This window comes from Pholis gunnellus (genome assembly GCF_910591455.1).
Source record: "Pholis gunnellus genome assembly, chromosome: 7".
NCBI classification, from domain to species: domain Eukaryota; kingdom Metazoa; phylum Chordata; class Actinopteri; order Perciformes; family Pholidae; genus Pholis; species Pholis gunnellus.
In genome coordinates, this window is record NC_136533.1 from 17,614,825 (window position 1) to 17,686,913 (window position 72,089).

At 43.9% G+C, this 72,089-nt stretch overlaps 1 protein-coding gene across 1 annotated transcript; it reads left to right on the forward strand.

Annotated features, from left to right (window-relative positions):
• The first annotated feature begins 5,153 nt into the window (after window positions 1–5,153).
• On the forward strand, window positions 5,154–35,942 carry mrpl23 (mitochondrial ribosomal protein L23). The gene is made up of 5 exons (XM_079162524.1): window positions 5,154–5,284; window positions 6,010–6,132; window positions 14,939–15,021; window positions 19,051–19,124; window positions 35,606–35,942. Exons 1-5 carry the CDS (start codon window positions 5,265–5,267, stop codon window positions 35,768–35,770), a joined length of 465 nt encoding a protein of 154 aa, XP_079018650.1. The 5' UTR covers window positions 5,154–5,264; the 3' UTR covers window positions 35,771–35,942.
• The last annotated feature ends 36,147 nt before the right edge of the window (window positions 35,943–72,089 follow it).

Consider the following 72,089-nt stretch of genomic DNA (forward strand, 5'->3'; position numbering starts at 1 on the left):
CTAGTGTTGATGGCAAAGGGGCAAGGGTTTAATTAGGTGTGGGGTAGAGCGGCTAATGGTTTATGTTTTGGTGTATCAAGTGGACTGCTTCATTAAGCCAAGAGAAAGTTCAAAATGACCATGATTGAAAACTTGGAATGAATTAGTTTGGCGTGTTACCATGCTGCTAATATTTGGTGATTAGTACAACACATTAAGTAGCAGAGGATAAAGTCTCTCTCCTTTAATGTGGGTTGCTATCAGAGCTTCTCTGTGCTTTGTTTACATAGCTAGGCTGGCCGTGCACGCATTTCAGTGCATGTGAGTCTCTCTGGCTAGCTATTGGCCGACGTTCTGCACTGAGCGTCGCTGCGGAAGCGTAGTGCCCACCGTTGTGGCAATTTATCAAGTGGTTCTTTTTGGATGTAACTTGTATCGCTGAACTCTGAACATTGTGGCCTGAACCTGGCCATGGTGCCTCGGTGCTAATCTAAAAAAGGGGGGAGGAAGACTAGATAATGTGCAACTGATACAAGCTGTTCAGTGTGTGTGAAGCATGCTCTGTTAAACCTTCTTCTCATGGTTAGACCTCAGAACCATCCGTGGGGAAGGAAGGTGCTCTATCCATTCAGCTGAATAGTGTATGTACATTCTTAAAGTCATCTAAGAGCTTTCTCATCATGTTTATGTCTCACAGATTAATTTCCACCACACCCACACTCCGCCCATGTAAACACTGATAAACACAGCTTGAACAGCACTGTTGTCATTGTTTGCACTGTTAGCACTGTTAGCACCGCCATGATAAGAGCAGTTGAGAGGCAACAGAACTGCTCTGAATTCGATTATGAGTACCGTCAGGGGGATCACCATTGTCATTAGCATTCATTGTCTGGGAACCATGTCTGTACAACAATATTGTGACAATTAATCTGGTTGATGTTGAGATATTTCATTGGATAAATTAAAACGTCAAAAGTCAGAATATCACCAGATTCACTAGATTCATTCTAGCACCAGGAATGCTCCAAAATTCATGCCAATCCATCCAATAGTTGTTGAGATATTCCGGTCTGGAACAAAGCGGTTCGGCCGATAGAGCCATGCCATAAAGATAGCTAAACATGTGATTATAGATCGACTGACTTGTTCAGTGAACTTTGATAGATAACAAGCCTGAGGCCGTGTGAGTCTTGTATCATGTGAAACATCTGCTACAGATTGTCATCGGGGGATGAGAATGGCTTCATAAACAACTCCTGCCAAAAATGATGATTGGCTCCCCCGGCACAGTTCTGTTCCTCATCCCTGACTGTGGTACATAACAAACATAACATACTGCAAGCAATACTGCCCAAGCGTACTGTCTGAGACTCGCCTGTGACCATCGCAGACGTTAACAGGCTACTGCTGAATCGGATCCGGATTCTCACTAATTGCCCACTTTGCCTTTGATCATGTTCCTGTATACCTGCTCTTCTCATCCACTTCTCTGTATACCTCCGTGCAATAAGTTAAGATGCTACTGTTGCTGCTGACACGCTTTGGAATAGGTGTCTTGCAGATGAAAACTCAAGTTATCAATATCACATATCTTAGCTGAGCAACTATTTAGGGAAAAGGATTCAAGGCGTCAATATGGTCCATTCCTCATAAGGATGAAGTGGATTCACAGGGAAACACTTTAACGGCCCCTTTACATGCAAAACTATTCACTTCAGCTGACAAACTTTTCCATCTTCACGTCTGGATCTTCAATTTACTGTTTCCATTTTTTTTTCTTTTCTCGGATATTCAATACCGACAACTTCTCCTCCGGCTGCCTGAAAGTCGGAGGGAGAAAGTTTCCATGTGGCCCCAGCACCCGCTCTTGGCGGGACAATCCCGCTGTAGACCGAACTGTTTCCGTTTATCCACCTCTGCTGTTAGAGCACTCCCTTCTCCTCTCTGACTTTCTCCCTTTTTGTACTGTGACACAAACAGCCACTTTCCACTGCCCCAGACCTGAACCTTCATTCCAGTTCTCTCTCTCTCTCTCTCTCTCTCTCTCTCTCTCTCTCTCTCTCTCTCTCTCACACACACACACACACACACACACTCACACACACGTGGTGTGAGTTAAGTCTCACTTAGTTGGAAGGATGAGTGTCTGAAATAAAATGAATGATTGATTGCTGATGGAACTCAACATTAACCTTACATGTCCAACCGAGTATAGATGTGTGTATGACTGTGCGTCACACAATAAGTATTGTAACTATAAAGGCCTGGCAGTTGAATGGCCAAGCCATTAACCAGAATATGAGTTCTGCAAAACAGAATCATATGCAAAAATTCACAGAGAGCAAAATAACGAGAGCAGCAGAGCTCTAACAGGCTTTTGCCCCGGTCATTTGAAAAGCAATAAAACCTCTCTAATCGGGTTTGTATTCTTATGGAAACCAGTTAAATTAGATAATGTAGTTAACTGTTATTTCCATCAAAGAGCCCAACTCTGTGCATTAACAAACAGGCTTGAATCACATCTATAAATGGCAGAGTTGGATAACAGTGTGAGACCGGACTTCTGGCTGAAGGTTGCACTGGTTCATGTTGCTTGCCCCCTCCACTCCCCTTAGACCTGGCCTGGACTGCACTGGCTGGAGCCTTGCTAAACATTGGCACCCTGACGGAGGTAATGAGTGCAGCTACTGCTACTGCACCCACAGCAGTTGCCAGGCTTATGGCCAAGGTAGCATAAGAAGGGTCATAAGAACATGGAACTCAACCATACCCTTAATTGTCTACTTAATAACACGTTTCTTATTCTGAACGATCGTTCTCCCAAACAAAGGAGTTAAATCATGTTTGGCTGTTTGCTAATGCATTTATCAATGTATAGATGCTTTCAAATGGCCCCTTTTCATAAATCATGTCTTTCCAACACAAAGATACATTTACATGCATTTTTATTTCCCCTAAGATTCTGGGGCATCGGGGCAGTTGCCTTATTTCCTCAGTTGATAATACAGCCTTGTATTCATTATGTATCAAGTGTATTTCTTCACAGTCAAGTCAATTAATCAGTACTGTACATAGACTGTATCCACTGTGATGTCACCCACTGGTTTGTAGACTGACGTTTTAAAGCCTTGAGTTCTGCATTTCGGCTGTCGCCATCTTGGTTTTTGCCCGTCGCCAATCTTGACTTTTTGCAACCAGATGTGACACTAGAGGGCGGAGCTAAGCACAACCAAACGCTGAATAAGGCATTGTTAGGTGACCAAAATGTTACAATTAACTTTCATGAACTGAAAAAGCACTCCGAAAGGGTCAACGTTTTAAGAGGATAACATGGACAACACCCAGCCCTGACAACGCGTGGTAGCGACCTGTCAATCACAAGGTAGCCACGCCCTAAACACACCCTGTTTTATGGTCTAATTCACTCTAAATGGGAAAATTATTTACAAAATAAACATCATGCTGTATTGAATAAGACTTGAAGCAAGCAATTGAGACCATAAACTCATGTTTACAATGTTTACTGAAGTAATGAATCAAGTGAGAAGTAGGGTCATACAATCTGACTTCTTTCTGCATCCAGAGAGAGTCGCCCCCTGCTGGCCATTAGAAATAATGCAAGTTTAAGGTACTTTAGCCTTCAGCCTCACTTTTCAGACCCGGAGGTTGAAACCTGGTATTGTATTTGTGTAGGCTGACTGAGGAAGCTGTTTTTTTATGTTACTGTTTCGCACAAAGAAAGGGAAACAATATTTCTGGCTGATCCAGCAAACAACAAGTCATAAATGACTAATTGAATGTCATGCATAAATGATGGCACTCTAACAAACACTTTATATGTATATCGAATCATTGATTTCAGAGTTAATCAAATTCAATATAACTTAATCATTTATTTTATTGAACAATATAATGTTTTAATGCCTAATATGCAATGGCCAGTACACATTACATTAGTTTTGAAAGAAACCTCCCCACCTACGCCTCACCACCTTTATGAATCTCCAGTACCGTATGCTCTCATATCAGCTGTCAGATCAACCAGTTCCACAGCAACAAACAAGTAAACAATCAAGGAACTGATGTCAGTGAACATTTCTTTTTCTTGAGGCAAAAAACTAAAAAAAACTAAACTGGATAACTGAAGGGATGACATGACACTCTGATACGGTGTGATAAATACCTGTTCCTACTGGTAAACATTGCAACAACTGCATAATGATCAAATGACTGCCCTCCAGCACCGTCCACGCACACATACACACACGCGATGGCATCTTAACTGATGGAAACTTCCCTTCCTGGCATAGTATGGGCTGTCAGTGTGGTCCATTTCCTGCCAGGTCTGAACCGGCTGAGCCAGGGACTCATGTTCCACTCAGGGGGCCTTCAATCACTCTTACCCCCGGCCCCGCTGCAGGCACGCCGTAGTGGCTGTGAGGTCAGACGGCGGGGCAAAGGGACTGAAATGAGAGATGGGACGAGGTCTCCCTCTGCTGCTGTCTCATCATATGTGCCCTGAGAAAGTGCACACAGCAGTGACATTCCCAAAATGGAAACCCATTCTTAAAAAGAGTATGAACTCTGCTGTTATCCAAGGAGGAGATGAAAGGAGTTGGTCCAAATGGGAAACATGTATTTGCAGGACAATTATAGCAGATTTCTGATTTGTGTGAATTGAATATTTTGCATACTAAGGCACTAATTTAGTTTCATTACCACTATCTAAATGACCATTTATGGATACCTCTCCATCTATCAAACTGTACACAGGACATGCACTTGCATGTGATAAAATGAAACATGCCTTGATATAATCTGTATTTGCATTTGTATAAAACACTTTTTGCATGTGTGTTTATCTCAAATGGAAAGATTATATTGAAATTGCAGAATTAATATTTAAAGTGGGACAAAATGTGGAGGAATTAATAGATTCAGGAAACATTCAGCAAATTGATTTAATTGGTATTACATTGACTCAACAGGTTAGTCTTTAATAACAAAACATCTCCTCACTGGGTTATCATCACTGTAACTGTTTATTGTTCGTGCTATAAATACCCACAGTGTAGTTTGAATTCGTATTCCAAAGCTGCAGGTCATTAATACATCCATGGTGCAGACTTGTGAAGTTTACTTCAAGGGCATGGCGCACATCCACTGCGCCTGCGCTGTGCGAGTACCCCCGGAAGTACTTCTATGCACGCGTACTTTTGACAACCTTAAAAAGACTACAAAACAACTACCTGGCAGCTGCGTAGGAACAAACCTCTCCAGTAATGCCAGTAACAAGACTACTGTAAGTGTCCAGTTGTTTCTCCTAATTTCTAGGCGTGAATACGCAAAAGCACGTCCCAGACAGAGATTACATCGTTGCTAGTCCGCTTCTCTGTCAGTATGTTAAACTAGCAAACCCAGCTAACCTTAGCATGTCTTGGGCTTCCAGCTATATGTCTGAAAGCAGCTTTTTGCACACGTTTTTTTTTTCTCCATTTGTTGTACACCACGTTGGAGTGCCCAAATCAGTTACCTGCGTGCTCTCTGTCTCTGTTAAAATGACGTTACGCAACAAGAACGTATCCAGCGTTAGCCAGCTATGCTAAAAACATACTACTGTACACTACAACACGTGACCGTGACATCCAGTTCGCTTAATGATCTTTTCGAAAAGAAAAGGAAACATTTTTGACCAGCTGCTGAACACAGTGGAGCGTTTATCAGCCGCGTGTTTCCATACGTCATTCCATACATCACATCAAGGCGCTGCGTGTGGTTTGGACAAACAGTAATCACATGCTGTGGGCTTTCATTACAGAGCTCAATTTTGAAACCGATCTTTTTCTTTAAATTTTATTCCTGCTTTTTATTATTTTTTTGACAACAAAGGGCTACAGATAAATGTTACCACACACATCTAGATGGTTACTTGTTCTCTAATGTCCTCCCAGTTGTTAGTGGGATCGTATCAGATACAGGATGTCTGGGAATGACACTGGGAGATGATGCAAGTGTGCCTCTCCTCAGATACCCTCTCTACCAGCTGGGAAACCCTCAGCTGAGGATCTTCAGACCCAGCTGGTTCCTGACCCTGGTGAGGCCCGGGAAAGAGCAGCCTCCGGACACCGTCCAGTTTCGCATCCCGATGGAGTAAGTCTTTTGTTACAGCATTGGAGAAATACAATGATATCTGTTTGATAACAAAGCTGAAAATGACCACCACATTTCCCCATCACTAAAATGATTAATGAACAAAAATGGTTGCCAATTTAATATTCTGTTGATTGTATGGCTGTTAACCACATGGTGTAATGGTTGAACTATATTACGTTTGAGTCATCTATTTGGTAAATAATCTCTTTAGGAAGTCAAGCTTTATGTGTTGTAAGCTATATGATTGTTACACGTTCCTCAGGAGCGTGGATGGTACTACTGTACATATAATGCCACTGAAAAGCCGTGTGTGTGTAACTTCTTACACAAAGTTTAATAGATGTTTAATTTTTTAAGCCTAAATGAAAAACAGATGGTTTGCTCATATTAGTCAGTCTGCAATCCTTCGTGCTTCCTACTATTAACATGTTTGTGACACTAGTGAGGTAAAATGATTATATGCTTGTGTAAGTTTACTGTGATTTAAAATAGTTTGCTTCAACTTGCATTTTGGTATTCTGATGCCACTCTTTATGTCCCTCGAGTAGATGCACAATCAGTGTATTGCTTGTCTGTTATATAATAATACTACATTACTTCTACTGTGATGAAATGGAGATAAGTAAAGGTGTATGTGTTGATGTACATGTATATAAGAAATGTGAAATAATCCCATCATTTGGTTGTCCTGTTATTGTCTAATCCTACTTTATTTAATGAGTTCCTACTTTGCCACTATCGCCTTCAAATAACCTCCGTCTTTCATTTTCAGTCCAAATTTAGCTCACATTACCTACTATTTATTGATAATGTCCATTGTTATTCATTATTACTTACTGCAAATATCAAATCTGATAGCAAGCATCTGATCTAATGCAATTTTATATCATGGACAATATCATTTATGGGATCTTTCTCCATAGAGCCATACAATACATACTGCAATATATATATATATATATTTAAAGGCTTACTTCATCATATTTGGCCTTTTTAGCAGCTGGTTTGGTTTCAGCCCCGCATGTTAGGTTAGATGATAATCATCACAGCAACTTGAACCTGAAAATAAAGCAATTATACTAACTCTTATAGCATAATCTATGTTGCTTCTTAAGATTAACAATATAACGAGCCCTGTGTGGGCTGTACATTAATATTACGAGACTGCAAAATCAGTTATTTTATTTGGCATTAAATTTATTTCAGGCTATTACCTTTGAGTATTGTGTGCATATGGTTCATGTTTTTAATGGCACTGTAGCAGTCAATGGACCAGTACTGTGTAGCTGGATTTGGGCATTATGGCCACCAGGTGGCGTGACCGCCTCAAGAACAGGAACCAGTGGCTCAGTCCTTAAACAGTAAAGTCAGCTCTTACCGCCTTATGTCTTCAATGAGCTCAGTTGCAATGGTGAGGTGAGGTCAAAAGAGCTTTTATTTGGTGCTGCAGTGGAGGTTTGAGCCATGTTGTAAACAGAAAGACGTCAAACAAAACAAGCAAAATGTTCTTGTTCGTTTTCCAAAACTTGTTTCAAATAGGGTTTACTCAATACCACTTTACTGCCTCCTTTGCTATACATATACTGTGTGTGACCACTTTATTAGGTACACCTGTTCTACTGCAAATATCTAATCAGGTGGCAACAACTCGATGTACTTAGGCGTGTAGACATGGTCAGGACGATCTGCTGGAGTTCAAGTCAAGCATCAGAACGGAGAAGAAAGACGTTTTAAGTGACTTTGAACTTGGCATGGTTTGTCGGTGCCAGACGTGCTGGTTTGAGTATTCGAAAAGCTGCCCATCAACTGGGATCTTCACGCACATCCACCTCGAAAGTTTACAAAGAATAGTCCGAAAAAAAAGAAAATATGCAGTAAACGGTAGTTGTCTGTGCAAAGACGTCTTGTTTATGGCAAATGTCAGAGGAGAATAGCCAGACTGGTTGGAGCAGATAGAAAGGCAAGTAACTCAAATAACCACTCGTTGACATCAGGAAAATGAGGCTACAATTGGCACTGGCTTTCCAAAATTGGGCAATAGAAGATTGGAAAAACGTTGCCTGGTCTGGATTTCTGCTGCGATATTCAGATAGTCGGGTCAGAACACGGCGTAAACAACATGAAAGCATGGATCCATCCTGCATTGTGACAACAGTTCAGGCTGCTGGTGGTGTCATGGTGTGGGGGGATATGTTCTTGGGCCCCTTACTACCAATTGAGCATCATTTAAACACCATAGCCGACCGGAGTATTCAAGCCCATCTCTTTTACGACCAACGCCTACACATCTTTGGCTACTTCCAGCAGGATAACGCATTATGAGTAAAAGCTTTGTCCTTTTTAGTTGACGAACACATTTAATCATAGTTTTCGTTAAAGAAATGAAGAAATTCTGTCATGAAACTCAACAGGAGGGAGTTACCAGTCGTCACTTGGCAGCGATGAGCTGATTTTGACTATCCCCGCAAGCCTAGGTCACCGAGGTTAGCGCTGCTCCTCAGGTGATGAGAGCGCCAGAGCCCACACTGGGAGGAAAAATTGAAGTTTGAGGCAGATCATCTGTGTGTCTCTGGTGGGGTTTAGACCATAATCTGTTCATCCAGGTGCCTGGCCTCCCACTCTGATTCTTGCCTCCTCTCTGCCAAACTCCTAGGGTGCTTATGTAATTGTGAGTGTGTGTGTGCGCACGCACTTGTCAGTGTGGGTTAGTCAGTTTGTGAAAATGGTGTGTGTCTCTGCGTGTGTGTGTGTATATATGCACAAAAGTGGGGTAAGTGCAGGGTGCGTGTGTGTTTATAAGGGTGTGTAAGGGTTTTTTCCTCGCAGTCTTTGATGCCTGGGAGAGGTGCATGGCTGATTGATATGCTGCTGGGGCCTCGGTGTGCACTTGAAACACTGTTGTTTATTTATTTATTTTTTTGCTTTTTCGTACACACAATGAAGTAACTGGACACCGATGGAGAAAGTGACACAAAGCAAATATCACTCCCACTCCCGGCGTATTGATGAGTCTGAGCCGTTATGGCAGTGAAAGCTGTTATAGTTATGACTCTCGAGGGTAGGCGGCGTTGGCGCGGAAAAGTTGTATTACAGAGCAGCTGTTAATAATGATTATAATAACACGTAGTGGCCTTTATCTCGTTGACACCTGGGAGCTAGATATAAATGGTTGTCGGTCTCTCTCTCTCTCTTGCTTTAGTTTTCATGCTTGTTTGCAGTATCGCTCACTTGCTATCATCTGTGCAGGTCTCTCTCTGTCCCACCCGGGGCTCTGCTGTTTATTGTGCTTTTTCTTAAACACTTTGCAACGCATCCAAAACCAATCCCTCTTTGGCACACCTTTTGAGACACCTGGACTGTGTTCTCTGCTACTATTCTTTCTACCTGCTGGAGGGACATACTTGTTTGTCTTTTTGATTGTTCTCGACCCTTTTGTGCTATGTTAGTATTTCCTCTCCGCTCTTGAAGGAACATCATCAAGTTTCTGGGTTTACACCCACACACACACACACACACACACACACACACACACACACACCTCTTGTGCTGACACACACACACACACACACACACACACACAAAGAAAAGAACACGCTGAACGTTGTGTTCGGCCGACTGCTCGGTCACATTTCATGCTACTATGCTGTCTAATAACTACGAAACCCAGACCGTGCTGCGGTTTTCTCACCGTAGTGAACTAAATGACCCCGCTACACAACAGTGTCCCGTCGTCTCTCCACTTGTTGTATCCAACGGTGTTATGATCCCCATGGCAATCACACATTCGTTAACACCGGGCTCAAGTTGGAAACTTATTTTTCCCGCTAATTAAACTTTGTTTATGTCATAGGAAGTCATTCAGCGAGCCAGTAGAGGAGTGTAACTGACTGTCGACGCTTTAATGACCTGTCTCTCTCTCTGTGAGTAGTGAAGTGACGTCTGGTGACCCGTTCTTTGATCTATTTCTTTTCCATTGTCGGACCAAAACCCGAACAATAAATCTAATCCATCACACGCTGCTCTCATACTCTCAACTTCTCAACTGTCTCCTCTCTCCCTAAGTCTCGGGTTCCTTAATGGCTTTCCCTCTAAACAAAGTATGCTATTATGATCTTGATACTTAGTGTTGAGCAACTTCTGTGCATGCATTGTCTCTGCAGATGGGAGGGTTAAAGTAGTGAGTGTGCGTATCTCGACCCAAACCCGACAATGGGGCAGGCTGACAATAAGGAGCGGCTTTCTTTTGCCTTTCATCTGCGCAGAAAACAACTCTCCTGTTTCATTCTCACCACTAAGCCGCTCTGACACAATGTACTTTGATGTTGTGTGTGTGTGTGTGTGTGTGTGTGTGTGTGTAGACTGGTTGGTGTACCTTAGATGTTTGTTGTGTGGTGTGTTAATAAAGGTTCCACATTAGATGAAGTCTAAGAGGCTTATTAGAACACACGGCGTTAACATATCAGAGGGACAATTCATCCGTTTGTTACTGAGGAATGCTCCTGCTCTTTTAAAGTCGTTGCCATTGTTCGCTGTTCCGATCTGCTGATGCATTTTTCCTGTTTGGCGTGTATGTCATCATATTTTTCTCTTAAACCATTACGTCATTCTGCTGTATTAGCTGATACAATGGCAATTCAAGCTGAAAATTCTGTCAGCAAATTATAAAAATAACCTCTATGTCGAGCTTGATGGCGGTTTGGCAGTCGCCATTTAATAGAGAAAAAAGAGGCCACATTGTTGATGACGTGTTGGGGCTCCTCTAAACTGCAGTAAGCGCCTGCAGCTCTGCAGCTCCGCAGCTCCGCATCACCTCTATGTGTGGCTGCATCCTCTCCTTTTCCATTCCCTTGCAATACTTCAAGTTGATCCGCCGACCGTAAAAGGCCCCATAAAAAGCCCAAATGTAGATGCAGCCCAGTTTCTATCAAACAAGGAACCACATTAAAAGCTTTTCAGTGGTTTGCCAAGTCAAGTAGCAAAAACAAGCAACCTTTCCAAGGAGGATTCATGGTAGCCACAAGAAGCACCATGGTCACTGAATCATCCCTATACAAAGTAACGTTCAACTTAGAACAAGGAGGACATGTCAACAGCATTCTTTGGATCAAATGTTGTTATAGTGTTTGCTAATTTACAAGGACTGTGGCACGGCATTCAGTTTACACAGCAGAGTACACACTCCATTTTTGGAGCGTGACTCACCATGATGACCGAGATGAAACTACCAGATTACCAAAGTTTTTCACATATGTTTTTTTTTTCAGTTACCCACTTTCCCACCGCTAAACCAACTGTTTGTTGTTAACCTGAGAAAAGGGTCTACATCGGTATGTCCTCCTATACTACATTTCTTATTTTTGTGGATAATGTGAAAAATCGCCATCGTTTAGTATTTAGCAAATACGAAAATGTCACAATTGACTGACCCTTTCTCCTTTTTGTGGATTTTATCAACCTGTTTAGGTCACAATCATTTACTTTCCAGTTTTGTATCTTTTTAAAGTTTAGTCTCATGAACTTGTGAGTTGTAACATTGATGAAATAGTGTTGAGTCTGTTCTAAACTCTAAAGTTATTGAAACATTTAGAAATATTTCGACATTTGCAATTCATTCCATCATCATCGAGTCAAACAGTACATGCACATTAGAGTGATATCCTCTATAAATATTAATCCATCTATACTATATATATATACTATGTATATTCTATACTTATTTGAATCTATCTACATTCAAGTAAACAAGAGTTTGTTGTTTTTTTAAAATTGTGTTGACCTTCAAATACCCCAAAGGGCAAATATTATTCAGCCAAAACAATCCAGAGCTGCTTAACTTTAGTGCTTTCAGTCCATATTGTGTATTATTTGTGAGTGAGTGGACGTATAGGGCGTCCTTTATGTACAAGAGAGACGCCGCCCATTCACTGGGCAGATGTTCTTTTAGCACCAGTGCATTAAAAGACAAGTGGCATGCGGTAGTCTCTGAGCTCTCAGAATACATTCACTATCCTTATTGTCAAACATGGTCAAAGCCGCCTCTGTCCTGTCGTGCACGTTTTCAACGGTGCCCTTTCACCTACTTCTCTCATGTGCACAGGTGTAAATGGACTTTAAACTACTGGAACTGATACTCACAATCTCCTCGGCTCAGTGCGAGTTAGCCACACATTTGAGAATGTGGAAATATTCAGGAGCATGTAGAGTCACTGCAGAGGGAGGATCACATTTGTGAGCAGCTGATCGAGGTGTGCGGCTTAATCTGCAGATTGACAAATCTGAACCGCTATGTCACAGCGGGGCGAAACGAAGGCATCGGGTTTGCCCTGTTTCTTCATCTGCGCCTGCATCCCTTCAGAGACCTTCTGCTTTGAGCACTACTTGACCTCAGATTTAGGTCTTACGTCTCTCCTTGACACCTCCCCCCTGAACAATGCAGAACAACATAACTTTTTGAATTGTTTCCTAACAATGATGTTTTTGTTTTAGACCTGCTCGGCAACAACGTACCGTAATTGAACATAATCCGTCGTCTGCGTCGTCGGATGCCCTTCTAGGTTTTGCTTTCGGAGTTCTTTCATCATCTTGGGGCGAGGAATCTTTGTAGCGCGTGCGTTTGCATGTAAATATACACACCAGTTGCTGAGGAACGATATTTTTTTAGCCCTGGCAGTTGGCAGAGGCAGGTTTTCATACTTACTGGAAGGCAGAGGTGTGAAAGGTTAGCTTGTGGAGAAAGATGGGTGTTTATACTGGGATGATGATCAGATGCTGCCTGCATCACTACTGGAGACTTTGTCTAAGTTTAGCCTTGCTTATGTACCCTCTTAACTTGACATTTTCTCCTCAACTTTCACCCCAAGGCTTTGTCTCGGACTGGATTACAGTTTCAGCTGAAATGGGAGTCATGTATTGACTCAGGTCAGAGAAAAATCTAATGTAACCCCTTTCAATCTAGTGTTCTGTGTGTGCATGTGTGTGTGTGGATGTATTCATAGTGTTCTATATAAATTAGGAGCCGGTATGTATGTTTGTTGCATTTTCTATTTCATTACTACTGATGTAGATAAATGATCATTTATCTTTGTGTCGTGTATTTGCAGCTAACGCCAGTTCATTAAGCATATATGTACATGCAGAGTAACACCACCATGCTAGTGCATAGTTCATATATCTCTGTGTTTGTGGTGACTGGATCATTTGAGTGTTGAAAGCAGCAGGATTTAGATTCTCCCCATTAATCAGGATCAGTGTTGCCTCTGCTAATGATCCAGACGAGACTTCGCAGTCCCCGAGCCACTTTCCTTTCCTCCAGTTCCTCGCCCCTGCTTTCTAGGAAAACCTGTCTCTCAGCGCTATCGCTCTCTCTTTCTTCCTCCCTTGATCTCAAGTACCCCCGGTCGGGCGGCTCTGCTTCACTGCCCTCCAGCGCACACACACACACACACACACACACACACACACACACACACACACACACACACACACACACACACACACACACACACACACAGACACACACACTGTGAGATGGGGGTTATGGGGGGAGGCGGGTGCAAATGGAGCAGAACGGAGCATCTGCATGCCGCATGCCGCATCAGAAACACATTTCTCTCTTCTCGACTGGGTAAAGGGAGAAAAATAGTTCTAACGGGATGTTAACAAGTTCGTTTACAGCTTTCTTCTCACAGCGATGCAGAAACTCCCTCACCCCAACACCGCCAGTAGTCCTAGACCAGAACTGGGTCTGAGAGGGAGAGCTTAGTTGTCTTGCCTCTCAAAGGCAGCTGCCTGAAGGTGGTGTTTAGTAGAAAAACCGGATCACACTCAAGAGTCACCGCATCAAACCACCCTGCTTCTGTAATGGTGAAATCAAATGTGGAAAGAGTCAATCAAGTATGGTAAATGTATGCCGAGCTTGCTTGATGAACACAACGCAGCAGGTCAAATGGAAGTGTTCCAGGTCTACATCAGTGGAAGCTTTGCCAACATTTATCGTATTATAGAGCACAAGGAAGTTGTTTGTACGGCATGGAAACATATATTACATCATTCTCAGGTACAAAGAGTCTTTGTGTTCACAGATGGGATTTTCTCACACAAATGTTTGCTTCACCTAATATTGTTACAGCAGCTCAAGGTATTGTGCTATTCCCTCCCGAACAAAAATAGAGAATATTGCATTATTCTGTTCTATCAAAGAAACGAATGAGGTGATAGAAGACGCCATATCCGAGGCACTCATGTCAGACCACAGCGTCGCTATTAAGCACTTTGTCAGACGCATTTGGGAAGTGCTCTCCACCAGGCTAATCCAATTGGCTCGATTGATTAGCAGTTAAAAGCCTTTCTTCCTCTGTTCAAAGCAATCCATTCCAAATGTTGCCCAGTGGGCGAGCTCTAGCCGGGCTGGCCCACCGGATCAGTTGGTGCCAGGTCCACTTCCTGTGTAGGGTTTCACCGGGCGCGATCGATACACGCAGACGGCTAATTGGATGAACACTGACACTCACATTTCTCTTCTCTCCACTTTATGGTCCAGAGAATAAAAGCTGAATATGGGTTTATACCGTAGGGGAGCGTCCTGTCAGTTATAGTAGGTAATATAACGGCAGAGCTTATGGGAATGCAGTGTGGAAATAGGCTGTATCATTCCGATGTAGGTGTCAACTAAGTGAATGTGGTGATAGTGATCCAGCATTGTAACCTTACACTCACTCAAATCAGTCCGCGTGCAAACACTGATGCTGGATGCCTTGTTTAACTCCTGTTGTGTTCTTTCTCTTCTCTGTACATGTCTGGACAGAATGACCAAGTGTGACGTAAAGAACTACCTGGAGAAGATCTATAACGTCCCCGTAGGAGCAGTCCGCACCAGGATACAGTTTGGTGAGTGTCTTTTCACTGCTTTGCACATGCAGAAAGCCGTTACATTTACAGAACTCAGAGTGGTTGACACTACCTCCATGAAATGATTTCTCATAGACTAAAAGTACTATTGGACATAGCTCATGCTGTGGATCCTCACAGGTCCATTCCGGTCTTCATTAACTGAGACCCGACCTGTGACCCGAGCGAGGGCCAGGTCCAAATTGTATTTTATCTAATTTAATCCCGTTACTTTTTGTTTGGCAGCAGAGTGAGTTAGTTGTTGGAGTATCATGCTGCCCCATCGGTTATGGGGCCGACGACAGGCTAAGCCTCTGGGGGCAAGGTGCTATATTAACTGGGGTTCTGGAGTAGCCGGCGGATATCCGGACTGAGACTTCCTTTCCACTGATTGTTCGTGGGTCGATTTCAAATCAAGTCCATAACTTCTAGCTCACGTAACATTTTTGATAGATAAGATTTGTGGACAGTTCTTTTATTTATCGTGTACGTATCCCTGTAAGGCCAATCGTATGCAGCAAATGTTTTGGTTCTTCAGGCCTGAGGTGATAACTCCGCCCCGTGGGTGAATTAACTGGAGAGGTCTGCGCTATCGCACGGGTTTGGCGTTATCTTTGTTTTCCGGTATTGAATGTATTTTATTTGTTGCATCACATTAAGGCGACTGGAGAATAAGAAAAACAATTCACGCAGGCATTATTTTATGAGCCGCTGACCTCATGACTAGGAATGCTAGGGGTGGAAGAACATTACACGCATCATAACTGTACATCTATGTAGGGACATGGAGCCCGTCCAAACTGGTGAGAGAGGGTGTTAAGGCGCTGCTGAAATCACTTGATTCATGGTATGCAATACCAAGCCGCAAATATTTCATCCAAATTAAAATCCTAAAGTTGTACTGCAGCTGTTGTGAGTAAATCGAGCAAGGGGTGTACGCACACACACACACACACACACACACACACACACACACACACACACACACACACACACACACACACACACACACACACACACACACACACACACACACACACACACACACACACACACACACACACACACACACACACACACAAACACACAGTCTCCGTGTGCTGAGCTCTTAACTTCCACCGCGTATTAAACTCTGCCTCCTCAAATACTGAAAAAAGGTAACTTTCAAGCAATGTCCTGCAATAACAAATTATTATCCGACATCAAGATTAAATTCTGTTGGAATTTGATATAAAAGTATTTTATACAGAGTTATACTAGACTACTCACCACAGCCCAATATTTAAAATATACTGTAAAATAAGTGTTTTAGCCCTGTCTTTATTTCAAATGTGTCTTTTGAAGTATCAAACTATTTGTAGCCATGAACGTTGGCTGTCAGAAGTTATAAGTAGCTGTGGTCAACTTTCATTCATTTTACGGCGGATTCCAGCAATGAAAACGCTTCACAGTAGAAAAGAAAAGCATCAAGTCAAACATCTCAAACTACTCCAGCAGCATAATCCCCCTATCACTGTCCATCCGAATGCTCAGTGACACTTATTATCCCACAAAAGTATTGCTCAATACAATTGTAATTGCCTCGGTCTTCCCATTGACGTGCAGCAGCGGGAGTGTTTTCCAGCGGCTAGCTGCGGTAGTTGTTAGCGTGCCTGACTCTCCTTTCCCCCGAACACACACAGCTGCTTATCTGACAATCTGCTGCAGCAGCATTCCAGCCTCCAGCTGTCCCAGGACACTCCACGCTCCCTCCACACAAACACGTACTATTCACTTACAAACTTGCAGCTCCAGGGCTCTAAGTGCCCCCATCCCCTCCACACACATCCCCCTCTCCTGCCCCCCCTTGTCAAGGATGATCATAGAGCCAACAGTGTTATATCATTGACCTGATATTCTTCTCTACTTTTTATTGGGCGAGGAAACTGCTTACGTTAGCATGGACTGATTTTAGGGTCCCTTCTAGTCGTAAGATTTTGCAAGTTCATGGGAGAACAGAAGTAGAGGACATATAGGTGGCTTGATGTTGGAGAGGCGTTGACGGACGTGCTGAGGAGAAGTAGGCACAACAGCTCCTTCTGTGCTGCGCCTGAAGGGCCACGAGGAGCCCCCTCTACCTCTGGAGGAGGAGAGAGGCGCTTAGCCTAGCCTACGGTTTGGAGGACCCATCGACGCTGCTTATTACAGTTGTGTCATTAAAAGCGAGGGGAAAAGGAAAGCCCCTCGGGTGGGTGGGTGGAAGGAAAGCAGTGAACTGTGGGGGGACGGAGAAGAAAGGGCGGCTCGGGGCCCCCGGTGTTCCAGAGGTGCGTCAGAGAAGGTATCCCTGTCTGCGTCAGGAGTTCCACTCCACTGGCAGCACAAAGACGGCAGCAGGCGGAGGAGAGCGGAGGAACGCGAAACGACCCTTTCTTCCCTCCATGGGCGGCAGGGGTATTTTGGAAGAGTTGCCATGGTTACCCCTCCGGCCTGGGATTTGTAATGTGATAGCTGGCTGCCAAACCGCAATCTCAAAGTGGGAGAAATTGTGCTTGCGTTTGCGAGTGTTGCATGAAAGCTCTGTCTGTGTGTCTGTGTGCGTTAGGAAAGGCCCATCATGTGAATGAAGAGAAACTCTTCTACTTCTGTGTGTGTGTGTGTGTGTGTGTGTGTGTGTGTGTGTGTGTGTGTGTGTGTGTGTGTGGAGGGACAGGTCAGTGTCTTACCTTGCGCGTTCAAAGGTTGTAGCAGTTCCCTGTGGATTTCCTCAGAAATCGGGAACACACAGACACACACACTCTTCGTTACTTTTGTCTCCCACCCACACATGGGCCTCCTGTTAGCTGGGGGGGGGGGGGGGGGTTACAACCCTGCTCAGGGCTTTCCCTGAGCATTGGGCTGCCTGGCTAGTGATTACTAGCTACATATACGACACACACAAATGACTCATTACAGCTGTATGTTTCCCTTGTTTTTCATGTCATAAACTGTTCCCATGGCGATGCAGTCACACAGAGAGTTGACTTGACCACCAGCGGCTCTTTGAGTTCTGAGGCAGAGATGAAACGTTTGATGCTGTGGTCGGTAGCCATCGTTGATAGTAGCATAACGTAAAGATTGAGGCACCTGTGTAAAGTGCTTTTAAGTTTATTTGAAGCCAGAGTCCTAGCCTGTCCACGCACACGCACACGCACACGCACACGCACACGCACACGCACACGCACACACACACAGAGCAGCAGCTCCCAGAGTCCCCTGTCTTCCAGACTTGCAGGGGTCTGACAGGAGAGAGAATGATGTCATCATCATCTCCAGCTGGGGAAGAGGTTAACCTGCAGTCAACAAGATCAAGCTCTGCTTTACCACACGTACTACACACAACGTATTCTCTGTTCTACAGGGAGATTAACACAAATTAAACATAATGTTATTATTGAACAGATAAATAGATGTCAGGATAGTGCTTCAGTCCTCTTTCCTAGCGGTGGACTTGAATTATTTTCTCCTTTTTTAATTGATTATTAATATGGGCTTAATAACATCAGAAAACAATGACAAGTCAGTGTTACCTAGAGTCCTAGATGACATCATCAAATGTCTTGTTTTATTCAACCCAAAGTTTAAAGCTCTACTACCCAAAATATCCCGTTACCGTTAATGATGGGACAAACGATCAAATGTGCATTTTTGCTTGAAAAATTAGTAATTGATTATAAAGTAGTTGCCATTTCATCGTCTAATCGACTGATTGGCAACCCTGATAGTGATAATCATGAAAAATGTTCATAGATTAAAAAAAAGCGCTAAAGCAGTACTGCACACTCATCCACCAAGACCCAAAACAACGAGAGAAGCTACCTCAGTGTCGAAGCAGTATAGCAGTAAAACTCCAGTTGACACATTTTCATCGTCTTCACAGTATATATTGTCATATTGGCCAACCCAACTCTCACCATATTCATAAATGTCACCATCGTCACTTTGTCTGCTGTCTCACAACCAGAATTGAGTCATTCCTGTTTACCAACAAATGCAATCTGTGTTTCTCAGGCTCCAACAAGAAGAGGAATCATCTCAACCAGAAGGTGAAGCAGCCTGACTATAAAGTAGCCTACGTTCAGCTGGTGAGAAGACACACACACACACACACACACGTACACTCATCCTCCCACTCCCAGTCTTTTCTGGTTGGTGTGTTGTTTGAGTAGCGTCAGCTCAGTGACTCCTGTTCTGTACACAGTGGGAGGTGGAGACCCCCCTTCCACGATCACTTTCTCTCTCCAACACACTCAACCCTCTGTGTTTTTTTTCTTATTGTGGGGGCGGCATTATTAAACACAACACCCAGGGGGAAAGGGCATTTTAGGGGCCTTGAGCCTTCAGCTTTTGTGTCATGAGCTATTTTTGAAAGGGGGACTTGCCGGGTGAGATGGGTTAGTTGATGTCCCCCCCCCCCCCATGGAGCCCTGAGGGGCCGGCAGCCTTTTGAAGGTGAGCTCTTGAACTCACTCTCGGACAAATGCAGGTACGAACAATAAAAGTGAACATCAGTGTGCACACACATGCTCCAAACATTTTATTTTTTTAACAACCACTGTTCCTTCACCTTCCATTTCAAATGTTCTCATGAGGGAATCCTCTCATGCACGCACACACGTAGATGCACACAAATCACCCTACCTCGCGTCTCTCTCCTGTGTGGTTCACACACTCTGGCTGGCCCCCTTGAGAAAGCATCAGTCTGGGTTCTTTCAGGGCCCGAGGGTGAAAGGTCGTCTTTGGTTACATGCCAGACTTATTACAGGAAATATTGAGATATGTTTATCATCTGGTGTAGCTCTCCTTTCTGTGCTTGTGTGCCATAGAAGGAATGTGAGCAATCATGTGCACTTAGTGTGAGCGTGCTTGCCTGTGTGTGCTTGCCTGTGTGTGTGTGTGTGTGTGTGTGTGTGTGTGTGTGTGTGTGTGTGTGTGTGTGTGTGTGTGTGTGTGTTTGTGTTTCGAAGGGACACTCAGGCTCCCTCACAGCATCACAGCTGTTGCCTTCACACCTGTGTTTGAGTTGAGCATTGGGTCAGGAAGGCCCATTCCCTCTACGTCTTGCCAATGTTTGAAGTCTGTTAGTCTTTGAAATCAAACAAACCTCCCTCCAAAATGTAAAAAAAAGTCACTGTTTTAATGCGCCTTTGATGCAGACGTGAAAAGCAAGGGGCCTTTGTTTTGTGCCTGCCGTTTTGATCTCGCCCAGACAAATCAACAGCGGTGTAGACGCTTGTTTACGCCGCGCCGCCCACCCAGCCATCAATCTTGAAACGGATGAATAATGAAAATTGTCTAAACACGACATTTGAAAGAGGATACATAATTGAAGCGGCCATGAATCTTTGAACGGGGGACACTTCCTCTTCTCTGACACCAAGGAAGTGGCCTGTGATTTTGTGTGCGTCTGGAATTCCTCACGGAGTCGGTAGTGATGCTTCTGTCTCACCAGATGCACACGACGATGATAGGTGTGGGGATGCAGAACGACACACACACACACACACACGTTCACACGCACATCTGTGACATGTGTGCATCATTCATGCATGCACATCCCCAGAGGACTTGTGTTTTTCCTTGAGTGTCATTCGCTCTGTAGTCGCAATCACGTTGCGGTTTTCCGAAGTCATGCTCATTTGATGGTGAACAGTGGGTAGAAATGCTCAGATGCAGGCTCTCTTTGTGCTTAAAATGGCTTGATATAAAACCGAATATCCGGCCTATTTCTCTGGCAGGTTTTTGGAAAAAACATTCTCTCGCTCAACTCTCTTTCCTACCTCGCTCTCTTTCTTGTGTAAGCACTCACACAAACTCGCACACACACAGAGCCCCCAGAAAAACCCTCCTTTCTTTTGCAGCGGTGGGTAGAAAACAAGATTGTTCCTAATTGACTCCACATGTGGGAGAGTGTTCTGTGGGTCGATGCTCACACCGCGGTCCCCCCATTCTACCCTCATCCTCCCCTCTCCCGCCTCTCTCCCCTGCTCCCTCCATCAGCTAATATTGCAGCAGTAATACTCTCCCTCTCTCATTCCTTGCTCTTTGTTTGTGGTTGAAGGGAGGCCTCCCGTTAGAGGGGTTCCGTGACTGCCATTTTCCTCAGGCTTACTGGGGGGACCCCAGTAACGGGGGAAGAGATAGCGTCTGCATGTGTGAAATGTGCACGGTGTGTGGGAAAGTGTGTGTGTGAGGGGATCACACGGGGCCAGTGGGTGGGGGTGGGGGGGTTGACTAAGGGTATGATGGAGTCATGCCAGAGCAGGGAGGTCCAGAGACGGGGCAAAGCGATCAGTGGGAAGGGGAAGAGGATGTGTGTGTGTTAGTGTGTGTGACGGAGGGGGGCTCAGGGTGATGGTGCAGGTACTGGGGTGACAAAAACAGCAGTACAAAATGAAAGTCTATCAGACTGCTTTCAGGTCTGGCTGCACATCAATGGGGCTGCTTTCATGCACCGCTAGGACGAGTCTAAAAGGGCTAACTCTAACCGCTACGCTCAGGGTAACACTTGTTTCAGATTTTCGCAGTCAACTCCTACTGTTCCATCTGTTTGATGCAGTAAAAAGGGCTGATGCTGGAAAATCTGCATTGCACTTACTGACCTCTGTTGTAGACACTACTTCACGTACAGTAGGTGTGGTTGTGTTTCTTGACTGGTTCGCGATGCCTTTCTGTCATATTTTCCTTAGGTTTTTAGGAATATTCTTGTATGTACAAAGCAAATCACTTTCATTTTCAGTAAAACCTGCAGATTTTTTTTCTGGGAATCTTCTTCGACTTGCATGTGCCTGCTAGAGAAGAAGGTTTTTTTTTTTTTTTTTTTTTTTTTTTTTTTGCAGCTAACCATGTTCATAATGCATGTCAGACCCTGTGGTTTACCCTCATTAAATTATCTTGGCCCATCTCACAGCTGAAGTGCAGCGTGCCACCATTTCCAGTTAAACCTTGCTTCCATCTGAAGCCTTCGAAACCCAATCTGGTGCTTTTCATAAAAGAGAAAGCGGTGCACTTCTGAAATTATAGTCATTTCTAAATGTTTTCAGTCATTGTTCTGCAACATTATTATCAGCCAAACATTTACGATACAGTACTTTCCGCCTGGCATGCGACTGAAAATGCTGTGGTGAGTTTTGGTCAGAGGAGGAGTTATTTTCTGTCTGTTGGAGTGGCAGCTAGTTTGCGAGCGAGCTTTGCTTTCTGGTGCCAGCTGCAGCACTTCAGTGGGCTGAGTGCTCAGAGTGCATGTTGAAAGCTCCCAGAGGGCGACGCTGTGAATATATGAATGGGATGCCTACCGGTCTCAGCTTTTCTGAATGATCCAGATTAGTGCCACATTGTGCTGTAAAAGTAAAAAGCATGCTGTAAAAGTAACGACGTCCAATCAGCAGATTGTCTACAGCTGGTCAAATCTGACGACATGCTGTGTTTCAACATTGCTTGCAGGATTTTGTCGCTTTTATTTATCTTTGATTCATTTAAATGTCATTAGCATGTCTTTGGTTGAACCGCCCTTGCATTACAGGGAGCAATTTTGAAAGTGATTTACTTTATAATTGAACAGAAGAGGTTTATTAGCTGGTAGGTGAAGCTTCTCCATCATTTCCTGAAAGACTGTGACGGTGTCCGTGTAAAGAAAGGAATCTCAGACATTTTCCCGGAGTTGCTTTCTGAAGAGGTCAGTGGGGAGGAGCAGCAGATTGTGTTTCTTTGTGTGTTGAGCACTGCATGGCACATCCAGGCACCTGTGGAATGCTCTCAACCATTTAGCATAAATATCCACGCTAGTTAACCGTTGTTTGACAGTCCGTATACACCTCGCGTGGGAGTCTGTAAGCATCGTCGTAACCTTTTTTTGGGGTGTGGTTGCAGTGCGGTTGAGTTTATCTGTGGACGAAAGCTCTCCGCATACAGTCTGCATGAGGGCGGAAGTAGTGAAAGTAGATGATGGAGGGAAAACGTTGCAGCAGAAGGGAGAGCAAGTCACACAGATGGTCCAAGGTTTTGTCACGATGCCGACCTTTAGTTGTCATGAAGTGAGCAGCTAGTTTTGTTTACACATAAATTAATGATGTCATCTTTTTGGTAGTAGTCACGATCTACCACCCAGATCCAGTTACACATATCTGAAATGCTTTAAATATGCACTTACGCTTTACTTAAGCGATAAACAAACTTAAACCCTGCCATTTTTTTGCATTTTCTGTTCTTGTGAAGACGGCTCGTTTAGCCACTAGTGGCTCTTTATTATTAGTCGCGTGTCTGGTGGCCATGTTTTCATAAAAACAGTAAATAAGGTGTCAAGATTTCTATCTAGAGCCCTGACCACTGACAGCGATGCAGCACACCAGTTGCACCAGTCAGATTGCTCTGTGCCCCCAAAAAGCAACGTCCCGACCTGACCACCACAGAACAAAACAAGATATGGGGTTGGACCAACAGTTGTAGAATAAGTGGCAGCTTCATTCAAATTGCTCATTTCCCGTGTTTCTTTCTGCTTCTTTCTCCACCCCCGCTCGATCCACAGGGAAGGCATCGCTCTGAGGGAACGAGATTGGGGAGAGAGAGAGAGAGACAAACAAACAGAGGGAGAGACTGAGTGGCAAACATGGAGGAGTTGTGACACAGCTGAAAAGGGGGGAGAGTGCGAGAGAGAAAGAAACAGCTGTATTGAGAGTGATTATGAGAGGGAAGCTGTGGCCAAGTCTGGCTCTCCTCTCTGTTTGACTGACACTAGATGGCAACGTTTGGCTGCTCTCTCTCTCTCTCTCTCTCTCTCGCTCTCGCTCTCGCTCTCGCTCTTGCTCTCGCTCTCTCGCTCTCTCTCTCTCTCTCTCTCTCCCCCCCCCACATCTCCTCTCTCTCTCTCTCTCTCTCTCTTCCCCCCCCACATCTCCTCTCTCTCTCTTCCCCCCCCCACATCTCCTCTCTCTCTCTCCCCCCTCATCTCCTATCTGTTATTGACTCCTTGTTGCTTAACAATAGACCCTCCGGGGTTGTGTGTATATGTGTGACTGTTTGTCTATGTGGCTAGGCTGAGGGGGGTGGTGGTGGAGAGGTGTACAGGAAAAGGGGGGGTGAAAACCCCCCAGGATCCCCCTCATCCTCCCGATCATGTTCTCCACATGTTCCAACCCCGGCTCTCTGGAGCTGGAGGTGCTGAATCAGGCGGTCGGGCCGAGGGGGAAATCTTGCTTATCTGTCTGGAATTTTATTATTTTTCAACCGTATGGATCATGAAGGCTCCCACTCTCCTTCCCTCCCTCCTTCACACAGGCTTTCCTCACAGCATTTTCTGTCTTGTTTGCCACTCTGCTTCCTTCCCTTCCCTGTGCTGCCTCACCCTTGCTTATCACGGCAATTAACATTTTTAACTTCTGCCACAATTCCCCCAGTGCTTTTTATTCTCCTCTGTGTCTGTCTCACTTTTCTCTTTAACATAGAGCTGGACAGTTAATCGCGTGAAATTTGCTATTTCATTTCATACCACCAGTAATTCTTACATGACAATGTTTCTCCTGTATGCACGGCTGCTTGTCAGTAGTACATTTCACAGCAAAGGGCATCCTCTTATGCTATTCATTGTAGTTAAAATAAGTTGTAAACAATTATAATGTAACTATTATTATCTATTGATAACGTGAGCTATCATCTTCAAATAACTTGTGTCATGTTCATTTAAACAAACCGGACTGTTGGTGACGTGACCCTGTGATGCTGTTACAGGAGTGAGCCGAAACAAAAACATCTACTATAAAAGAGAGACATTGCAGCAGTGTCATGGTGAAAACAAACAAACATTGAATTACATAAAATTATCAATAAAACCATTCAAAGAAAATGTATCGAACACTCTCATTGTGCTCATACTTGATAAAGGGTCATGTTTAGAGAGGCGAAGAGTCAGAAGCACACACTGCACATTAACGGCAATGTCCTGCTTCCCAGTGAATCACCTGAAATATCATCACAAAAACACAATGTGACGAAGCTATCAAGGCCAAGTACACTTTGTCAGAAGAGCGAACAGAACATCTCTGCTCTCTAACTGCACAAACTACAGCCTTGCTTGTTGCAACACTGTGTCCAGTGAGTGCGTGTAACATCGAGTGACAGTTGCAACATTTCCATTACATGTAGAATTATGAGAGAAAAATGAAGCGCGAGTTCGAAGTGAGAAAATCCTGACTCAGCCCTACTTTCACTTACATATATCTGTCAGCATTCTAGGCGTATAAATCTTCGGAAGGAAGGAATGGGCTGATACACTAATTGGTGTGTGTTCATATTTACGTGTGTGCACACACATGCATGTATGCCGGTGGTGAGCCTAATAAAAGGAGAAGCTTTTCCTGGCAATCAAGCTTCGCTGAAAGCCCCTCCCCCTCCCTCCCCATCTCCCTGTGTGTCTCCTGATTTGGAAAATTCACTCCTAAGTAAAATCCTGTGTGAGAGTGTATGTGTAGGTTTCATAAGAGCTCAGTGGAGAGAGAACATGAATTATAGAGAGCAGAGCAGGGTCTTAACCATCCGGTTTGGAATCTCACACGCAAACCCTTTCTTTTTTAAATGGCTTCAGTCGAGGCTCTGTGTGTTGTTTCTTTCTCACACGTTTTGACTCTTTACGCTTGATTCCGCTTTAATGACGTGACGTGACTGTTGCCACGGCAAATGTCGATCAGAGATGCATATCGAGAAAAACAAAGTGCGTCTGTCTCTACGTCTCTTTCACCGTCTTTCCTTTTGTCGCTTTCGATTGATTCTTACTTTATCTATCTGCAGCATCTTCTCTCATCACACTCATTTCCTCCCACATTTCGTTCAGGTTCCCCCCCCCCCTCTATTTACATAGCCATGGCAACACACACACATTCCAACATGCACACACACACACACACACACACACACACACACACACAGCCACACAGCACGAGTGCATGCTCGTAACCTTTCTTGATTACCCCTGACCTCCTGTAATGACACAGCTGCCACTTTGATCAGCCAATCACCGTGCGGTGCCACCCAGGTTCTAAGCGGAGCTGCCACTGGCCTGATAAAGCCCTCTGATAGGCCCCTGCTGATGCATTTCCTGTTTTGGTATGCTTCTTCATTTTTTTTATTTTCTCCACCAGCTGGTCCCCGCATTCCTCAGTCGGGAAGGGGGCAGGGGCAATGCCTGCATGTTTATGTTGCATGTGCATGTAGGGTCAAGCGTATGTGTTTTTGTGCAAGGGTCTAAGTGTGTGTGTGTGTGTGTGTGTGTTTGTGTTTGTCTTTGGTAGCCTAGATAGTTGGGTGTGGGGACGAGAGGGGGCGGGGTAGGTGGAGGAGATGCTTGAAATTGGGGGGGGGGGGGGGGGTACGTGAGGGTTGTTTACATGCGTTGGCGAGAGAAATGGGGTACATGGGGGGGGGGTGTGTGACATAGATGGAGGGGATAATGATGGTGAACAGCTGTTTATGTGTGTGTAATGGGGGTGGGTGGTTAAGAAGGGCGAGATTTAGGTGTGATTTAAGGTACAGAGGTTGTGTTGTCGTCAAAGACAGAAGGCGTAATGATTCACCGTTTGGTATTACTGTTAATATGGGTAGATTTGGTGGTGTTATTCTTGGCTGTTATTGTTTTTGTTGTTGTGATCCTCAGGGTCCAGTTCAAGACCAGATAGATGTAAACGTCTTTGTGGGTGGCTGGGTGTGTATTTAGATGGCGATGATCTTTTCCTGCTCCGTTACAAGGGTCCAACGTCTCCAGTAGCAGACTGGGAGCAGACATGCCCAGACATGAAAACTACCAAGCACACACACACACACACACACACACACACACACAAGCGCACACACACACACACACGCACGCACGCGCGCACACACACACGCTTTCTTACTCACACCCTCTGTTTGTCTCTGGGCAGAAGTATGTACGTATGTATCACTGGATGCCCTGCACTAGTATGTCAGAGGGTCCCTGCAAAAGATCCTAAAGTATTTTCAGTTGACACCAGAGCCGGTGTTCGCCCACCTGCCTGACTCCTGCTCCTTGTCACAAAACGCATGTACACATTAGGCTGGGAATTCTTTGGGTACCACACAATTACTTACGAGTTTCTGTGCATCTTAATGCATCTGAAGTTAAGTATTTTTTCTCAATGTATGACCACATTAACAAAAGCATAATTGTCTATCTTTCATCAAATCTGATAAAAATGTGCTACTCGGATAAGGTATTGGCTAATACTAAATACCAATACAATGCAGTAATTCATTTTAAAACAAAGTGCACTAATGCTTCACTGCATGGAACTGTTTCTATGTGTAAGGCTGTAACTACACATCCCTTCTTTGATAAAAGTGGACACACACACACACAGACACACACACACACACACACACACACACACACACACACACACAGTTCATGCAGTTTGATATTGTAATTATATTAGAAAAGTGCGCTGCTTCATTTTTAGAACGGTGACTGAGAAACGGCATTTAAAGGTGTAATCCTCAAAATATAATGAAGTCAAACTCCAGTTCTGATACTATTTATGGTCTGCATTTTTTTATGCAGTATCCATTCAATGTATTTACATCCAGTAATTACCTTTCTAGATAGTAGTTCTTATTGGTAGTGGCAGAGTCCGCCATTCCAGTGATTGATTCAGATTGCCTCTCTAAGCACGAGGAATTCACAGGAAAACAATGCATTCATGTTATCCAGTGTAATTGACCCATCGCCAATGATTAAATATCAAAAGCATGTGTGTACTTAAGTATACCTTCAGTAGCTAGCGTAGCATAAAGTGCTAATGCTAATTAATGAGTGCTAACGTACTCTGCTAACGTACTCTCCGTAATATTTTAGAAATGTATACCTCCTAACAACTTCTCCAGGTCCAGAGTTCATTCACAATCCACAAAACCAGCCTGAAAATGAAGAGAACCTGAATTGATTGAATGAGAATCTAAGGAGCAGAGCCGGATATTTGCTGGTCCCTGGTCAGAGCTGACCAAAGCTACGCTACGATCGGCCAGTCTGCGTATGAGGGCAAGACTTAGCAAAGGGTTGCTAATGTGTCGTTGCTAACAGACTAGTTTACTGTTTGCATCTTAACGTCGAAGCAAAGCTGTATTGAGTTGATGCCAATGCAAACGGAACATCTTACCACTGCTACTTAAAGCATTGAACTTGCAAAATACTGCTTTTTTATTGTGAAGCAGCCACAGAAAATGCAATTTGGTTATCAAAAATGCATCTACAAACAATATTTTTTTTAATTCTTTTTATGCATCAATGCTGACTCAAGAATCACACGGCAGGCAGTTTATTTCCCCATGTGCACATGAAGATTGTCCAAAATATTGTCTGTCTCCCTAATGTGGTCCAAAGGCCATTCATGGGAATGACATGGAGACACACTGAAACGAACACTGCTGCAAACCAAAGCTGACCAAGTTATTTGGCTGTTGCCGAGCTGTGGAGGAGATGTCATTGTAATTGGAGGGAGGACCGGGGTCATGACCCTGAACGAAGCCACGGCAGGATGCTATTGGTTAGTGGTCTACTCTCTCTGCCACTTATCTGTCTTTTACAGAGGGAGATGATTTGTCCTTTCTCTCAGCTGTTATTTTGCTAAATGCCTTTCAGGCTCTCGAGTGATCTCAACAGTTTGACTTCTTCACCAGACTTTTTAACAGATTTTTTTCATTGTATCCTCTTACGTCTTCCCATTTAATCATTGTCACCTCCCTGTCTTTCCTGAGGGAACAACTGAAATGGTTTGTACCAGGAGGTCTGGATGGAGGGACAATAGGGTAGAGTATCGTGTGTGTGTGTGTGTGTGTGTGTGTGTGTGTGTGTGTGTGTGTGTGTGTGTGTGTGTGTGTGTGTGTGTGTGTGTGTGTGTGTGTGTGTGTGTGTGTGTGTGTGTGTGTGTGTGTGTGTGTGTGTGTGTGTGTGTGTGTGTGTGTGTGTCAATGAGATAAAGTGAGAGTGAATGTGTGGCCCACCCAGGGGCCTGGCAGAGGGAGCTGTTTACAGTCATCAGACTAGTCATCATCTCTTCTCTTCTGCCCTCTTCCATCGTCTTTCCTGCCTCTCCCAGTTTGCTCAGACTATTTATTTCTCAGTGATTGCAGATAGAAAAGCAACCAGAGATTATGCAATATTAGGCGAAGAAACTGTAAAAGGTAGAGATCAACAATATGAGCACAGGATTCTCTGTAGGTGTGGGTATCTAACCTAAGATCAATAGTTGGACTGTGTTGGAGTGGACTGATATGTTTCTGTCTTTTAGCCTTTCAGGGAGTTAATACTGTGTGTTTGTTAGTATACACACGACACAAGAGTTTGAGCTTTCACACATCCCCAAACATACCACATTTCTGGGAAAAGCTCTGTTGGTTTGTTCATCTCATCAGTATAATTCAAAGCAAACCTGGTAGGTCCACTTCCAAGTCAACTGAGGTACAGTTTGTTAGAACAGAGAAGATGATGTGAACCAACAGCCCCAAAAACATTCTCATGAACATATTGTCCATTGTTTCCTATGATTTTATGGGTACAAGGAGACGGATGTTGATATCGGATAGCCAGCAGTTACTCATGCTTGGAAAGGCTAGCATAACAAAGTGAACCAAGGGCAAACCACAGCCTGTACTGATCACTGTAGTCAGCTATTTCCTTCTTATCTGGTATGAAGACCAGAGATGCTAAATTATGTAAAAAAGTGCAGATAAGTTCCAAATGCGTAGTTAAACCTAAAGGAACTGGAATCAAAGTAGGTCCCCCCCCCCCCCCCCCCCCCTTACTCCTTGGCTGCCAAAATCCGTAATCTTGCAGGATGACAGGTTGCCAAAACTCTGTCCAATAAACAAGCTACTTGTGAGTCCATCTGACTTTCATTTACAAGCTCCGGTTCACTTGTAATTGGGCAGTGTGAACTCAAATGAACCGATAAGAAAAATGCTCAACCTTTTCATCTGTGGTTAAGATCAAAGAAAACACTCTCAAAGGTGTGATCACACCTTTTTAAAATCCGCCGTCTGGACTGCTCAGGCCCGTTAGGAAAGAGTGTAGTAAATGCTCCACCCTCTGGTGGATTTGAGGCGCATAACCACCTCCAACTGGTCAAGTGGAGCTGGTTACTGGCCAACAGTAGGAAAATGGTGGCTCTTTTAATGAGCAACTCACAGCTTCTGGTGGATGAGTTGCTGAAAAAGAGCATGATGCGTGCTGCAGTCAACATTTCCCTAGTTAAATAGGGTTTGTTCACACTCACACACACTCAGCAGGGGGTTGCCCTCAGCGCTAATCCTGGTAACCTCATCGTGTGGTCTGTCCCTCTGTAGTCTGCAAGGTTTGCCTACCGTGTTGCGGTCATAATAGATTCTACCACAATGTGAACACCTCTCGGTCTCTTTTTCACCACCACACACACACACACACACACTCTCTCACTCAAGATGTCTCTGAGCTTCGCCACGGTTTACCCCACCGCACTGCCACCGCAGCTGCCATGAGCCACAGCCTCATGAGATTTCTCACCGCGTCGTCGACACCTCTCCGTTTCAGTGTGCGTTCCAGATTTGGCCGTGCCCTCGCGGCCCCACCAACATCTGGTTGATTTTTATTGACCTCTTTGTGAATGGCACTGTCCTCCGATGCCTTCCGGATTGTCCATCATCAATAAAAGGGGGATATGTAGTTTGTCTGACAGTCTCTTAGGGGCCCGTGTGAGTGTCTCAGTTTCGTATTTTCAGGACACTTGAAGCCTTTTCAGTCTCTGCGACCACATTAAGAGCTCCTGGATCAAGTGTGGTCATCCAAGAAGTCGGAGCACTTGGCCCCCACCCCTCAGTCCCATCTTATTACGCTCCACAATAACTCTAGGTGCTCAAGGTTTCGAGAGAGCACAAAATAAAAGGCTTGTGAAAGAGTGGTTAGAATGTATTTTTTTCTGATGGATACATTTTTAGGTTGAATAGATTGTCTGGAAAGAAGTCACCATTTGACCTCAAGAGTAGGTTTACGTCTGTATAACAGTCTCTTAAGTAACAAAATGTTGCTTCAAACTTTTTCCATTCCAGAGGACATCAAATCTGATACCATGGAAGCTGTCCTGTGGATTGAGGTTATTGAAATATTAGGTCCAAACCTACTACAATGGGGTTGAGTAATCATCTTTGAAAGCCTCCCTTTTTGTTTTGTTTTTTTATGTTCAGATTTGTAGCATAGTTCTTACTCTGTGCTTACTGTGCAGCCCATTCAGAGGCATTTAAATGCTAATGTTTATCTCATCTGTCACATGGCGATGTCTGGTCCCGGTCCAGTCCCGTCCAGTCATGTCCCGTATATATTAACTCTCGGAGCAGCAGGTTGAATCAGCCTTTTGTGTCCTCAGCTGCCGAATGCAATAACGATCTATTCAGCTCCAGGTCGGAAAAGCACGTGAACCGGCACCTTCCCGTTGTCATCAAAGACCTTTTAACACATCAAGCCAGAACAACTATGGTCTTTCATATTTCATACTTAAATCCAAGCTGATGAATAACAAAAGAGTCACCCCCTTCACATTTCCCTTGTATTGATTTCACATGCATTCCAAGGTTACCGGACACATTCGTCCATTCTTTCAACATTCTTCTGTTTTTTTTTCTTCTTCTTTTATGAAAAGAAGTCCCCCACGGCTGTTTTTGACTCACAACTGTATGCTTAGTTTGTTACAGATCAGAAGCACAGGTCATTCAGATAGAATACAGTTGTTCTTTGTGAGTCTCTTTCCACCTCTCGCCCGGTCTTCTCTCTTTTCACTCTGCTCTTTACCCCCTTCCCTCTGGGGCTGCAAACAGGATAACTTAGTGCTTGTGTATGACTCCACATGAACATACACAAAAGCAGGGTTAATTTAGGGACATTGCGCTGAATTTCGTTTGCGCCGTAGAGGCTTCCCTCAACTATAAGTGAACAAATGCATACCAATTAAGACGCAAACCACTTTCTGAATGTAGCTGCTGTAAAAACAACACGGGGACACCAATTGTTGCCCCCGATTTGACAGATGTCCCCAATCAACTGGTTCAAAGTCCGACAGCGGTCCCCAAATGACACAGCCCAGACCGACACCCTAAATACACACTTCCTGGAGCAGAGCAAGACATTGAATTAGAGCTTAATAAGGAAACATAGACATATACACACAGATGGGGAAAGTGAGACGGGTTGGTCGTGAGTCAACGACAACATTTGCCTTCCCCTCTTAACCCCCCCAGTGTTTCTCCTCCTTTTCCTATTGAGAGGGAAACTGTGGGTGTAATGGGTTGTTCATGTGCGTAAGAGAAGTATGTTTACATCACGAGCAGTGTGGGGCCTCGTCTCAATATTCCTGGATAGCAGCTTGATTCAATTGGGAGCATGGTGAAGACGATGGCCTTACTGTTTTTCTCCACTTTTGTCCTTTTTGGCCAAAGCCCTCGGTCTTCTCCATAAATCACTCAATATGCACTCATACACACACCCCCCTCTGTACACACACACACACACACACACACACACACACACACACACACACACACACACACACACACACACACACACACACACACACACACACACACACACACACACACACAGAGGCAGACACACACACACACACACAGAGGCAGACACACACACAGGAAAGAGCGTTTTGGCTCGGAGACCGAGGGGTCATTGGCTTTGCCTCTGCTTTGGTGCGATGTATATATTTCAAACAAAAATAAGAATGCACTCTGCCAGCACTTTCTCTCACTGCGGAAATGTGTCCAGCAGACGCTTGACACACACACACACACACACACCACACACAGGGTGCGGCCTGCTGCCAACAATAAGACTTGTTTAACGAGTCTCGGCGCTTTGTTGATTTCAATCTTCAATCTCTTTGTTGTTTTTGTGAATCGCCGCTCACTGAGGCCGATATCAATCTTCGCCATGTGTATACACGAGGTGTCCAGCGCTACGCCGTATAACTGGCAACTGTCATGCGACAACGTTTGGTTGAAATTGGGTGAAGTCATGTTGGCTCACTGGTTCGTTGTTCCCCCCCCCGTTGCCAGGTCCGCTGTTTATAGTGCTTCGGTAGATCCTTTCCTCCATCACCCCCACTTTCCTCCTCCTCTCCAGTCACGTCCCTCGCATCGCCAACCCCGATCTTTTTCCCCTGCTGCCACCTTCTCCCCGCTCCTCGTACTCCTGCGGCAAACGTCCCTTGGCCTGGTGCAGTGTTTGTGTTCTGGATTATGTGTTCCTCGATGACAGTGTGTGCGAGTGCAGAGAGACACAAAGGGCCTTGGCAGGGGCGGTCGGTTTCCAGGTACATCGCTGGTGTTTGGCAGCCCTCTGGCCTGTGCCTCCTCACTGGGTCTGCACTCTTGTTTCTCTTCTTGCATTACTGCGCTCACTGGAAAAACCTCCTGTAGTTTGCAATACAGGCGTTACCGCAAGACAGGAACACAAGAACAGTGTTTTTTCTTTTGATTGAAGGGTGTGCGTGTTTGGCTTCAGCTGCTCCTCTAAGCTGGTATCAGAGAGTTTAGACTGAAATGGCCAGGTTTTAGAGAGTAACATGAATTCAGGTCTGTGTAAAGTATCGTACCAAAATAGTAATTTTTCGTAAAATGTCTGCAGTCTTTGCAGGCTAAGACCCAGCCAGTCTCTCCCTCCAGGGTGTATTGTTTTTCACTGAAAACCTCTAATTAGGATTAGTAAGTAACTAGGAAATACAGTGGAAGATGGACTGCAGCCTCTCAACAAATGCAAAGAAAATAGACTGTTAATTCGGGCTCATTGTTTTTGCCTTTTATAAAACAAAAAAGCTAATAAACCTTTTTATTTAAATTTTTTTTTATTGTCTTAAATGGACAGGGACTATTCAAAATCTAGAGGGACGTTGGTCTTAAAAATACCCTTAGGTAGTTTAACTGTTTATTTATTATTATGCTCATTTGCATTCCTCTTCACTTCCTGTTATCTGAAGCATATTATGTTATTCGTTTCACATGAAGCGTCTGCTATTATTATACAGTGTTCTGTGGCTGCAGCAAACTACACTAGTTGGATGCATGGAGACATAAAAGAGTTTAAAAGTGAGCGAGTTTAAAACCAGTCTGCTGCTTCTAAAAATCTGAGAAGAAACTCTGGGAAACTATGACCTTAACCTAAACCAAATTTGGTGCAGGCTCCATTCGGTGCTTATCAGTCTTGTTTGAAGTATGGAGCATCTCATAACTTGTATGTGTGCGTTATAAAGCTCTAACCAGCGTATATCCAGTCACCAAGCATCCATTCCCTTATTTATCTTGTCTGTTATTTAGCTTTATAAGGATGTTATAATGTTCTTACCTGGTCGTAACATAACAAAACACATGCAAATATGCACTTGAACACACACACATTTATACATACACAAGTACAAAAAGGATCCCTAAGACTCCTGCTGTAGGTTGTGTCAGTCGAGCATGTTTTGGAGTAGACGAGGCTCCATTCTGTATCTTTGGCTGAGGGAGCTTCATGTTGTCCCCTCCTTTGGGAATTAAACCCTGCTATGTGGTAATTATATGCATGTTTTTCTTGGTATTTTGGGGGTTGGAGACAGACAAAGTAACATTCACATCAGAGCCAGACCATTCCTTAACGCCTACACGCTGACCCTAAACAAAATATTTCACATATTTAAACAGAATAGTTGATTGACAATTGTGTTCATGGAAGCAATTCATTTTATGAGGGTAGGCCCTTTTCAATGAATTCAGAAGTTTATGAGTCACATTATGACATTTGACTATTTGTCACTATGAAGTGGAAGCTGCTGTTTAGTGTAAACTACCACATTAGTAATCATTAATAACTTGTATTAGCAGTTTGCTGAAAATCCAAACAGTGATAAAATTGACACGTCAGTGCAGTTTCATCATCAAAAGTTGAGTCATTTAAGGACAGCAATGATTTGCCTCCAGTTGAGACTGATAACAGTGAATTCTTGTTACCAGGTGTCCATGGGAGAGGCTGAGAGGGATAGGCTATGGGTATGTGTGCATGCCTGCACCCACTGACCTGTTCGTGGGTGTGCAGGCATGCGTGTGTGTGTGTGTGTGTGTGTGTGTGTACTGTACTGTACTCTACGGCGGCCTGACACAGACTCCGGTTAGGCCAGTGATGCATTAGCCATGGCCAGAGATGGGTTGGTATGGAATAAATAATGGATACCATCCTTTCCCCTTGAATAAATCAAGACCAGAGAAATGGAGAGAGATGAGAGATTAAATGTGGGGGAGAGTTGGAGAAATTGAATGCCAGAGAGAAAGTCAGCGTATAACTGGAAATAGGGATATCAAGGGAGGAACAGTGTCCTGAATTCCAAATCTGTATCTGTTTCTCTTCTGCAACGAAAAGGAAACTGTTTAAGGAAAATTCAGTTTGACACGTTTTGAAATGATTTAAAATAGAAAATAAACAACAAATTCCTCTCATTATTAGATAGGAAAATGGTGGTTCCTTTGCTCATTTTTCTCTTTTTCTGCCTTTGCCTCCCAGTCCCAGGAACAGACGTTCACCTTCCCGGACATCTTCCCAGAAAAGGAGCAGGCGGCCTCAGAGGGCTCCATGGAGGAGCTGCAGGAGAAGTTCATGGAGAACGAGAAGCAGAGGCAGAAACTCGACCCCAGGAGAGGAGGGGTCACGGAGTGGTTCGGCCTGTGAGACAGCCCCCTGACCGTGAACTCTGTGCTCATATGGTGTGGCGTGGGTGTTTCATTGGGAGCGACGTGTATTCATTTTCGCCACTATTGTGATGTCACTTCTATTTCTGTAAGAAAGAGTCACAAGTGTCTAGTAAAGAAGAATGAGCATGTGTGTGGGAGACTTGTGTGTTTGGGAGGAGGAGGAGGAGGAGGAGGAGGAGGAGGAGGAGGAGGAGGAGGAGGAGGAGGAGGAGGAGGAGGAGGAGGAGGAGGAGGAGGAGGAGGAGGAGGAGGAGGAGGAGGAGGAGGAGGAGGAGGAGGAGGAGGAGGAGGAGGAGGAGGAGGAGGAGGAGGAGGAGGAGGAGGAGGAGGAGGAGGAGGAGGAGGAGGGGGGCGGCGGCGGCCCCATCGTTCACGAAACCAGCCCATCGGACAGAATCACCATCACCTCAGATGACCTCCTCTTCTTCCTCCTCTCACCCTTCCTGTTCCACCTCCTTCTCCTTTTACCCCTCGTCTTTGACAACAGTACCTCTGCACCTTTTCTTTCTTTGTCTCGTCTTCCCTTGGGATTGTCCTTTCCTCCTCGTGTGTCTCCTCTGCTTGTGGCATCCCTAGTAGCCCTGACTCAGCCAGTTGGATCAGACTACCTGGACAACCCACATCCTTTCCTCTTTTATGAGTTTGCCTTGGATTAATTGACCACTTTAGGTAAACAACAATTGAGTTGTTGTTTCAGCAAAGCAACGACATGGAATTTGCCGGAGTGTTTTATTATTTTGTGGTAGCACCTCTTGCCATAAATCTTGAGAGATTGTACCCAGTGTTTGTGTGTGTTTGCCTAGCATGCAGGACTTGCCAGTGAATCTGTCTAATTGTAAGTGCTGTTGGAATAAGAGCTAATAAATGGTCACTTGTCCAAAAGGGCTCCGCTTACTTTTTTCTTGTGTTCGCCTCGCCTCATCTCCCACGGCTGCTGCGCTCAACAACTGGCACTTCGAGACGCTTTTTGCCACACAAGCTGGCCTTCGCGTGTGCCAACGTGGTCTGGTAGCTGTTTTGACAAAGTAATGATCTGTGTTTGAATCGGGCCACTGGAGGACTGAGCTCTCTTACAGTAATCTGGCCCATAAAGGGGAGGGACCTCTCCTGGGCACGCTCAGACCCTCCATTATGCTGAAAGGCCAAGGTTACAGTAAGTGTCCCCCAGCCGTGACCACTAATGCTGGCTGGCTAATACAAAGGTCCAGTCCCTGACCTCACCCAGCCAACTCAGCTATCACTAAGGAGAATGTCAATATTGATCCTGTTGGCCCATTGTCTGCTGCCTGGAACCACTCACCCCCTGCGTCGCTATAAAGCAATCTGATTCAGAACTGAACAAGCCTCCTGTTACACAGCCACTCCATTTCTTTTCTGTCTCACTCACTTTCTCGCTTTTCTTCTTTCTCTCTCTCTTTCTGTTGCTCAGTCCGGACCTCCAGAGAAACAGCTGCTTAACCAACAGAGAGTAAGACCAAATTCCTGTTCTCACTCTCCCCCGGCCTGAACAGGCCCCACATTAAAAGTTGAGAAATCAAGTTCTGGTGTTTGCCAAACAATAATCTGTCCCTGTTCTCCTCCTGCTCCTTGTCACAGGGATACTCTGTGTCTTCTAAAGTTGGATGCACACTCTTGTGCATATACTGGTAGACTGGCATTGATTAGGTTATTGTTTGATGTTTTGGACATTTTGGATTGTCCTGGAGCGTAGACAGACACTGAGACACGCTTTGTTATTGAGCTCATCTGTTGCTCATGCAGATAAATGTCTTCGTCATTTTTGCTCTTTATGAAGAACAAACGGGGACAACTGATAAAACATTTCTTGAAGGAACAACAAATGAAGTCAGACATCCAATGTAACACGATGCTCTCTTGACTGACACATTTCTGGGTGATTCAAGTTTATTATGGAAGTGAATCATTTATATTCCACAGAAAATAATTTAATGAGTTAGATTTCTACTCATAATGATCATTTTGCTGACAAGATAATCCAGCATATTATTCTAATCATTGACAATGTTACATTGGTTACATGAGGATAGACTTTCCTTTTTAAGTGATAACATCTGTGGAGGACCTGCCAACATTGCGTAGTGTTTGGATGTGAATAAAACAGATGATTTCTTTCCAGGATAGAACACTGCTTTACCTCAAAATGCACCATTTACATTAAAAACGTCTGAGGTGGAGTGAATGCCAAATCGCAGTCCTTAAGATTTGGACACGAGCAATTTAAATGTTAAGGATATGGTTTCTAGTTATTCCTGAAGAGGGACCAGAAGTTGGCTGGACCTTGCTACAGGGAGAGCCAGCTGACCCCCATCTCACTGCACACATCAGCAGGATGCTCCTTAATTACAAGGTGAGGTAGTCTGATGGGATAAGTGTCTCCCCCTTTAAGTGAACTCTGGAGAATAAAGTCACTTTGGAGGCAGATCATGGATCATCCTGGCTGCAGAAAATGAAGAAAGACTTCTACTTGAGGACAGTCAGGTGACTCCTCATGTAGCAGCCCTTTGATTTTGAGATATTTTACAAAAAGGATGTGAGAATTGTTTAGCAGACACTGCAGGACTCCACAGAGGTAAAAAACAACACAGAGATATTTAAACTATTTAATCACATTTGAATTGATTAGCTACTCTGACTTTGAAATCCTACGCGATCCAGAAATAGCCAAACCAGACCCAGGTTGTTCCTTTTTTTGGAGATGAGAGGGATTGTAACTCTTCTTAAGAGGAAATTACATTTTTGTTATATTTTTCTGGCATTTTTGACAGAGCGGTGACGGGATATGTGAAAAGATAGAGGCTTTTAAGCACTCCTGAATAGAAATGCATACTAAATGTACAGTGATGTGTGTTGCATAACCATATTAAACTATCAAGAAATAGATCAATGTCAGCGACATGTTGCATTTGCTACAGTTTATGTAAGCAGGTGTTCGGAGCTCCTGTAAGAGCAGATCAGACCGGTCCTTGCTGGCAGAGACCGCTCATCGCTGTCTCCCGCAGAGGGCTCAGTCAGGGTTTCTACATTTTTCCTCATGTAAGTCTATTCTAGTTTTCTTCAGTAGAGCCAAACCTATCTGCTCTGAAAATATCTTGCACCAAATCCACCGCCGTAAAAAATAATGACTACTTCAAAGGAAGGTTGTGTGTGTTTGTGTGTGTGTGTGTGTGTGTGCCTGAGCTATTCACTCCTCCTCTCTATGTTCTTCCCATACCTCTCCCTTATCGTCAAACCCAATAAAAAGCTGCAAGCACAATATGTCCGCCGCCCCCCCCCTTGTCCGGCCTTGTCCGGCCTTGTCCATGCGGCTAGCAGCCTTCTCCCTGTTTGTTAACAGAGTGTTCTCCCTGCTTGTCAGATGATGCTGCATGGCTGGAGAGTGAAGGAACGGGAGGATAGAGAGGTATGCAGCGAAAGCAGCGAGCCCCACATATCCTATTCCAGCTGAACTCAGGATGACTGTAGGTAGCTCCAGATTTATAGGGATCCGTGTGTGCTGAACATGATGCATCGTATATTGTAATGCAGTACACGTCGAGTAAGTGCAGAGAAGGGGGGGGGGGGGTCGAACATGTGCGTGCGAGATGAAGGAAGCCCAGGAAGGATGGAGAGGGAGAGCAGATGGAGGTGAGGAAGAAAGTGAAGAGGGTGAAGTGAGAGTGAAAAAGAGATGACATCACTGAGAAAATGCTGAGCTGGATTCAAGGGATGAAAGAGGTCTACTCCCACAGTGCGCCATCTCTCTCTCTCTCCCTCTTTTCTTCTCTCTCTCATGAGATGTACAGTGCAGGCCGTGTTCCCATCCTTACACGGTTAGTTAATGGAAGGGGGGTTGAATATTTTAAACAGCCCTTCACTCTCCTCTTTTTTCCCTCCATATTCCTCTCTCCCTCAAGTGCACACATGACCCTGTTTCTGCTACTGCAGTCCACACTTGGAATCTGCATGACATCATGCTGTATTTTTGGGATTAGTGGGATGAGTGGCACTATAGTGAATGTCCATCCTCCCTCTCTATAGCCTCCCTATGGGGGCACATCTCCTCCTTGCTGGCGGTAGTAACTGCTCACTTGCAAGGCAGCTATTCACCTACAGATGCTTCTCTGCATCCTGTAGCTGTTAAGCAATTTAAATCAAGTATCTTATGGGAACACTGCCCACCTTATGGCTGTGCTTGACTGTATGCTGGAAAGAAAGAAAGGGAGAGCTTCACATAGATTGTAGTCGGCTTCAACTAATAACAAAAGGTTTAAATTAAAGGCTTTCTCACATGGATTCACACAATTCATCGTCAACTGTAAAATCACACACACACACACTCATAAGGTTACTCAATTACTACCCCGACCCGCCTTTTTGTGCAGTCGCACACACTCCCACACACTCCCACTTGTGTTCACTAAGACAACCGGGGTTGCCTGCTGAGGATTCTGACGGCCTCTCTTGGACTAGTGCCATACACATTCCTCCTTCCCCAGGTTGCCATTGGTTCATCTGAGCTCAGCCAGTGCACTCTGTCACCCCATAAGTGTGTGTATATATGTGCATGTGTGTGTCTGTTTCAGTGTGAGTCCATGTACTGCATGCACCTTTACATAAAAAAAAGGTTAGCATCCTCAGTTTTTCCAGGAATATACTACAAACGCACACAGAGACACACATGTACACGTGATGTTCGTGTTCATGCCTCATTGTGAACACTCGCACACACGGTAAGTGTACCCTGATGTGGCCCCTCAGTGTGTGCGTACACGCGGTCATACTGTACTCACATCTATACGCCTGTTGGCTCAGCGCCAGGAGCAACAACTGAAGGGGGACGCTGTAGGAAACATGTGGACCGGCTGTTTATTGTTGCTTAAATTACAGAGAATCCGAACGCTTCACTATCAAACAAGACTCTTCTAATATTAAGAAGGAATGACAGATGATCTTCTATTGTTTGTATATATAAAGCACACACTGATTTCTTTCCAATTTGCAGCTTTTTGTGAACAAACAAAATTAAATCTAGTGTTTCTACACTGCAATTACACATGCGGACTGTCAATGAACTGCATTATTCAAAAGGTTGAAAACAATGGAATTTAGATGAAATTGAAGTTCATAAACAAAGGTATTTGGCAACTTTTATATCATCTCATTTATGACTCATTTAGGACAGTGCTTATTATAATTTTGAGGTACCTGTACTTTACTTGAGTACAGTGGTGCGGGAAGTACTCAGAAGTAAATATATATTATAATATATATTCAATTTTCTTTATTATTAGTAGTATTCATGGGTTAACATTTGTACATTGTATAACATTTGATGCATTTGTTTAAATTAAAGCATCCATCGGGATATAAAGTAGTTAAACCAGCTCTATCTCAACCAGCTGCACCATTAAAATCATGGAAGAATACATGGAAGGCATTAATAATAAATCATTGTATGATGAAATGACACCGCTGAATGGGGAGAATCAGTCATAAACTATAATTCAATTTTAGTATTTCTACTTCAGTTAAAGATCTGAATAGTTCTTCCTCCACTGTTTATAGGATCTGTTAACATCTTGTCCTGGTCTGGTTCGTGTGAAGCGTCTTATTGCTTCCATGCGCGTCTACACAAAGGATCAATCAGTTAAGCCAGTCTTGTCTTATTCTGGTTTCTTCAGCGGTGCTGGTGCTTAATAAAAGCTGAACGCTGTTTTCCAACTTTGCGCTCCTCCAGAGACCCTACCCCTCTTTGCCTGTCACAACATCAATTAGGATCAATTAGAGGGCCTGACAATAGAAGATGGCACATGCCAGCCTTCATCACTAAACGGGCGGTGGCGGGATCTTTGATCTATGTTTGTGCTGAAAGATTAGTTTGCGGTGACCAAGAGAGAGAGGAGAAATTATTTTGTGGCACAGTGTTTGTGAGGCTTATGCACAGACGTCTGTCTGAAAGAGGGGAAGAATTTCTCCTGACATTCCAGCTTATCTGCTATTAACACAATGCTCCTCTGCTGTCACTGCCAGCTGTTCAACAACACACACATTAGCATTTTAAACAACTTAATAATAGTGAGGCGTACATAAGAAGAGCAAAGCAGGACAGGGGAGTTGGTTTAGTGCATTCAGGGTTACTATCCAGAGAAAAAGAGGGATTCAGTGGTTCAAATGAGTTCAATTGTCATAACAGAGTAACAGAAATCAACTGGGGCCGGGCCACCCATCTGGACTACACAGCACTGAGCCCTGGTCTACACACATACACATATGTGCACTAGTGCAGTCAGCCAACCCCTCGCTGGTGGAATCGTACTGGCTGGAGGCTTTGCCAAGTCAATAACACACACTGATCCCTGATGCTGAACTTCCTGGTAGTCCCGGCTGGTCTCAGCGCTTCATGTACCTGCTCAGCGCTCCTGCTGCCGCCTGGCTGCACGGTGGGCTGGACAGGGATCAGTGGGTCTAGCACTGCTCTACGCCTGCCCGCAGGTCACTCCGACTTGAAACACGCTTCAGAGGAGAGGAGAGACCATGGGAACAATGAGCCTCGGAGATTGGGGGAATTCATTTCCTCCAAGCAATGAGATATTGTGTACTTTAACACAAGTCTCCTCTCATCACGCACAATCAAACCAGGGTCACTAATCTCTTTATGTCACCCAGGGAGCAGAACCTCAAGGTTAATTGTCTGACATCCCGATGGAGACAGAGTGTAACATGATGGGTGTTGTGGCGATGGTGTGTGTGTGTGTGTGTGTGTGTGTGTGAGTGTGTAGGGCTTACCCAGTACATGCTAATAAGATATCTCAAAAGGGAGATTCTTTAAGGTCTGAGAATGTTGTGGTTTACCGTACAACACAAATCTCTGCCTTAGCTCTCATTGCCAAACAGACACTAGTGGAGCATCTGCAAAAATGCTGCCCGGGTTTTAGTACCCCTATTGTTTACACACAAACACAGTTACACAAAGACATTCTCAGACGTTGATCTTGGTCGCTCACATTGAGCACGTTCGTGACTGATGTTCAAGAGAGGTGTGAGAGAAGGGTGAAAGTGTGGTAAAGCGGAAAGCGGTTAGGAAGAGTAGCTAGGAAAATATTTGGGAAGGTGAACTGGTGAGAGACAGATGGACAGGGAGAAAAATAGAGTGAGATTTAGAGGCTATATGTTTGGTTTTGGGGATCAGGAAGGATGGATGGCGTAAGACAACTCGCCGAACTCATCTAGGGTCTAAATGGCTGTCAGCCACTGGATGGCTCTTAAAGCGTCTTCTCTTCTGTCTTACATCTCGTTTCACTGCCAGCCCTCAGCTACGCAGTGCTTACGTCAGAAAATCCCACTGTTAGGCAACACTTAGCCAACATAATGACAGAACAGCTCACCCAGCCAGAGACGGATCAGCCTTTTCTGGCTTGATTTCAACCGGCGCTGCTGGACTTTTTGTGGCCTGGGTTCACTAGATGGGGCTCGACTCCCCCGGCCTAGGTTTGACCATCAGGGTTTGATTAGAGTGGTCTGGGTTGAGTAGACACTGAGCTTGAAGAGTATGTTCTCATTGGCTCTATTTCAACAAAGGGTACTCAACTAGTGCGACCTGGATTTGACTGTCTGGCTGCCACTAATGTGGCCTGGGTTCAGTAGACAGAGTTTGACTTGTATGGCCTGAGTTCATCAGATGGAGTCCAACTTTTCTGGCCTGAGCTTGTTAGATGGGGCTCAACTAGTGTGGCCTTGGCGGTTACATGCCCTGAGTGATTAAGGATGTGTTTGTTTCCCAGGCAGCAAGCAGGCAAGGTGGCGGCATTGCTCCTGCACAGCCAAGGACTTGGTGTGGGGGTGAGAGATCCAAAACAAACTACTGTGATTGCCTCCCATATGCCCTCCTGACCTCTACGTTTCAATTGCCAGGCAAAGAGGAGTTGAGGTTTTGAGATGGGGGGAGGGGGCTCATGTGTCTGCGTGTCCATGTGCATGGTAAAAACATTAACCATCCATCTATCTATCTATCTATCTATCTATCTATCTATCTATCTATCTACCTAGACATTTTATATTCCATTATTATTATTGTTGTTGATGATGAAATTATAATTGTTGATAGCAGGCTTGGAGAGAGAGAGAGAGAGAGAGAGAGAGACGCAAAGAGGAGCAAAAAGGAAAAAGGGAAAGGAAGGAATAAAGGGGGAAATGGACAGGGAGTGAGAGAAAGGGAGTCTTGTCGTCTGAGAGGTGGTGTGGTTCGGGTTAGGTTGTGGTTGAAGCCTTGAGAGAGACGGGAGGGGAGAAAGAGGGAGGCGCAGGGGGGCGAGCAAGGCAGCGCATACCCGCAGCATTCAAATGGAGCTCCCTTTGGGAGGTTTTACGCTTCAAAATGGTTTCCTGTGACGTGGATTGTGTGTTTGATTTGAGCTTTGAGGGGTTTGTGTTATTCTCGGGAGGGGAGAATCTAGCACGCTCTCATTTCCGCACTACCAACAGCCAGCAGAAAGTTGGCAGGGTGAAACAGGGGGATTGTAAAGACAGATTTTTCTCTCCCTCCTCGCAAAAACCACATTTTTTTCTGCTTTCACTTTTTTTGCCATGTTTTTCTGCTGAGCCTGCTCCAGGACTTGCACTGCATATTGATGGATTGTTCTTAATAATTGGACCTACTCAGACCCGTGTCCGTCCATGGTTGACCCAGGCTGCCTTGTATTCTGCTGATTATAAAATGCACAAAAAATAATAATGTGTTTCTGCTCAGATGTGTGCACACATTTGCACCCTGACACAGATGTGCATGCCTGCAAAAACGTACAAGCAAGTTTGCACGCATACAAATAGGCATGCTGTCAAACACATGCCCTGGAACTAATTGCAAACAATGGATGCCAGCTGGGCAGTAGGTGTAGCAGGCAACACAACTGGGCCCAGGTTGATTGTTTTTTCAACTGTGTCGGAGGGGAGGGAAAGAGAAGAAATGGCAGACGTGTGAATGAGGAAAAGTGCGGAAGAGAGAGTAGAAGAGAGGTTAGGGTCACCACAGAGGGAGGGAAGGGGCATACGCTGAGGCAGCGGGAAGCCACCTCTAAGACCATGACAGCCAGTCATACAAACCATCAGAGAGCTTACTGTTCTGCCAACTACTGTACTTCACAGAGCCAAGAAAATGACAAAAATCAACACTGGATGTGTTTTTGTTGGGGGAATATCTGTGGAACCCCACTCTCTTTCCTGATCAGCAGTTTTCCCTCTCTCTCTCTCTCTCTCTCTCTCTCTCTCTCTCTCTCTCTCACTTTCCCTCTCGCTCCCTTTTTCCTCTCTCCCTTCCATCCCTCCCGCCTTTATTTTCTCACTGTAAATACTGTACTGTATATGCCCTCTGCTCGTGCAAGAGGACAATTATCGTAACAGCGTCTCTACTGTATGGCGCACATGGAAAAGCTGACTGCTACGGGCCAATTTTCTCCATGGAGTTATGTAAATAGTTTTCATGGAATGAGTGGGCTTTCCCCAGTATGTGGGGGCATAGCCGGGTCTGAGGGGTTCCACTTCCGTCTTAATCCCCATCCTCGACATCAGTAACCCCTTTGTCAACCGTGCTAGCAGAAAGCTTGTGTTTATTGTAGTAATCCCAACAGTTACGTATCCACACAATAATGTGTTGCAGTGCAAGGCCACCAATTAGATGCTTATGGGACTGTAACTGTTTTAAAGAGCCTATTGATACCTGTGATTCTGTTTGAAGTTTAGGTGCATGTATGTCTACCAAAGCGTTCGGTACAGGGCTTAAAATGTACTATGTCTTATGAAACAAACAATTTCAGCCTATGTCAAGGGTGGTAGTGTCACTACTATTATTCTGTTTTTGCCCGTAGAACATGTTTGTACACTTGCTGCCGATCTTGATCAGGACTAAGATATAATGGTGCCTTTCCGGTTAAATATAGGATAAATACATTAGGATGCATGTGCATTGATGCCGGATGCGCTATACAGCCAGAAGAAGTAGTCAAAGTATCATGTCCCAGCCTGGGGAACATGCTTATTTTTGGGTAGTTGAAGTGTGTCAGTGCTGGTGTGATGTCCTTAAAAGCCAACAAACATCTTGCACACACACGCAAGTGCACACAAACACTCACATTATGTGTGTGTAATCTTATCTTCTTCCTAGGCATTTAGGAGCAGTAGGCTGCTGTAAAGCGCCCCGGGGAGAAACTTAACTTGCTCAAGGACATCTCGTCATGTAGACAGGAGCCGGAGATCGGCCTTGTGGTCTAAGGACAGCCAGCTCTACCCGCTGAGCTACAGCCGTAGCAAATGCAAACAATAATCCATAATAATCCACATTTTCCTTGATAAACTTCTGCTTACATTTTTCATAATCGAAATTGAGTGTGTCGTATGCCGTACAGATTGTAAAGTCCTTTGAGGTAAATTTTGGGCTATTTAAATAAAATGTACTTGACCCTCCTTCCTTTACATACACATAATTTTGGAGCTTCAATTAGACCTATACTTATGTTATATTGCATTTCTTGTTTTACATTGGATTGTTGCTCTAGTGACCCTAAAAGTCATCAAAAGTTTTTTGTGGATCATTATACTTCTTGTTTCTGTTGATGTACACTGAATATGCCTATGGGCTGTATGAACTCCCAATCCCACATTATGTGTGTTTGGTGCATTTTATGTCTGTTTAGTCAGTCTATATTTTCCCTACACATTTATTTTTAATGTTTTCGACTGAGATAGGCCACAATGTTCTTGCGTATATTTTGGATAGCCTCTAACATCTCCATGTGGCCTCTTGTGGTGGCCAATGACACACAAGAGGAAGTGAGCATACATCAGTGGCGGGCCGTGCAGTTTATACCTGGGCCTTCACTGCTGTCCTGCAGCTGAACCTAATAACCTCATTATGACGCCACAGCTACGGTTATTATTTGTTTCTGTTCCTTACGGATTCAAACAGGGCTAAAGCACAATCCCCATTTTTCCAGACCATCATTCTTGCTTTGTAAAAGAAAACAGCCCAAACAGATTCAATTGTCCGGACAATAACTCCGCACATGACGGTATGCTTCGTAATTAATGGACAATGCATATAGAATGCATCCAAATCAATATAATTAACACAATGACAACAACAAAACTCACAAGAACAGGTCACAAATATTCATATGACAACCAAGCATGACAAATCAATCCAGCAGACATGCAGCGGAACACGCATTCTGCTACACACTCGAGGGCCATTCAGATATTAGATGTAAAAAAAGTCACGTGCTCGCTCACTAACCAATCACAGCGCACGCTGCACCTCACTGCAGAGCTGCACCTGAAAACTGAGCTGCACGTTAATGCTGACGTACTTGTAGGCCAGCTAGAAGGCTCTGGCACGTCAAAGAATACGCCCAACATGTCAAACTAAATATCTGATTGGTTGAAGACTATGACAATCAACAATATCGGCCCCATTCACTTAAACTGCAAAGGGATTCACTTGTGAGTCTGCAGGCCTCGGGCCTCTCTTCTTACCTAGAGACACAGAGGTAAAATCTGATTGGATAAAAGCTCTACTTAAAACAAGCTGCAGTGGAAGCAGAGCAACTGAGGAACACAGTAGCTGTGCAATGACAAAATAAGATAATGGGAAAAATATCTTTATAAATTATAATACATATAGTGTATTTAAGAACAATTATTAAATTATAAAATAGCTATAACTTTGTGATTCTGTTTAGGCCAGCAGAGAAGGCTTTGCAGGCCCTGACGGCCCACCACTGGCATACATTGATGTCAAACAGTGACAGAGACCCGGGACTCGGACACGGACAAAGAAAAATAACAGTCTCTGGCTGATCTCCCATTTCGCCCCTTAGCAAATTGGTTGTTGATTGTCCACAGACATCTTTGCTGGTGCTCCCCTGTACCAATAAAGCCCTGCGTAGAGCAGAGTAGGGGCCCTCCGGGTCTTGTTATTGCAACAGGAGTCCGTTTTGGCTGGAACTTCTGTTCTCAGCACGAAAAACAACAATAACAACATCAGCCCACAGCTATGGGAGCTGGACCCGAGTCAGAGGCAGTCCGAGGGTAGGGGGGGATGAATGCCTGTTAATGTTGCACGCCGTGGTTCCAGTCTGACACTTCATCTGTGGCTCTGAAGTGACTGGTGTTGGCGCCTTACACAACGCTTAAGTGTACAGTTAGTGTAACACTCTGGCCAGTCTCGCCACTCAAAAGGGCAGCCGAACAGAGCTGGGTAAATCTGCCTTTTCCTTTCACTCCCCACAAGCTTGGAACGATCAGCGAGGCAAACTTAACTTGAGATCTTTATCCTCTCTGTGTTAAAAGATTTAAAGTATATTTTTACAGAACAATATTGTTGCCTATTTTAGCCTCTGATTCCATTATGTTTTGTGTCTGTTGTTGTGTTTTGGTATGTTTTTCATTGTGATGTTATCTGTCCCCGTTTGTACTTGTATTTTCTTGGTGATGTTATCTGTTCGTGTTTGTGCATGAAACATTTTACTCGCTGCCCATCTTGGCCAGGACTGTCTGGCAGTGGAGATATTGGGGCCTTTCTGGTTAAATAACGGATAACTAAAAACAGTTTAGGATGCAAGCACTGACTACACAAGTCTTAAAACAAAATATTGAGGGAGACCACTCAACAACATCACAGTGGTCAAATCTATTTGTCATTAAAAAGTTTGTCCTCATCCAGACAACAGCAAATCCTTGTTATGATCGTGGCCTGCTCCCCCCCCCCCCCCCCCCCCCCCCTTTACCCTTCGGTTCTCAATTGTTGTTCCTGTAACATAATATCTGTTTGTGTGTGTGTGAAAGATCCCTCTGTTGTGTTGATGACATCTTGAGAAGGCCGCCCATTGCCCACTAAATGACTCATAAAAGAGGGACTCGTTTGTATTTCTTACCTCTTTCTATTGTCAGTCTCCAAATTTTGAAATCACACACCAAATAACATCACTATCTCGGCAGAATTACAAAAGACCCTGGTTGTATTCCAACGTACAGTATGCACAGTATACATCTCTGGCCTATTTAACGGTGGTACAGTGCATGAAAGCAGATTCTCCTGTGGGTTTCATTATGGATCCATTACAGTTTGAACATTTGCAATAAAAAAAATAAAAGAATCCCCCCCCCTTTTTTTTTTGGCTTAGCTTTTCTGTACTCTGCGGTTACCTCCAAAGGCAGAGTAAAAAGAGATGGAGAGAAAGAAAGAAAGAAAGAAGACGAAAAGAGAGATGGAGAGATAGATGGAGAGAGCCGGAGGGCAGAGGCGGGCTCAGGTGACTCAGCTTTCCCCCTGGAAGCAGATTGAGGGGAGCTGTGGGTTTGAGCCCCCCAACGTTTTACTAGAACACGGGCTTTTTAACAGGAGGGAAAAACAATGTTATAGCTTCTTCCTGCACCACCGAGTGTTCCCCACCAGTAAATATAACAGGGATTGGGTCATAATGTTATGGTCTGGCATCAGGTGAATACAGCAGCCCCCCCCCCCCCTCCCCACCTCTTCTTCTGCTCTTTTCCATGTGGAGGAATCGGCTCCAGTGTTAAAGAAGTATCAGTCATCAACGTTGTTATTGCGCACTCACTTGCTCCATCTGCAACACTGGTGCTCAAACGCACTCTTTGTGTGAGTGAACGTGGTGGCTGCTCTCCCTCTCCCTCTCTCTCCATTTCATTTTGTTAAATGCTGCTTATTATTTCCCAGTGAGGCGGACTGGAGGAAACTCTGATGTAAAGAAACCAGCTTACCTTCTTACTGTCAAGAGTGTGTGTGCGTTTGAGTGTGTTTGTGTGTGTATGTGTGTGATGGAGGAGATGCCTTTATTAGCTGTCATTAATGTATAAGTATGTACATTTCCATTAGTTCAGGTGAAGGTGTGTATTCATGTGTGTGTGTGTGTGTGTACTGCGCACAGTTTGTGTGCCAGTTTTATGATACAAAGGAGCTCTGTCAGGTTCGGCAGTATGAATCAGGTTGCAGGGCAGCTGAATGTTTGACAGTAGCAGTAAAAACAAACAGAAGTTCTCCACTCTGGAAAAATCTAACGCTATGAAAATGGCAACTATGGCAATGATGGGAACCGATCCATGTTGAGTTTCCAAACTGTGTTGCGTTTGGCCGGGGAGGAAAATGGCAAGGGGTAAAATAACATGGGTATATCTGTAATGGGATACTTGCATACGTAGGGTTTATACAGTATGTGCGGGATTTAGAAACACATGTGCTTGTGTGTATTCTCACAGTACATACTGTATAACCTGCAATGCATTGTAGGCCTACATGTGAGTATTCTACCCTTGTGTGTGTGGTGACTGAGGCACGAGGAATCATCTGAGGTGAAATCCAATCTATTTCTGAGATCTTAGCAGCTGCCCTGTACTGTACAGCATTCCAAAATATCTTGACATGCAAGTCCTGTACTGCATTAATTATGGATATAACTTCTCGTTAAGTGTCATGTAAGTGGAAATGGGGCTTTTCCTTCGTGTATCACAAGGATTCCAGTGCTCTTCATGGAATCCACTTTCATATGCCTTTCCTTCATTAAACATTGCACAATACTTTGTCAGTGCATTAGCCTGCAAATATATGACTTGTTTTGTAGGCGGGTGACAGGATGTAGTGCACTGATTAGTCATAGATAAACAGTAAATTAATGGATGGCAGGTGTAAATTTCCTCTCAACCATATGCAACGGATCATCCGCACGCCTCATGTGAGTATGCCATGGAGCCGGGGGTTGTGTGTGTACTGCTGAGTTTGTGTCAGTTGTGTGTAAGAAAATGTGTCTGTGACATGGAGTAAGGAACAGGACTCAGCCCAGGGCGTCATTTTCCTTTGGACAGGCAGACAGCCATCATTGGATCCACGTTATCTCATGTCTGGAGCTTCCAGATGAGAGTTGAGAAGGCAGCAAACACATTCTGCTGGCCTGAGTCATACAGTGCGTGTGTGTGTCTGTGTGTGTGCATGTGTTTATTTCAGTTACTAAAATACCAGCACATCCCTTGCATTAAACACGCTGACCTCATCCACGGAGGGGTCTAATAAATTCCCTGCAGGTGATGAGTGCAGGACTGCGCTCTAAAACAGCAACTCTAGAAAACAACTTTGCCATTTGGTTTCATTGCGTAGGTATGTTTTTGACTGGCGGATTAACTGGTTGATTTTTTTAATATCAAACGAAATCTCCCTCTGAGGAACCCTGTATGGTTCAGACCTTTATCGTTTTTGAAGCAAAAACAGACGCTCCTACAGTGCATTTGGCGACCAATCTGTAAATGCATGGTGCTATCTGAGCTAAGTCAGCGAAATAGTGTTCCTCTTATGACCTGGACGTAAGAGCTGCATGCTGGAACGGAGGTGTGAATATTCAGGAATTTCAGGAACATCAGGCCCCCGTCACGATAGTCTAATTCCAAAGAAGAACAGAACCTTCCCACAACTTTCTCAGCAAGTGACCTCATCTCAGTCTATCTCTGTTTTCCAGAGCAGAGTTCCTTATCGATGGTGACATGGCCAGCATGTACTACATTACAGGAGGGCCATTACAGGAGGTACTAATGTAATGTACTACATTACAGGAGGGCCAGTACAATAGTAAATGAGAGGGAGCTGTGTTACAGGACAGACCAACAAAGACTGTCCAAACGCTTGTCCTGTTCCTTTCTATTTTACTTGGCTCCTCTGAGTATTCGTGGCTGTTTGGGGGCAGGTGAGAGGAGCTGACCTAGCCTACATTGGTCAATCCAGTATCCCACAGATCATGTATTCCCTGAGGTTGTGTGTTCCTGTGAAGAATGAAAAGGCAAGACGATCAGTTCTCTCGTCCAGTGCTCGCCTTTAGTTCCAGTTCCCCATCTATTGCACTTCTCAAAGCCTCAAAGAGGGTTAGTCTAATCAACAACAACAACAAAAAAGGAAAACATTACAATTTGGTGACAAATTGCTGGGTCTGAGTGCAGTGACAGATTTTTGGCCGCTAGGTTTGAGTGTTATGTCTCTTCAGGCCAAAGGAGTTCAAAGCCCACTGTGGTTATCGAGTGCAAGCAAAGCAATATGCTCCCTTATACTCTCAAATGATTCAACTGTAAGCTACATACAATTGAAAACATAAAATCTCAAAGTATTTTGCTTGTAATTGTGTTAATCCTTTGTATGTCCCATTCTTTACAGCCAGTAAACAAAAATCTAATAACTAGACAGTTAGAAATATGTAATGACCTGGAAACGATGAAAGTTTCAAAATGCAAAACAACTATCAACACTAAGAGGCACTAAACGTTGTCTAGCCCTCAATCAAACTGCAGCAGCGAGTCTCAACAAAGTCAGCAGGCAGCCATAGTATCCACAGGCTAAACAGCACTGAGTCTACTGCGAGTATTGTAATGCTACAGGAACGAATCTGACCCCAAAGCTCTCATAGGTCTCTTTGGCATTCTTTAGTTTGGAGTCGAGTCAGGTCAAGTCGAGTTGAGTCTACTGAACGGTCTCCGCAGCGATCGCATATGGCAATGGTAAGCCCCGAGGGGTCAGTCACCACCCACACGATCTGAACTTTGTCACACAGTATTGACTGAGTTTGTGATGCAGTACAAGGTTGTAATACTTTAATTTATATGGCTGGCAGTTAGTTTGGTAAAAGCTTAACATTAAGGCCTGGTAGTGGGGGGGAGCCGGGAGCCTTCCTCAGAGTGGAATAATTACATTTACCCACGTTACTGTAACAGTCTTTTCTGAGTATTCTGAAAAAATCGGGAATGCTTCAGTACTATATATCACATGTATTCTACATCATTTCAAGTTGCATCCATATCAGAGTAAAAGCAAAAGTCACCAGAAAAAAGTCCTGATTAACCGTGTGAGAAAGGAACAGAAGAAAGGAGAAGAATCAGCAGCATCAGAGAAGAAGCTGCAGTTGTGACTGCGGCCACAGGAGGGCGGAGTTCCGGAGAGGAAATTACACGTTACAAATGTTTGCGTTCACAGGCCGAGTTCACGGACGAGGATAGCGCTTCAAGCATAATCAAATGAACGATCGTAAATGGGGTGTGATGTTAAGTGTGATACTAGCATTATTCTATCTCGACATAGTTAAAATAAAATGTTGCATCTATCTTAATTATGGTTTAAAGCACCACTTGGCGGCAGTGTTCGTTGTACAATAGGGGCAGGCTAAATGCTAACATGCTCGTGGTGGACTCTCGAGAGTTTACTGAGAAGCTTCTACCTTGAGTGAGGTGTGTGAGGACCACAGACTGTAGGACTTCCTGCTGTTTGAGACTGTGAATATCGGATGTCATTGGGCTTAAAACGTTTTGTGTGTATGCGCTCTACGCTGTGTGTAAAAACTGCACAGTTTCTCCTCTGCTGTAATATGTGTTTTCCGCTGCGGAGCTTGTTTGCATGTCCACATTGTCTGTTTCGGTGGTTGATTCTAAAAAAAGTTTCAGTCGCAATTTTCGATCTCTTTTGTTTAAATGTCTGAGTTTTGTCTCTTTTTTTATTGTTAGGCTACGCTAAATGTATATTTATAATTAAGTTGTGAGTTGAGAGTACTCATACAGTTTCTTGTTGCTGATGTTGTCCCACTTTATAAGTTTACATTTAGTCAGTGGTGTATAAAGTACCCAAAAGCCATACTTGAGTAAAAGTAAAGATACCTTACTGGAAAACGACTCCAGTAAAAGTGAAAGTCGCCTATTAAAATACTACTTGAGTAAAAGTCTTAACGTATCTGATATTTATTGTACTTAAGTATCAAAAGTAATTTTCTGATATTAAATGTACTTAAGTATTGAAAGTAAAAGTACAAGTAAATGCTGTTAATAAAAAAGCAAAGGGTCAGAATTTTGAGAATTATGAAGTTTATTCTTTTAAGTGCTGTGGCCACCATGACCAAGGACAAGGAGTTGTGTTGAAAATAATTGGGTTGGCTGTGATCCATCCAGGAGCAACAATGTTGAACATCATATATTGTACATAAGTATACTTTTGCATCTACTATGAACTATGGGCCTGATTTGAACACAACAGGCAAAGGTTTTGCTCAAACTGAATCTGCAATTGGTCGACTGCTACCATCATAACTCGATCTGATCATCCACCAAATGACTCAAATATCAAAACATGATCAATACTAAAGTATTACAAAACGTAATGCGGCGCTCTCGCGGCTCCTGTCAATCATATGGTGTGGTGGCTAGCTAACGTTAAGTTAGCTAATGTTAGCCAACTAGTGCTGCAGTGATTATAGCTAAGATGACTCAAATCAACAACATCTCACAACTGTCAACACTTCCTCAGCTCACTAACTCGCTAGCGATCTGTCTACTACACTAATTGTCTCATTTGATTTACGATAGCTAGCGAACGTTAGCCTAACATACACCATGTATAGCTAAATTAGATGATCAGACACCTGTCTCCCCCCCCTCCCCGACAAAGATATACTCCAATCCTGTGGGAAACACTGCTAGATATCTTAACAGGTTTATGATAATTATGATAACTAAACATTAACGTTGCGGCTCATGGGATTCATCTTAATGCACCTCAATGTGTTTCCTGTGGTTGGATGGGGAGTTTTTGAATGGCAATATTTCAGTAGCTTCGGGTAAGCATAAGAGGCACTTCATCCGGTACGAAGAATCTTTCACTCCAACATAAGAAAAAATTTCTCGCAAATATGGCCACGGTGTTGGTCTTCGTCACCACCGTCGTTTGTTGCGGGAGCAGCAGGTGCTTCCATTTCTGCTTCCATCATGAAATCAGTCATCGTAGAGTGGAATTCTACTCATGTAGTCGCTCGCTAGCGAGCATCCTGGGCATCACTGGGAATCAAAAAAAACGCGGCTTTGAGAGCACTTGTTTGCAATTGCGTAATAACGTGATTAACCAATGATTTAACTTGCAAGCTAGGTCCACTGATTCACCAAACCTGCTTGCTTGCAGTGTGTGTTCCACCACAGTCCCCGACGTTGGTCTCATGATTCATTTTTTTTCTAAAGATAGATTTTATTTTGTAGCGAGTAACGAAGGTTTCAGGGGAAATGTATCGGAGTCAAAGTATCAGTTTTCTTTGCAAAATGTAGTGAAGTAAAAGTAAAAGTCAACAGAAATATAAATAGTAAAGTAAAGTACAGATATCCAAAAAAACTACTTAAGTACAGTAACAAAGTATTTCTACTTCGTTACTATACACCACTGCATTTAGTGCAATCTATTTTGTAGCCTACTCTTTAATTTAACAGTAGTATCATATATCCTCATTCCTTACCCTTTTAAAATGTAACACAGTTAAGTTTACTCAGAGTAAATTTTAACTACTACTTTTTACTTTTACTTAAATGCCTTTTTACACAAGTACTTTTACATCAGTAAAATGTTGAAAATATCTGTACTACTACTCAAGTACAATTTTCAAGTATTCTTTCCATCTCTGCATTTCTATTGTTCTCACACGAGAAGTTGGCTACTTTTATTAAGGAAGCCATGTGAAAGTCCAGCGGTCATAAACTAAATAAATTGGGTTTAAAAAAAATGCACATCGGTATTGGATTCCATATTGATACAAAAACAGTACAGCTATGGAGGAAAAAACTGAATTTGAAATCGTCAACAGTAGAGGAAATAATGACAACAAGTAGATAACGTCAGTTTAAATAACTTCTCGCCCTGGGCACCACACAATCAGACCAACCACTATTTATAGACTGATGTCTGGGCTCCTCCAGGCCTCCTACACTATGGCAGCCAGGTTGTATTCTGTTTGTATGTATGTGTGTTTGTGTGTGTGTGTGTGTGTGTGTGTGTGTGTGTGTGTGTGTGTGTGTGTGTGTGTGTGTGTGTGTGCGTGCGTGTGTGTGTGAGTCTACATGACTGTGTTCGTGTGAGTTGTGGGAAGCCCTGGCAGAGAGGAGCTGAGTGTTTGGGAAGTTGCCATTAAGACACAAAGCAGAGACGTCCGAGGTGGGCTAATGACCTTACATGGATCTGTGTTTGGCAGAACTTTCCAAAATGCTGGGTGGAACACACACATATACACACACAACTCCTCAAACAGATCTTTGACAGAGTTTATAGTGGAGTTGGAGGACTCTTTGGGGTTGCTGTGTTTGATTTTAGGCCTGGGTCACCCCGTGTCCCCATTTCAACTTGATTGTAGTGTACACCAGCGCTCAGTGGACTTCCATTTATCAAGTAAAATACTAACAAATGTATACAGAGCATGTTTCATGTATGCATTACAGCTGCACGGTTGCTTTGAATTGAGAGGTTGATGAAAACATTTGGCACATTTCATACGTTTTGTGGCCCAGATTTCCTAATGGCCCCATGTTTTACACACAGGGTATCCTTAAGTAATGTGGCCAGAGAAGCTGGATTATTAGCCTTTGTGTATCACCTAATACCTATGTATATGAGAGTGAATGTGTTTGCACGATATAGAGCAAATAAGGATAAGGAGTGCATTAGTTGGGTGGATACCGGCATCTGGGTAAAAGTTCAATCCCCAGTTACCCTGCGTCAACCCTGCAGATGTTGTGTGTCTGTGGTTCTTACTGTATTTATCTGGCTGACGATCCGACTCTTCATCAGTCCTGCCTTGGTGTGTCTTTGCATGTTTTATCACTGGGAGCATGTGTGTGAGTCTCTCCCAGCTGTCCTCTGTCTTGGGAGAAGCGTGGGCAAATGCATTGTTAACCAAACTGAGAGAATAAAAAGAGAAACTGTAGGTTTCCAGATCGGCCATCGTGATTTCAATATGTGGATGGGAGATGCAGGGAGCGCATATCTGAACTTGATTTTTGATGCACTCCTCCTGTGTCTTCTCTGAAAATGGCACTCCTCTACATCACTTCCAACACAGTGGAAACAGGGCATATCACACACCGCAGATGATGGGCATGACTCATAGATTGTTGGTTTTTTGAAGGTTATGTCATTTTGGGGCAAAACAGAACCTCCTGTTCAGGCAATATTCTCAACTTTCAGACGGCCAAAATAGCATTTCTAAGAGAGTGTACCACAAATTGGCCTTTAGGGTGCATTTAGACCAACAATAGCACCATGGCAACACAATGCAAGGGGCTGAATTGTTGTGGGCATGTTGCACCAGGGTATGGTAAAGGATATCAAATATGCAATTGCCTTAAACCTTATAAGATTGACACCACAGAATTGTTTATACTCAGGATATATATATATATGTATGGATATTTGTTCAGTATTGAACAACTCTAGAAAGCTGTCGTAGCAGCAGCACTTTTGTCATCTATTTCAATGCTAGAAAGGTAGCACAACGATGATGCTACAAGGTTTTTTCATTGGCATATACACTTGCATGTTTCTGGTTTACTGATGCCAGACGTTGCTTGATGATCTGACATTTTACTGTTGACAAAGCACCCAGAGAGCTTCTGCAGCTTTCTGGGTGCTTTGTCTTGTCTCCTTCTGCAGCGGCAGCCAGCTATGCAAATGAAGTGGTCTCATTGAAATGAATGGGGAAGCCTATATGCTTTGTCGCCGGGCCATTGTCAGACTGAAAGAGCTCATCTCACATGCAGGCTCGGGCTATTTTCTTTTTCCTCAGACAGTCAGATTTCCCGTGGCTATTAAAGAGGATTTCCGCTTTGCAGACATCTCTTTGGTAAAGTGCGGCCCAGAGGTTAGAGGCCCACCTTTGGGCCCAGCTGCGTCCGTTCTCTGCTTCTCCCTCCCTGAGCATACTCCAGGATGCCAACCCTGACACCAACATGCCTGTTATTCGGGATGTACTTTTAACAGCTGCTCAGTCAGTGAGGTTTAAATATGAGACAGGATGTGTTTTTGTCCCCTTTTTAATCTTTTTTTTCCAAGTCTGGGCTTTTTTTTGCTCCTATCTGTTGATTGGCTTTCCAGGATTTTTTTTTTCTTTCCAATATAGATCTATTGTGAGGATAGGCGTTGCGTTTTCCAACAGGATGTGTTTACTTGTTCATGGCTCTGGATTGTCACGTAATTACAGAAGTGGCAGCTGTGAGACGGAACACCACTGCCAAAATGAAATTTATTTTTGTGACTTTCTGGCATGCCCCTGAGTTCCCTGTTCAGAGCAAGGTCATAGGTTGAATGGAAAATCACGGAGTTGCTGAATTCATGTTGCTACTATTGAGCACTTAGCTTCCACTTCCTCACAGCGTTCTGGTCACCTTCCCCCGGCCTTGACAAATTCTCCCTCCTGATTCCCAAATATTTGGAATGACCCTCAAAATGTATTGAGAGCTATACAGAGTCACACCCAATCCTCCAGCAGCAGCTGAAACCTTATCTCTGCAACGGAGAATACCAATATCAATCCACTGACTTTTACCTATATCCACATTACAGATCCCCAAGCCATTTTACAGTTCATCCAATAAGGGATTCCTGTAAAATATAGATTAAAAACATAATTCCACACTGAAATCACTTGACTCAGGCACAATGAAAAGGTGATACTACACAAAATTGACCAAATCAAACAAAGGGAATCTGATGGATTATCTAGCTTCGGCCATTTTCAGGATTGTGATAATTGTTTTTCATACAACACTAAATAAAAGTCAGCAAAAGTGCATTTGTTATTTGTAAACATGTTGGACTCTTAACTTAAATTAAAATATCTGTTACACATAAATATATTAATTAATATGTGCCGTTCAAACATGTATTGCTGTACAAGAGCACAATTATATTCGGTGCAACTTTTCTCCAGATAATGTGGGTAAACTGTCCCGCTGCCTATATGCAGTGGCTAGTTAGCGCCTATTTGTGCCTCCGTTGTACTATCATTATATTCTAGTCGCATCACTAAGCATCAGGTATCTGAAAAATAAAAACCAGGTGTTCCTTGTTCTGAAGGTATTTCCTCGAAGACTCTTCTTACCATCTGTATGAAAAATATGTTGCACAGTACAAATATTTTTCCAAGTAGCAACTTCCTCCATGATAGTCCTCTAAATTAGATCAAACATGTCCATGCCGTCTGGCGTCCATTTGCAGGACGACATCATTTGTTTGTGCCTTCCAAGACCATTAAAAAATCACTGTTGAAAAAGAAATCAGTTTGATCATGTGACAATGCTGCAAATAATGTTGGGTTAGCTTCAACCACAAAAATGAGTTTGTTTAGGTTCAGGCAAACATTGTGATTTAAAATATGAGCGCTACTTTGATAAGATTAAGTGATCTTTATTATCATGGTTACAACAATAAACACTTGGTGAAGGTTATGGTACGATTGAAAACAACCTTGATTTTCAGTTTAAAACAGGAAACTAACATCTGTCTCAGGTGTTACGCTGATGTTTTGTTGACCCATCCATCTACTCGTAATGATGCAGACTCTGTCGCTCTATAACGACATCACTTGACTTCCATCATAATTATTACGGCTGCTAGAGGGCTTTGTCTCTTGAACGTAAACATCTGTTGTTTGGGAACTCGCTGAAACGGGAGGGCGAGTGACAAAATCAGCAGTACTTGGATCTGTTTATTTGTTTTTCTATAACCTTTTATTTTTGTACAAGTTAAGGCTATAATTTATTTTGTGCCACACAAAACGATCAAAGAGTGATGTCATCTCCGGCTACCTGGATAGGAAACAGAGTCTTAATTTGGGAACATTTTTAAAGATCTTTTTTATAATGGACAGTTTTTGAGGAATCCGGTAATACCTTCAGAATTTAATTACATTTTCTGAGCATTAGTTTAGGCAGCAAACAACGTTTTGCAAATAGTAAAGATATAGTGGTGTAAGCAGACAATGAAGTCGCTCTCCTTCTGTGTGTCTTGTAATCTGAGACTAGCTCGCGGACGTTGCCCTGCATTGCTCTCATAGTTCCAGCTTATAATGCCGTCCTGGCCGATGGCGACGTCGCGGAAGTGTAGCATCCACCCTCCGTTTCCCCCCTGCTCGGCCGTTGCCATGTTGAGAGCCGTTTAGAGGCAATACAAAAGCTCTCAATCTCGTATTTAGCACCTGTGGATTAATTTCTTGTTGCTTGTAGTGTTTTCACTAAAGAGGCTGAAGTTCTATCATTCTGTTCCAACCACTGTGAGCTCCCTGCTTTAATAGAGCATCAGCTAAAAGACACAAATGAAAATGTTTGTTCAGTAATCATCCTGGTGGGTTTGTTGGCTTACATAGGACTTGTGTTGCATGCACATTTCCAGTCAGTCCTGTCTTTCCATAAAGGATCAAGAACAAACAGAAAAATCTAAACTATAATGTAAATGTTTGGACTTTTCCATTTAATTGCTGCGTTGGACAAGACTGGTTCAAAACCTTGTCCGAGAAACGGCACCCGTCACTGACTAAATCCCATCTAAATCAATAACAGCAGTGTTGTGGTGTAGAGCTTGACACCAAAATAATGAACAGCCCTTGTCTTTTTTGTGCACACACTCAAACACACACCCTCGCTCACGTATACATCATACCCGTGGGGGACACCCTCAGGAAAAAACACATCTTTCGCTCCCTGACGATTGGGCTGTGTGACGGGATAGTGGCAGGGGTTCATGGGGGTGGGGGGGTTGTTTTTACAGGAACCACATGTTTTGGGGATGACTGGTGACTGCTGAGTATCTGTTAACATAGCTCCCTTCTGACAGCAGCCTCCAGTTGCCACATCAGGACTCAGTGTTTTGTACTTTGCCTGATAAAATCCTGCTTGTTTTTCAGGGGAAGCTCATGGAATTTAGGCGTTTCTTCCCCCCCAGCAATGAGCTGTGAGAGCCAAGCGGTACCTCCCTCTCTCCTTCATATAAGTTCCCAATAACGCTTAAATACTTTCATGGGACCCCATAAGCCACGCATTACCAGAAGATCCTACACAACAATGTAAGCACGTATATGAACTCTGTCGAACCCACAGTATCTCTCCTTCATGTTTGTTGTGGCTTTAATAAAAAAATAAGAGAAACCATGGCTTTTGTTGATCTGTTGTCAAATAAATCTATATAAAGGAAATCAAACAACAAATAAACAACTTGTAACAAATTATTGCTCAATTCACATTTTTTAAATGCAAAGACAAGTGATATACGGCCTTTTTGATAGCGGATAAACACTGGAAATACAATGGTTTCCTTTTACATGTAATCTTTGTCACAACATATGCTATTACAATATATTTTTCTCTGAGAGTTTTTGCTTTTTTATCTTTTATGTTTTTTTGTTTATGTTAAAAATTGCTACATTAACCTAATTTATTATTACTATTATTACCACATTATAACCATATGCTTTAAATTCAACAACTCCCGACCCATTTAGTCTCTGTCTCTATTGTTAGACTGGACATGGGCCAGTGTGTTTCTCCAGATAGAGCTGCTGTGGTTATCAGGTAGGAGGGCTTATGACCCGTATCACCCTGTACCCAGCAGGCCTTCCCCGGTGGCCCTCCCCCAGCTCTCCACCTTCCCCAGGGGCTCTCCGCTAGGCACTGGCGGGCTACTGTTGGTGGATACGGTATCTATGGATGGCAGGCTCTGGAAAACATGTCTCAGTGAGACAGATGGGGAGAGGATGATGAGAGCGAGAAAAATAAAAAACAAGGGAAAGAGAATGAGAAAGATTTAGGACATAAGTGAAATGGAGAGAAAAGAGGGAAAGATCACAGGAGGGAGGATGAAAAGAGGGAGGCTCATTCAGGGGAAGATAAAGTTTTCCCTTTTTTCCCCTCTTGTTTTTGACGGGCCAGTTGATGTTTTTTCTTTCGCTTTTCTGACAGTTGAGACTGGATCACCCGAGTGAAACCACCTGGTGTGTCGCCCTCTCGTACTCTACCCCCTTTTCCTCCCATATATGCACTCAGTGACCATCTCCATCGCTGGCTGCACGCCAGGTCACCTTGGCAACCCCGCCCCATTAGAATGTGAGAGGAAATATTTTGCCCATTTTTATTATCTCTTTATTTGCTGCTGACGCTGTCCTTTTTAATAATGTCTGTCTGTGTGTGTGTGTGTGTGTGTGTGTGTGTGTGTTTTTCTAAACTTTCCTTGTATCCCTTTTTCGAGGCAAGAGCATTAACATACTGCGTATTCCCCTCCTCAGCACAGCGCGGGAGAGCAGAGAGAATGTGCAGCTTGCTTTAAGTGGAACTTTAAGAGTCACACAACATGCAGCTGGTCTTTATTACTTCCCCTTTGGTTCATTGAAGCATAATTACATTCTGACTTCATCCCAACCTTAGCATGACCTCTGCTCTCCTGTCAGACACCCTGGCAGCCCCACGCACACACGCTCACATATATGCATGCCCACCGCCGCACATGCAAACATGGAAATCACACGTGCACATTTTGCATGCATGCATGCATGCATGCACACATGCACATAAATGCAGGAGCATTTGCCCACTCACAAACAGAAACTCAAAATCCCACCTACAAACAGACAGACAGACATTTAGCCTCAGTCTGAGCTGAGATCATACTGGACCAATATAATAGTGTAAGTGAGCCCAAACACAAATTGGGCTCCTGCTGGAAAACTCTGCTCCATGCGAGTTCTTTGTGAGCGCGTTTGTGCGTGTGTACGTTTTTGTTTGTGTGTTTGTTTGTGTGTGTGTGTGTGTTTGTTTGAGGCTTGCCGAAAGAACATGAACCTCAATGACCTCGTCCCTCCCTCCCTCTGGTTTTCCTGTCCTCTGCTGTTCTAATTGAAAACGTTTGCTAATCAGTCCCAAATTATGACTCTTTACTGTCACTTTTCCATCCTTCAACTCATCGAATTGGCTCTTTGTCAAAGATGTGTCCACTTTCTCCTTTTCTCACTTTGTTATGGGTCTTCCAGGCAGTATTTCTTCTTCTTTTGTTATTAACAAACAGGGTTTCCCCACATCCAAACAGCTGAGCTGTATCCTCCAGTAGGTCAACGCTGAACAGCACCTCGCCTGCCGCCTTGTGAAAGGTGGGGACGTCTAAATGACGTTACAAAAGCTTGCGCTGGACCGAGTGTCTGTTTTTGTTACCTTAAGCAACATGGAGGATGGCCAGGTTAACTGGGAGATTGGTCCTATTGTACTCCAAGGTACTAAGGGTATATAAGGGTTGTTTATGGGGTGATGCTGGACTGGGTGGGCTTGTTAAACATCATTAAGGCCTCCTGACGTCACCGGCCTGATGTTTGGGAAACACAAAATGTCCCTGTGATGTACCGATGCCATGCTACTCAACTCACAGCAAATATTTACCAGCACAAAAGCCACACCGCTGGCAAGGCCAAGACAGTATAGAGCCAAGTAATCTGCTTGATTACTCCTGGTTTATTCCAAGACAGCCATTACAAAGATATTCCTTCCTTCATCATATAGTTTGAGTAAAATCAGCCATGATGCATCTATACTGAACTGTACACACAGTGAGACTTATGCATTCTGATAGGAGCCCTGCAATGAAACCCTTGCTTAGATCCATCAATGCCATGTGATTAGTGGAAGAACTGGCACCAAAAAAGGCGCCGTGGAGTCATGAGCTGACATCATGTCGCATCCCCTTCGCCAAGTCTCTGTAAAATTATATCAGTCAGTGTTATGAGATTATTATCATGCATGACAGAGACGTTGGGGTGCCCTGCCACTGTATTGTATTCCAAAGTATCCATCAGGGTTTCCCTCAATTTTAGAAATGAGATCATTTTCATATGGCAACATGATTCTAACTTTAAACCAGGTTTGGTCCACTGTTTCCCACTCCACCCTTCAACCACACAAGGAATATCACTCACTCGCCCTGTCTGAGAGCACTTACTATGTGTGAGTGTGCGCGAATGTGCACGTGTTTGTGTGATTGCACATTACGGCATAAAAGAGTGAGTGTGTGGGAGTAAAATAGAGTCCGAGACTATCACACTCTCCAAATAAAACAGTGCTCAGTTTTTGAGATGGAAAAGCCTCGGTGAGTGATGTCAGACAGATTTTACATAGGATTCAGCTGTAAGGTCACTGCTTTAGTCATGGAACAGAGCTCAACACACTTGAAAGCCTTTTCAGTGGCTCTTCCACCCTCCTCATATTTCTATCACCACATTAGAAACAGCCATATATCAATTTTCACATCATTTTCGTCACTTTGAATGTGAGTGTTTTTGTGAGGTCCGTAATGGGATTACAAGGATTAATATTCATGATGTTCACTGCTCCTCTACCTGATGTCTTTGTGAAGATGGTTCTCAATGCACGCATGTCCAAATTTAGCCACCTGCTACGGTTGGCTGATAATTTTTGATGGTGCTTTGTTCCTGACGGCGGGTTACTATGAGAGTGAAGCGCCGCTACCTTGGGCTGGTAAATGCATCTGTAACTGTGTGTTTGCCTTCTCCTCCTCGTCTTACTCCTCTCCTCTTCGTTTCTTTTCTTTCCTTATTCTATTTCGAGCCTCTTACCGCAGCCTGGGCCCGCTACTGGGAGAGAAACAGCGGATGAGTGTAAAGCCGGATATATGCGTCTCTGTCAGGGCGTTGCAGAGGCTACATGTGAAGTGCTGCTGGAGCTGATGTATTACACCTCCTCAGAAATGTACCTACATGTAGCGAGCAATGAAGGTACCATGTAGTGACCACAAATTGTGTGATTGGTAAAGTAAGGCTGTTTTCCGCCAAGTTGTTTGTTGGCAGAGATTGTTCATGGTGAATATGGACAAAGATGAAAAAAGTGTTGACTAATCCACTGCCAATTTGATAACATTATTACATTTTGTGATATACAGAAGCGATGACTTGATCCTGGCTCTCTATCACAAAGTGGGGGAAAACATTGAATCACAATCACCTCAACTAAATAAAGAATTCATAGCTCATTCAGTTTTTCAGTGGCTAGACAAATTTGTATGTTGTGATTCAGTGGAATTTCCAGAGCAAACCCACCTTTCCCACTGTTGCTCTTTATCACAGGGCACAGTAGGCGTGGTTTCCTCACCAAATGCCACTCATGACGTCCCCAATCAATGGCTCTATGTGGCATGCAAACAAACTGCCACATGTAGCAACAGCTTTCTTAAACAATACAGACTAATAAACACCTAATTTGCGTGGCTTGTTTGTGGCTTAATCCAAGTGAAAAAAGGAACAGCCTCTGCCATCACTTGAAATCTATGAAAATATATAGTGTCTCCACTACATCCTCCTCTGCTCTTGCTTTGGGTGTATATTAAATGCACATCATGACCTGATAATGTGCAATGCATCCACCTGGTACTGCGCTTTATGACTGTGTACGTGGGTATGTGTGGGTGTGAAGCGAAGACTGCTGGCTTGAAAGGAGTGACATCATCCTATGTGAGGACATGATCTAAACTATACCCTTTCAGATATTTCCCTCGCTGCAGTAGTCACCACAACTAAATTACGTGTTGACGTATGCTCCCTCGGCTAAGTTCAGCAGCATGAGTCTACAATAAGTCACATGGTCCATAACATGCTCTGTGTCTGAGTCTGATTTTCTCCACACCTACAGGACAATTTAGGGTATGTGCTCATTTCCATTTCTCAATGTATTTATTTATTCATGTATGTACTTGTAACTCGGTGGCGGGCCGTGCATTTTATACCTCGGCCTTCACTGCTGTCCTGCAGCTGAGACACCACCTATTAATCTCATTATGACGCGCAAGCTACGATTATTTGTTTCTAGGGGTGTAACAATACACGTATTCATATTAAACCGTTCGGTACGAGGCTTACAAACCGAACAATATGTTTGAATAATAGTGCATTTGGAAAATGCAGAAGCTTAATTGTGGGAAATATAATGTTTTCGGTGGACTGCGCTCACGTAGGAGAAAACAGACTTTGTGACCTCTGAACCTGGAACAAAAACAAACAAAACAAAAGTCAACTGAGGCGCCGCACTTCTGGGATGCTACGCTAAACTAGCTTAACAAACTCTGCGCATGATGGTATGCTTCGTAATTAACGGACAATGCATATAGTCCAAATCTATATAATTAACACAATGACAACAACAAACTCACAAGAACCAGTCATATATTCATATGACAACAGAGCAACAAATCAATCCAGCAGACCTGCAGCGGAACACGCAGTCTGCTACACACTCGAGGGCCATTCAGATATTAGAAGTAAAAAACAAACGCAGTTGACTTACCAAATGCTGATCACTTAAAGACAAACTCCATCCTCCTTTCTTTATTGACAAAGAGTTTAATCCCATGGTTAAATCCCAACTCACAAATCTGTTTCTCCTCCTCCTTCAGCCATTGAGTGTTAAAAAAACAAAGCTAGGTAAAAAGAAAAAAATCGACACCAAGCAAAATGCAGAAAATGTCATCATTTCTTCCATGTCTTTCAATTTGAACTTTTACTACTCCGACTAAGCCTCTGATGGCTACTTTAAGTTTCGTTTCACAATAGTCATGTGCTCGCCCACTGACCAATCACAGCGCACGCTGCACCTCACTGCAGAGCTGCACCTTAAAACTGAGCTGCCCGTTAATGCTGACGTACTTGTAGGCCAGCTAGCAGGCTCTGGCACGTCAAAGAATACGCCCAACATGTCAAACTAAAGATCTGATTGGTTGAACATTATGACAATCAACAATATCGTCCCCATTCACTTAAACTGCAAAGGGATTCACTTGTGAGTCTGCAGGCCTCGGGCCTCTCTTCTTACCTAGAGACACAGAGGTGAAATCTGATTGGATAAAAGCTCTACTCAAAACAAGCTGCACTGGAAGCAGAGCAACTGAGGAAGACAGTAGCTGTGCAATGAGAAAATAAGATAATGGGAAAAATATTTTTATAAATTATAATATATGTAGTGTATTTAAGAACAATTATTAAATTATAAAATAGTTATAACTTTGTGATTCTGTTTAGGCCAGCAGAGAAGGCTTTGCAGGCCCCGACTGCCAACCACTGTTGTAACTGTATGTACATATGTACTTCCTCATGTTTTCTCAAAATGAAAATGCATCACACTGCACTGTAAATCTATAGTATCCACATGTTACTACGTGAGAAACTGTATAATCGCATAGACCTGAGTGAGCGTATCGTTGTCTGCTTTTTAGTCTGCAGGTCCAGGGGCCTTGGAAGGGAGCTGCAGTTCAATCCAAATGAATGGTGGTATTATGTTAGAGCTTACAACATCGAGAAATTATGTAAATGGCTCAGTTGCTATACAACAATGCTCCTCCTGTCAAAACATAAACAACATTGTACAAATGGCCAAATGTTGGAATATGATGAAATCCGGCCCAGGGGTGGTATACATGATTGTACACAAGGGACGATTGGCTGAGTTTACAAAAGGCTCCTCTTTGAAAATGTATGAATCATGGTCTGCTCCTATGAGCGCTGAACGTCAATGAAATTTACTTTTTGGCCAGCACCCACTGACTTCCATGGAACACGTTAAGAATTATGTGTTATGATGACATATAAAGGGCTTCAAGTAGTTCCTAAGTGTTTGAAAAAGGGCTTGATATAGGATTATGAGTAGCTGGTGTCCTCAGTTTATCTCTAATGCTGTATGTGACGTGGGGAGGTCCAGCTGTGAGCCATCGTCAAACACAGTGCTGTCCCACCTCATGCACCCTTTATGCGTCACTAGCTGTTTGAACTTCCCTGGCTGTTTTTATTTGGTTATGCATCTAAATCATCAGGGGTCAAGTAAACAGCTCTGGTGCAGGTAAACAGCTTGAGGGATAGGCTTTCCTTTGGGGCCTTCAGCAGCTGAAACACACACACATACACACACACGCATGCGCACACGTAGACCCTAGAATCTGGGTGCAGATCACACTGCCCCCTCCTATTTTGCACGTATGATTGCGGGTTCAGCTCCGTGTTTTTCTCAGCGCTGAAAGATCCAGAGGTGCCGTACGGGCGCCAATGGCTGTTGCAGTTGGTGAGAAGGTGTTTCCAAGGATTCACAATGAACTCTGCTTCTCATCGCACAGTCACAGACCCACACAACCACCTCCTCACCAGCTCAGGGTAAGCAAGAGAGGAAGAGGGGCAGAGAGGATCAAAGCCAGTGAGTGGGATGGATTCTCTGAAATGAATAGTGCTCGGGGATATTGCTTTAACCTTTGTCCAAAGCGCTGTGCTCAGGGACCTCCCTGTTTGTTTTAACAGCTCCAAGTTAGCAAGGGTCTCTCTAGCCACAGAAGGAATCTAGGCTAACAAGACAAATTCGCTACATTTTAGCCGGTGTTTCATGTCACGAGATGTTGTTCATTTACAGACTGTCCTGTCTGCTTCTTCTACTATGGATAACACAAGATCCCAAAACTGACAAGGCGTTTTTTTGTGGTCAGCATGATATGTTTGGCATTTAGTCAACATCAAGGGGTTTGATCATTCGCTGAGGCAGATGTACAGTAGTGTTTTATTTCAGGGGTAGATCAAAAGTCTCCTCATGCTGTGTCTAACCACAACTAGGATTATATTAGGATTTATTTGTTTTGGGCCTATCCACTTCACAGGGAGGCTAGGCCATCCACAACTCTTCTCCGCCACTCCCTTTTTTCATCAAAATCTCACAAGACTGTAGATGAACGTGAATGTACGTCAAACTGCTCATGTCTATTGTATGTGCACTTATCACTGTGGGGGCAGCGCCACTCTCGTTTTGGCGCTGAAAGGTCCCGCAGTGCTGGATTGGAGCAGACCACTGCATGATGTTGGGTAGTTGTGGCGGGACCCCTCCTCTCCCTCACCATCTGTGTCATCGCCCTCCCCACTAAAGGCACCAGTGGAAGGATGTTTTTACAGACATTATAGAGCATGGGGAGAAGAGTGCCTATAGTCATCTGGTGGACCAAAAGCTACAAGACTGTGTGTGTGTGTGTGTGTGTGTGTGTGTGTGTGTGTGTGTGTGTGTGTGTGTGTGTGTGTGTGTGTGTGTGTGTGTGTGTGTGGTACAAGCATGTTGAGTATTTGCATTTTTTGAATGCGACATTGAGTGAGAGTTTGTGATATTTCAGCTGCCTGTGACTACTTCAATACCTTCAACCTTGAAGGATCGTCTGCTTGCATGCTATACTAATCATCATAAAAACATGAAGGTCTTATTAAATATTTCCCCACATGTGCGGCTTCCAGCGGAGTTCTGTGGGTAAATCACAAAACCTTTTCTTGAAAATAACATTCTCGTTTCATGTCATACACAGCAGCTGACCGTCTTAGGGTAAAATAATTGAGGCGGGATGGTGTGCACAAAGGAGAGTGGGGAGCATCTGAGGATGCTAGTGAGAGTGGGTGGTTGGAATATCAAAATGTGAACGCAGCAAACGCAAACACTCTCTCCTTGTAGTGGACTAAATTGGTTTCTCCGACTCACCCTGTCCAACTTGAAATGCTGTGGGACATATTGAAGCCCTTAGTTCTCTCTCGGTCTTACTAATAATCAGCCAGTTCCCTGCCCCTCTCTTCTGGGCCTCCCTCACGCACAGCTGCACTGCAGCACACATGAAGGGAAGAGGCAGAAGGGGGCAAGGAGGAGAGCATAAAATCTATAGATGTATAGATAGATATGGAGCAGGAAGAGGGAGATCTACGGATTGATAGAAAGGATGAGATAATGAATGCTGCACATCTATGGCAAACAGATGAAATACTGCTAGTTGATGACAAGACAAGCTGCCTCTTTGACTTATGATCAGTAATTACGTTGTATATGCATTGATATGGAGGGTTTGCTGTTCATATGCAGAGTCTTCTCACACCCTCCCTCTTTTCTGCATCCCTCAGAGGATACTGCTCATGCCTGTGGTCATGGCTTCGGTGACTTTGGTTTCTGAATGCTAGACAGTTCATTGACCTGCCCCGTGTAAATCTGCCTGGGTGGGAAACGATTTGTGGCTGATGACATGTTCCTTGCGTTCATTTGTGCACATTCGGCACACATACACACGCCCGCTGGATTTACATATCAACTTTATTCAGCTTATCCCTGCCACATAACATCTCAATCCCATTATTATACTACAAGTGCTTTAACCCAACATGTGAAGAATGTGGGACTTTATGGTTTCATATAAGTTTACCATCAACCTTGGTCCCAGAGGTTAGAGAGAGTGTACGTTGAGAGGCCTGAGTAATAACTCACCGAGGTCTCACACTCCTCTGAAAACAGCACAACAAGCTCCACATCAAGGGAGCTTTGAGAAGGAAATGAGCAAAGAAAGAAAAGCACATAGCAGGAGCCGTAGGAGCCGCATTTCCAAATTATTAATAATGTTTTTCAAAGTAATCCAAACACTCTCACGGGATTAGGGGAAGGGGGCAGAGAGAGAGAGAGAGGGAGAGAGGGAAGCAGGTAGATTATCTGTCCCTGTGCAATCTTTTGATTCAACTGAACTGTCAACATGTGTGAGAGAGAGAGAGAAAAAAGTCAGTAGTGGCCTTGGTTATATAAAGACTGAAAGCTGAATGAAACACTATCTTTATGGCAGGGTTTCAGCAAGAACTGGAACTGGTGCTTTGGCTGTAGCTAAAAAAACATCCTCAGCTCTGAGCTTGTCGTTTTCATTCAGACTCTTGTTTTCTTTCAGCTAAAAGCAAGCTCCCCTGCCCAGAGAGCTGGCTAGCACTGGACACACAGTCACACAATGTGTTCCTCATTCTCCCATTGCCAAGCTACACTCTGCTCGGGCTTCAAATAGCCAGAACCAGACACATGCCGCCATGGTACTGTACTAATGGTCATAACATTAGCCGACGAAGGAAGAGACGAGGCTCGAACGCAATGCAAATAATGGAACGCAGGAGGAGAGGCTGATGTGCTAGTAAATAGCAGTCTGGAGTTGTTTCAACAATAACAGCCCTCTGAAATCAGAGGGATATTAACAAACCCCCTAGATTTCCCTCTCGGAGGGGATGTTTTTCTCCCCGGTCCGTTGGGAAACACTGTTGTAGTGATGGGATAAGTTGTCACATTAAGCCAGTTGTGTACAACTTGGAGGTCCATCTTGCTTCAATTAAAAACTCCAAAGCGTCTGGTTTGGATTAGGGGTCCTGGCAAAACCAAGGTGATTCCTTTCTTAATTAAAACCACTAGAGAGGCTGAGCGGTGCTAAAAACTGGTTAACAAAGAATAATAGCAGAGCGGGGAAGGTATCTCGCTCTCATCCTCCTTCCCCTGCCGTTTCCTTCCTTTTGGCCTATATAGCCCACATACCAGATGGACAGACCTAACCTTGGAGGCTCGCACAGGGTGGTGGGGTAGGGGGTGAAGGGTTTATGAAATCAATCCCTCTCCCCTAACACTTCTTTATCCACTATAAACCTTTTTTTTTCTAGCTCTCTGCTTGCTTGTTCACCTCACTCTCCCTTCTCGTCCCTTTGCTCTGTGAGGATTTCTGTGAATCCGGCCTGTCTTGGCAGAAGTAGACTCATGTTTCCACTCTGAGGTGCTGAAGGTTTACTCCACAGCGGAGGCCTGTTTGCTGTGATTTGACGTTGAACCATGGCTCCCCCCTCCTTGGCCGCACAGTCACCAGTCACCTCATCCCTCATCTTGAGACCAATGGTATTTATTATTTACAAGCGCACTACATCTTATCTTGCGACCTTGTCACTCTGTAAGTTCAAATTCCAGATAGATTGTAACCACAGATGCTGACTTAAAACAATTAGTGTTGCTCACATTGAATGTGACAGTGGTCTTCAGCCTGGAGCGTCAGTAGTGGGGAGAGAGGAGCGGGGCGACTGAACAGTGACAATGAAATGTACATGCCTCTAAACTGTCATCTACGTCACAGAATACTCCAGTAGCCACAAGTTTGCCTCTCATTCTGTGACTTGGCCTGTGTGAAGCTCATGAAAATGTGATGGTCACCGAGAGTGCAGGGATGCATAAAGTAAGAGGAGCCAAATGCAGAAAATTTGGATGGGAAAGACACACAACACGCGGTGTACTCATAACGCTGGGCGTTTCTGAGAATGTGGCCTGATCTAATGAGCGATTCAGCTGGTGACGCAGTGATTACCTCCTTTCATGTTTTCATCTCTTTTATTTTCTTATCTTTGATTGTCTCTCATTCCTTCCTCTCTGTGATCGGGTCCTCTATGGGGCAGCGTATCTGTGTCTCATCCCCCCTCCCCCCCGCCTCAAAGGAGAGGAAGCCTGGAGGAGACAGGCCAGCGAAATATAACGATGACAAATACACAGACAGGCTCCATCTGATAAAGAGTATTTCCTGAAAATGTGTGTTTGTTTTGTGTGAAAGACAGAAGCGGAAGATGTTTCTTGCAAATAAATAGTTTTAATAGCACACA

Bases quoted from the DNA above. Each gene is read 5' to 3' on its own strand.
- mrpl23 (XM_079162524.1), top strand. From the start codon at position 5,265: ATGCCAGTAACAAGACTACT. The intron at 6,133-14,938 runs GTAAGTCTTTTG...ATGTCTGGACAG, and splicing joins CAGTTTCGCATCCCGATGGA to AATGACCAAGTGTGACGTAA. The intron at 15,022-19,050 runs GTGAGTGTCTTT...TGTGTTTCTCAG, and splicing joins CCGCACCAGGATACAGTTTG to GCTCCAACAAGAAGAGGAAT.